Below are 70,702 nucleotides of genomic sequence, written 5' to 3' on the forward strand. Positions count from 1 at the left end.
TCTGTTCCTGGAGTTCAGACAATCTTTCTTTAGATAGACCAAATCCACCTTCTAGCCCTTGTGAAGAGAGTTCATGGACTGTGATCCAAGTCTACACTGGCAGATGAACACTGCGGATGCATCTTGGGCTGCCTCACTCTGTACATGGCTTTGCTGTGAATCAGGACTGCAAGCAGCAGTAGATTTTTCTTCTGAGACATCTGGCTCTTGTCTATCTGTGTATGATAGCCATAAAGACAGATTTCTTGCATGCTCTTGAATATAATGTCAATATTGTGACTACGCTTTTTTCCTTCTAGTTGAAATGAATGTGATAAGTGTTCCTTATTATTGTTTTTTATTTTTTTCCTTCCCTCTCCTCCAAATTGTTCTGCTGACTTAAAGGGCAACTTAAAACGCACTTACTTTAAAATGCTGTAATTTGAATGACACTCGATTTTGTGTTTTAGGGTGTGAGTCGTCATATTGGAAAGGAATATGTTTTCATGGCCACCTTGTTCAAGAGGCCTGTAAAACAGGTTTGACTCAAAGTGACCATTTGAACTTCACAAAGTAGTTTAATCACACTGAAAAACTTGTTTCTTTTAATTAAAAATGCATACATAATCTGCTTCCCTGATCCCTGATATTACAGCTTGTTCTTCCTTGTCTCTCTTTTAGGGGATGTTTTGTTTGTTCTTGAACACTGGGTATGCTGGGTCACTGAACTGTTACTCCAGGAAGCAGAGCAGAGAGGACAAGCTGAGAAGGCATCATTATGATGGCAAGCAGGAATGCAACCCTTTCCCAAGAGTCTCTCATCTAGGGAAGCATGCAGTTACTCTTCTGCAAGAAAGCAACATTTGGGGGTCTTTAAACCACTGACTGTAACCTGGTCCAGCTTTCTCAGTGCCTGCTGAAAAAGGCTTCTCTTCTCCCATACCTTTAAAGTGGACTACAAGACTCTCCTCCTCAGCAGGATTTAAGATCTTCCTGGACGCTTCACCAGCCCCTACACACACAAGATGATTGACCTAAGCTTCCTAACAGAGGAGGAACAAGAAGCAATAATGAAGGTGCTGCAACGGGACGCAGAGCTTAAAAGAGCTGAAGAAGAGAGAGTCAGGTAGGGATCTAGCACCCTGGGTTGTCCTGAGAAGACCTACACTGTTCATATACTGAGTTACTTGGAGCATGGGAAGAGATAAAAACAGTTATTGCTGTGGGCCCCATAATTCCACCGTATATGTGGGTTGGAGATTTTTACTCTGCACTAGATTTAGCACAGTTTCTGGATGAAATGCTGCTGCCACGCAAATGATTCATCCCTGGCCAAAAGACTAACTGTTGATTTGGAGCCTGACATTTCCCTGAGGGACCAGGCACCCCTGCTGTGAATCTAGCTTGCTTTCCTTGGGAAAGGATTCAATTTGCAAGTATCTAAAACCTCTGCTAACAGAACTAAAGCAGAATAAGTGGGGGGGATTTGATTCAAAGGAGCACTAATGCCCCAAACAACAAAAAAAGTCGGTATGGATGTAGTCAGCGATATGTCTGAATGATGAAGTTATTCCTCAAATATGCAGAGCATTGGAGCTGCAGTCCGCAGGAGGTACCAGCACTGTGCTCCATTGCCAAGAGCAGTCCTTGCGATCTGTGGCTAAAGCAGAAAATTGCTCCCTGTTTTCTTTGTGGTGTCACAGATGGAGTAACGTGGTGTTAATTCTGGAGTGTGTTGTGTGCTGGGAGGTTTTCCTAGAGCTACTATCAGGGTAACTGCCATGAATAGAAGTGCATGCGAAGCAGCATTGCCCAGACGACTTTAAGAAAGCCATTACACAGGTATAAATAGCAATCGAATAATGGTTTCAGCTAATATAGATAGCTCCTGCTCAAGAATGAGGATTTTAGTAAGACTTTTTTTTTTTTTTCAGTGTGAAGGAAAGTATCCGTTACAGGTTACACACAATGACAAGTAGCCAAATAATGAAAAACGGAGCCTTAGATGCCGAAAGGTCAAAGCTCTGTAACACAAATAGATGTTTACAAGTCTCTGCTAAGGCAGGCTTTTCTCTCCTTGATTCAGTAATCTTCTCTAGGGTTCTTTTTCATCGTGATGTTCCTCATGAAGACATGTATTTCCTATTTAAATGTTTTGAAATTATTCTAACCATGATGCATCTGTGATACTTCTCTTCTGCTGAGGAGTATCTTTGGATGAATGCCCTCTGTGCAGGCACACCCTACCCTGCAAATGAAGCAGCAGCCTGCCACTTGCCCCAAGAGCAGTGCTCATTTTGCTTGTGCAGCCTTGAGGTCATTTGGTCAGCATGTGGTCAGCATGTTGTTGAGTTATTTTGCTTGCTCTTTCCAGTGTAAGAGCAGTAGAGGGCAAGCCAGTGGCTTCTCCTGGTTAAAAACCTTCTCCTCTCAAGGAATTTGCTTCACTGAAGGCTGAAGGTAAAATCATTACAGCCAATGTTCCAAATTCCACACCACCCCCCGCCCACCCCCCCCCATTTTAATGCAACCTGAGGAGGTGTTTTCACCATGTAGGTTTGTTTTTTGGTTTTTTTTTCAAAAAGCAGAAAGCTGACTTTGCTGTAACAGAATGGGCATTTTGTTTTCTTTACTGTAGGTAGAAAAACACTGGCTTTAGTCTCGGAATGGTACATCAGTGCCATGTCTGAAAGTGCTCAGGGAAAGTAATTGTAGATGTGAGTTCGAAAACAGTATCTGGGGAAAGGAACCCTTCCTGGAACAGAGAATCAAAAAAGCCACTCTCAGTTGTGGTCTGAAAGCCCTGTCGACAAGTATTTTTGTCTGTGTAACTTCACTTTTGTTATTTGTAATTCTAGTTCAAGAGGGTGTGGTGGAAAATGCAAGGGACTGCAGGTTGTAGCAGCCTGTAATCAGCATGTTTGTTTCTACAATAAAATGTCTCTTCTGGTTTCTGAATATTATAACTTCTGAGAGGCCGAAAGCTTACATCTGAAACGGATTTTTCTGCATCGATGTGGCACATGGAGCTTGCATTTCATACATTCTATACTAAAAGACTACCTGAATTGTATCTCCAGCCAAGGAGATAAAATATTTTAGTCAGAATTCTAGTGTCTTGCATACCTGGAAGATTCCAAGAGCTGGAATCGAATGTAATCATACAAACATCACACCCTGACAAAGTTTGTTTGTATGTGTATATAATGGAAGTCTTAATGTTGTCTCTTTCCCTCTAGAAGAAATTCTGAGGTTTGAAGAGTGTTCTAATAATCTGTGTCATGTTCCTGGAGTGTGGACGAACTGCTAACATGACAAAATCCTCTTTGAGCAACTTCCTAGGGGAATTTTACAAATCATCTGATGGAGTCCCTTCACTAACAGCTAATCTTGCTTATCTGTAGTAAAACTGTGCTGCTTAGACTGGCCCACGCAGCCTCCTTCGGCAGGCTGCTTTAATTCTTGGTTTGCTGAGTGCTGTAACAGGTGTGTGCCCCCTCCTGCAGCTCCTCTTGTGTTGGTCTGAATTGGGGTCATAGTTTTAGGAACGGCGATGCTTTGGCTGCTTCCTCTTCCACCTCTGCTGATGTCTGTCCCAAAGGAAAGGGGGTATTGATGTTTTCTTCTCATAGGCAAAAGGGCGATGAAGAAAGCTCAGATGACAAGAGGATGTGATGGAAGACATTGCATCCTTTTTTATTCCTAGTGCAAGAAGATGCCTCTCTGCTTCGTTACCCCAGCAGCTGCTGCTAACCCCTGAATGGCAGTGCTGTTGGGATGGGGAAAACAGTATAAAATGGAAGAGCTGAGTGACAGCTTGTCAAGATGCTTGTCGAGAAGCTGTTTTTCAGCATACTGCTGACTTCTTTATTTTGTTGTTGTTGTTGTCCTCATTCCTGTCCAGGAATCTCTGATATACCCTGCTCTGGCTGGTTTTCGGGTATTGTGCACATACGTGAATTTCCTGGCAGTAGCTTCAGCATAGCCCCAACTCTTCCTACAGTTGTGTAGTTCAGAATTAACACAGGTTTTTTGCTGTTTCTGGAGACAGTAATGTGGAACAGAAATATATCTGTCTGTAAAGTTCTGGGTTGTGGTTGGGTGACTACTCTGTGGTGGAGTGACTGGCCCCTGGCACCAGCGTGTCTGAGGGAGAAAGCTGTTGTGGTCGCCTTTGTGACAGGGTTCCCTACTGTGGCCCTCGGCCCTTCCCAGCTGAACCTCCTGGCAATGCTGTTGCGGGCTGTGCTTGGGATTGTTTGCTCGCTGTGTAAACTGCAGGAGGCTAATGATAGGGGAAATTCTGATGTGGAGTCCTTTGTGTGGTGGGTGGTGACCGCTGTGTGCCAAACCCCTTTAAAATATACACTGGTGTGGTATTGCAAAAAGAGGAGAAAGCTTCAGGGGTCTGATTCTGCTGGTGCTACGTACCCTTAACCTTTCCCATAATGTTCTGTGGGAGCACGTGGCTGTTGAAACCCCAGTGTAGATGGTTTTTTGATTCTGGTCAGCTTTGACAGGTATCCTCTTCAGTCACTTTTCAAAGCAGTTTTCTTTGTGTCGTAGACACAAGGAAGGAGGATTTTGTGTTGCTTTTTGTTTCTTAGGATGGGATATATTTAAGGTATTGGGGTGAGCTGAATATTGGCATTGGGGGAACCAGACTTACCACTGTAGTGTGAAAATGACATTCAATGGCCATCACCAGAATACTTTCTTAAAATCTTCATAAAATACTGTTCTGTTAGATGTAATAATTTTGCAAGTGCACTTAACAGAAGCAAGGTTCTTGGTAGAGATGGTTTTGAACATGGACACCAGTTCAAGTTTAAAGGACAGATTGAAGAATTTAGACACGCTGTCTTAGATGTAGTGTCAAAGCTAACCTTCTTGTTTCTGAAAAGAATCACCCATTTTTCCTATTCTGCCTCCAGAGTATTTCTTTCAAATGTTCTAGAAACTTTAAAAATGTGTCCTCAGTATCCACTCAAACGATTGTGGCAGCTTGGTGGTGCCTGCGTAGTTAGGTAACTAGGCACCAATTAATAACCTCAGAATTTTGGAGTATCGCTTTCTCATTGCCATACAGTACCTAGGGACTCTTTCTAAAGATAAATCTCTGCAAAAATGTTTATTTTGCCAGTTGTCCACCCCTTTTTCTTCTAGATTCCTTAATATATATTGTTTGCACTAGTTCATGATAAATATTTGGGCATCTGTGAATGAATGGAAAAATAACACAGGCTTACAGCAAGGCAGGAGCACAGCAGTTTGTATGTGCTCTACGTTCTGTCCAGACCAGTAAACAGAATGGCACTCTGTGTGCCCAAGGGAGGTCTCTTATCTGGCCATCATCCCCTCTGATCCACACGGAGTTTTTTTGAGAGCTTGCTTGGGCTCTCAATCAGAGATGCCACAAATAAAAGTAACTTTCTCTAAATTTAGACCCAAGGATATATTAAGATTCTGTTAGAGCATCCCCTCTAGCTACATGATTCTGGGGTTCTTCTCACGGTGCTGATGTTATCCTTAAGCCTCAGTGGATTCAAATCAGTCTAGTAATAAGCAGGTGTGACTAATAAGAAAACAAAGCCTACAGTTCTTGTGGGGCTGATTTTGAAAACACATTAAAAAACCCTAAACTCGCTTTGCGGCATATTTAATTCTTGTATTTTTAGGTCATACATATGTGTCAACAAGGAGCTTGCGTACAATGTGAGCAAAGCTTTTAATCTCAAATTAACTCTACCCTTAGTGATAAAAAAAAGAAAAATCTGTAGGTTGATGTATTGTAAGAAATTAAGAATTAGGTGGCTTGAACTCTTTCGCTGAAAATTCAAGCTGAGATCTTAGTATCTCCTCTTGTCGAACAGAGTCTGCTCTCACATATTATAGGAGAAATAGAAATTGTTATTAATTGAAGCTCATGTTATTTTTATAACTAGCTCTGAAGTCGTATACCTGTGTCTAATGGTCATAGCAGGGACTTTGATTAACTTGTAACGGGCTCCCTTGTTAGTGAGTCTGATGTGGTGTTGGTCAAGGACGTGAGAGTGTATGCTTGGAGATTGCCTTCAGCCAAATCGGGGATGTGCTGTAAGCTCTTTCCTCGTGCCCGTAATTGACTGATTTCTTTCTAGCTGGACAGATCTTCTGAAGAAGGAGCTCCATCACACTGAGAACAACCTGCAGTGCTCCCCCAAAGGAGCTCGATGATAAGGCTTGCCTAATGCCCATCCTTCCCTTCCCTTCCTTTGCTTGGCTTTGTGTAGTGGCTGCATGGGATGAAAGCAGCTCAGAGGCATTTCCATTGGCAAAGACAGAGGGAATCCAGCATGTCAGTTCAGTAATGATGTTTTTTCAAACAAATGAAACTTGGCCTCTGTTTTTTTTTACCTTTTTTAGCTTTAGCAGTTAAATTTTTTTTTTTTAAATGCTTGTTTTAATGTGTTAATGGGACAGGATTTCTGAGACATTTGGCAATAATCAAAATTTTAAGTGGCACTCACAGTTGCCGTTTTCTCGGGTAAGTACCTAAAGACATCCAGATAAGAATGTTCCTCTTTGAGCTGTAAGGTGTACCTATCCAGGCAGAAAAGGATAAGTTCGTGTCTTCTGGATTAATTCCCCCTTATGGACATTGCTTAGCAGCAAATGTGGCTTTCCAAATACAGTGAGTGACTGTTCAGGAAAGAGCAATTTTATTCTCTAGCAAAATGTGCATGCCGTTATTTATCCTTTTTAACAACGCTAACTGAAGTAAGAATGACTGTGGGTTAGGTGGGGAGATTGGTTGTTGCTCTCCAGAAATTCATTTAAAAAACCCCCAAACAACCAAAAACCCCCAAACAGCCTTGTACAGAGCGAACTCTTTTTGCATGAATTTCCATTTGTCAGTGGACAGACAAAAAATAAGGGGGTATATATCCTCCAGATATATTTCTGCACCCTTTATCCTTTATGGTTTCTGCCAGGTTCATCAGACCAAAGTAACAGTGAACTGCCTGGTTCTCAGCCCGCCTTGTGAAGAGTCAGTAAGAAAAGCAGGCCTGATCTCATCGTAAACTGGTGAGATAGCTGGGGTTAAAGAAGAGACCCTGCTTACTGGTCTTGGTAACAGACATGGAATTGGACTATACTGGGAACTGGGCTGGTGCCTTTTCTTCCCAGTATTGATTGCTAACTTGTCTACTAGTAACAGATGAATTATTTGACTGGATGATGCTTGTTTGGAACAGCTAGTGAAGCAGAGTGGATGCATCTTATTTTGTATGGTATAAGTGTGCTTAAGGGAAAAAAGTGGATACTAATAAGGCTTTTTAATGTCTAAATAGAGTACTCCCTCAGTAAATATAGTTTTCCCTATAGTACAAAAACTGTTTCTGTAAGACCTGTCACATGTTTGTACCTGTGACTGTGTTATATTATTGAGTACCAGACTGAAGCCTTTGTTTTCAGAGCAGAGTAGTCTTGATTTGTAGTTTGCCCGAAATCCTAAAATGCAACCTGTTCTTTGCACAGTATCGGTTTCTTAGAGATGCCCTTGCTGGTAGTGTGAAGAAAACTATGATGCAGGCTCTTCTGCTCACTTACAGTTAGTTGCTTGTATGTGTCCTGTGGGTTGTCATTTGATCAGGGCTGTTTTCATGCTTTATGTGCCTACTTTCAAAGACCATAGAGTACTGGGAACACTGCATTTGAGCAGAACCTGTGAGCAAAGGCACATACTTTCAGGTGACCTCTCCTCCCCAGATTGAGCTTGTCCTGCAGTGCTGCCCAGGCTGACGCTAATACCAAAGGTGTATTGTCACAGGACAGCTGTTCCTTCGTTGTGAAGGTGGTTGGTTGGCTGTGGCTTTTTTTTTTTTCCATGGCAAGTTTACTTGGGTTGTGTAAGAAGAGGGAGGGGAGACCATTGGGGAGCCTCTGTGCAAATCCTCTAAAACAAGCAGACAAACTAAACAGTGGAAGGCTGTTACAGAAATGAAACAAGTGGAAGCTGATAGAAACTGTGAAGGCTGACAGACCTTGAAAGATTCTTGCCTCCTGTACTCTGTAACCTCAACAGTCTTGCTACAGATTTCCTGAATGGAATAAAGTTAAGCTTCCATATAGTAAGAAATGTCTAAACGTATTTATATGTTCTATGTGCCTACCAAGGGAGTATCTAATAACATGCTTTATAAGATACTACTTGTAAAATGAAGCTTACTTCAAACTTGGCAGTGCAACTGCTGCTAGAAGAATAAGCCTGAGTGCTAACTGCAGGTGACATAGCAGAAAAGCAAATAAAAATGAAGGACTCCTTCTTCAGTGTAGAGTGTATACATGCTTTAAATGAAATATGGGGACAATGTGCCAGTCTGACACCCCATGTGTGGCCGTCTTCTAGGAGAGGAATGATGTGTAGCAGGCTTAATCTGGTCAGTGTGTTTCACAGACACTTGCCCAGCACAGAAGTTAGAATCATAATTTTGGTTCCAGATTCTGGTAGAGACCATATTTCAGTGGGCAACAGAGCTGCCTGCTTTCACTTCTTCCTCTCCAAAATCAGTTGACTTGTCTCACACCTACAAGCATGTAACTCATTCATTCTAATGCTCCAGGCCTGGATGTGTCTGTCTTCCCCTCTGACTTCAGCATACATGTCAGTTTGTCTTGTTAGTCACCAAGACTTGTGCTGGCTACGGCCCAGTTAGTTCTCCAAGGATCCAAAAGCTGAGATTAGTTCATTCGGGTATTGTTAGTAGACCTAACGGACCCAGACTTCTGAATAGGCGTAAAATGGAAGAACATGCAAGACTACAAACAGAACTGGACTGCTTTTTTCTCATATCTCCACCTACTTCTACCTACCCAAAACCTCACTATCGAAAGGGACCCCGAAGACAAGAATTAAAGAGGTGTTGCTGATGAGGTATCATGATGACAAGGATGCGGGAAGGTTGCATAACCCCATTGGTTTGCTTTATTCTTCCTAGTATAACCCTCAGCCAGTTTAAAATTATATTGCTTTATTTAAACCAGTCAACTAGTAACTGGTTTTGTAAAAGTCATGTGTATTCAGCTACCATGTAAAAGGAATAATCCATATTCCCAACTCGGGAGTGCTGATTACAAAAGCTTTGGGTGTAGTTCTCTAACAAATGCCTGAACAGACTTTTTTTTCCTACACCTTATCTAGATATGTGCAGATTAAAGAGGCATGCTCAAGCAAAGTGGAATGTTTAAACAATTACTCCTTTTGCCTTGTAAACCTTTTATGGCTGTTTCCTACTCTTAAAGAAGAAAAAAAAAAGTCTAATCAGCAAGTCTGACACTTATAATGCCTGGTCTAATAGCCTTTCGCTCCTGTTCTTGCATGAGTGATACTACAAAAAGTTTGTCTTGTCTGTGTTTGGAAGGTGACCCAGAACCTAAATAATTTGTCATCTTTTTGTTGGTTGGGGTTTGTTGTTATGCTTGCAGCAGATAGAATTGAGGATAAATTCCTTAGAAGTCTCTCTCCTTCCACCTTCTTCACTCATTTGGTATTGGGAGGTTTTGGAAGTGAATTTGTAGGTAAGGTGGTGGTATCGGGCTTTAAAAAAGCCTTTATTTTGCCGTGGGTCACTGGGGTGCTTTTTCCATACGTTCAGAATAGGGGATGTGAGACCTAATGAATCTGTCTCTTTGGGTCAAACATAGACCCCGATTTAAATGCTGCTTAGTTTTGTCACAAGAAGTCCCAGAATGTGCTGGCACCACACAGAGTCTCAGTTTAAGCTGTCGATTGAGGAATAAGGCAATAAAAGAAGTTAAGACGTCAATTGTCACATCTGGCAAGTTCTGTGGTGGTTTTTAATATGGACTGTGAGTAAGGGGGCATGCAGGGGAAGGAATTAAGAGACACTGAGGAGGTGTAGCTGAACAGTTTGAGTCAGGTATGTCCTGCTTGATACTGTTGTTCAAAAAAAGAAACAGTTTATTATCACTTTACCCTGACATGCAATGAGCTATTACACTAGCCTACAAAGCATAAGATAAACGAGTCTGGATTTGCTGATAGGAAGGTTGACAGGGACTGATTACATCAGAGCAGATTTCCTGCCTGACAGTGGTACCATGTGATGTAGCCCACTATCAGATGCTGTGGAGGTGGGGAGAAACAACCCAATTAATGCATGGATTTTTCTGTTTGCCTGCAGAGTGCTGGAAAGTTGCTTTGTACACCCATCCAGTGTAATTCTGCATGTATTTAATGCCCCAGTGGGGTGAAAAATCTGTCATTTTGCCATCAAAAATGTTTCACCTAGGCATAGTGGAAAAATCATATTAAGTAATGAACTCAAGCTTTTTTTAAAAGAGGATTTTAAAATTAATTCTTTTTAACTATGTGCCTTCATTTTCTTGAGTTTACTGTTCCTATAGAAGAAACAGGCACTAGCTTTATTATAACTTTAGGCTGTTTCACTCTGGAAACTGCAACGTAGGCTAACTGGCATTTTAACAGACCACAGAGGGCCTCCAGAATACATGCTTACATCGTATGTAAAGCTGTTATTGCATTTTCTCTTAATTGCAAACTTGGCAACGGAGCCTGCAATCTGAATCTAAATCTAAATGCCTACTAGTTCTTTGGTCACCAAGAGGAAAATAATGTAAAGACAACTTGGTTAGCCTTTCTATTGACTAGGGAGCTGGGGGAGAATCAACTGTTGGTTCTAATCCTGGCGTGGTGTGCTGGGAGGCACATGTAGCAGTGGAAAACCATGACTGCAGTCTGATTGCTCCATGATCCCTTTCAAGGTAAACCACGGTCTAAATCTAATGCCTAGCAGCAAAACAGGCCCACCCAGTGCAAGCAGTATGGTATTACTGCTAAGGCTGGCTCACAGAAGAGCTTGAGAATTCAAGCAGCATCGTAAAAATTCCCCTTTGTAACCTCAGCAGCTCTTTTTGCAACAAGTCTATGATGTGTTGGTGAACACAGGCTTCTTAAGCTTTTTCCCCTCTCAAGACCTAGCACTAACTGTCTTTCTGATAACAGAAACCTACTTTTTTATTTGTGGCTGGGGAATGACTGGGAATATCTTTGATATTAATGTTTCTCTTAGTTCCTCAAGAGGTGGGACTGAGAGGTGACATACTTCTCTTGGAGATGTGAGTAAGCCAAGCTAACAAAGCTCAAGTGCAACCGAGGTGAGAAGAGAAGGCAAAAGTAGTTTGTAAGTCGGCTGCTGTGAGCTTCTGTCGCTTCTTACCATACAAGTCCTATCAGCCAGACAGGTCATTTGTAAAGGAGGTACTATGTAAATTGAGAGCACGTTTACAGTCCAGAAGGCCCGTTGAGCTGGTGGAGTTAAGGTACACTGACTTCCATAGGCAGCAAGCAGGGGCGGGAGCAAGGTGCCTGACATTCATGCCATGCCAAATCCATACCTCTGTCCTGCTTCTGTTAATTGGTCGCAGATCAGACTCCAACAAGCAGGTAACGGGCTGACAGAGCTGAGAGGCCTGGGATCCTGTCCACTTCTACAGTGGTTCCTTGGTCTGGACTGACTTGTAAAGGTCTCCTACCCCACCCTAGTTTCAGTGGTTGAATACAAAGGGAAAAGGAGTCAGCAGTGTCTGGGGTACAAGGGCTGAATCAAACAGCGTGAGGGCATTGAATCCTTGTCCTGTGACTCAGTACCTTCCCGCTGAGAACCTCCCTTGGCATGTGTTGTCGCACTGCCCCGAAGCACTAGCTGGGGTCAGAGCTCTGCTGCCCTGTGGGCTGTACAAATAGCTGAAAAGCCAATCCCTAGCCCTAAGGAGCATCTGTTGTGAGGAGACAAATAGCACAGGGGAAAGAAGGTGAAAGGGAGAAGCAGTCATCTGTGTAAAAAAAAAAAAAAAAAAAAAAAAAAAAAAAGTTCTTATATTCCATTTTTCTAGTATTCCTGCTGGCTGTGTTCATAAACTGGCTGAGCAATGAGGAGTTGGCTCGTACCAGAATAATATGTTTGCTTGAGGACAGAGGGAAGCTACTGCTGTGTTCCTGCTCCAACTTGGAAGACCTGCAGCATGAGAAGTGCATATTTTGGCTCCTAGAGAAGCAGGGAGTTACAAGCAAGAAGGAGGGCCAAATTTTAAATGGCCCAGTAATGCTATGGACTGTTGAATCTTGGCATTAAAAATGCCCATAGTGACCTCAACTCCTGGCAGCCTCAACTGTGTGTAGCTCATTCAGAAGTTATTTACACACCTAGGAGGGACTGACTGTTGACAGTATTTGCAAAAAGAAGTTTTAGGTATTCAGATTCTAATATAGCTTGTGCATTCGAATAAGCCTTTTCATTTCTGGCCATACAAGGATGAAGGAGAGATTAAGTGATAGGTGAGAATGACCTGTCTTAGTGGGGGGGTTGGGGCTGGCTCAGTGTCTATCCTTCGCTCTGAATGATGTCTGTACTTGACAGTCAAGTCTACAACCTATAATAAAAGGACTGTCATCAGGGCTACTTGATTGCACTAGAAGTTCCTTCTAAACGCACGAGCAATATAAAACTGGCATGAACCTCCTTGGGATTGGACCAGATGACCTTTAAAGATCCTTTCCAACACAAACCATTCTATAATGGGCCATCAGGCCTGTGGAAGATAGCACCATCCCACAGCAACATGGACTGTATTTAGACTTAAAGTCTCCGAGTGACTTGATTTGGTTTGATTTCCCCCTTGGGCTTTGTTAGTAGGTTTTTGCTGAAGGAGAGGACATAAATGCAGAAGACAGATGAAGCCTGACTTGACCTTTTTTTTTATTAAGTACTCTTTAAATCTGTGCAGTAACTTTCCTGGTCTGCAGGTTAGTCTCCAGGCCACATATAAACATATGCCTAATGAGGAAAGAAAACAACCTCTCAAACTGCACACAGCAACTCCCGATTCTGTTAAAGTATGCTTCATAAAAGCAGGGTGACTCTGAAGCCTGAAATCAAATTATTAAAAATTTTCTTCACAGTATTTAAAATGGCTGCAGTTCATGCAATGGATACATGTAGATTAATAAACTGCACAAGCTTATTTTGTTGCTTCTTCCATGTGATGTTGTCTTCCTTTGTACCTCAATGTATTCATATAAGGATTTTTGTGTAACCTGTGGAAAAAATGGCACCATCTTTCCAGTGCGCTTTTGGAATGTGTGTGTAAAAGGAATGCCATATGAACAGCCTGAAAAGGCACCTTCTGAGCCCTAAAACAGCCATGGACTTAATTTTGGCACAGACTTCTTATGCTGCCCTGCTGGCTTATTTCAATTTTAACCTTGGAAACTGGCCTTTGGAGGCAAGAAGTCAAGATCTGCAGTTACTGGAGGCTTCTCCAGAGCTGTCTCTGCTTGAGAATTTATCATAACAAAGCATTTTTTTTAAGAGTTGCTTCAGCTGATGTTCTGAGGGTTGCAGGGCTGAGGTTCTTCCCTCTGCAGCTCATTGTCATCCTTCATAATTAAATGAGAATAACATTAAATAACACAGTAACAGAAGATGGAACTGGCATGCTGAGACAGTGTTAAAAAAACCCAAACAAAACACAACCCTCCCTCCCCAAAACCAAAAAATTCTGACTCTCATTCTGTTCACACAGGTGAGTAGATTGTGTATTTCATTTATTCTTTTTTCTTTTTCCCCAGGCATTTGCCAGAAAAAGTTAAAGATGATGTTCAACTAAAGAATATGAGCGGGCAGTGGTTTTATGAAGCAAAGTCAAAGAGGCACAGAGATAAGATACACGGAGCAGATATTATTAGAGCTTCCATGCGACGGAAGCCTGCCACTCTTGGTAAGCATTTGATTTACATCTTGTTTTGGAAAGGCTGACTCTTACTTAGCGAACCTCAGATGCTGTTGCCTGTGAAATGTGAGAAGAATATTGGTATCTCTAAAAGAAGAAAATGATGCAAAAAAGAGATTTCCCATGTGGTTTACAGTGTAAGCTTTCCTCTCCCCGGTGCTAGATATTAAAGTGAGAATTGTGTTCGATGAGTGCTAAAACGAGGGACTGACTTGTGTTTATATGTAGGACTGAGAGCCCTCTGCACTCCTGGACTGCATTCTCATTTCCATTTTTAAGGCCCTGTAAACTACCCTGGAACATGCAAAGAATCAGAGACTGAAGAAGTTGCTCTTTAGTATAGACTTCCAAGATTTTGGATGCTCAGTTTGAGACTCTGAGGTGTAATTTTTTTATTTATTTATTTTTTTATTTATTTTTAAGGAGAGAAAAGGTACTTTAAGTTGATTTGCAATGGTAGGGGGCCATAAGCTAGAGCTAGTGGTTACAACTGCTGAAATATATGTGCTGGGAGCTCTGGTGGCTAGAGCTGGCATCCTATGTCCGTGTTACTTTTAAATGCACCCGCCACCCCCCACATCATGGTGGGTGCCCTCAAATGATCTGTTAGAAATGTTTGTTAAAGCCAGCTGTGTTCATGTGCCAGGTAACAGTTGCAGACATTAATTTAGTAGTAAAGATAGGTAGTAATATGTTGTGTGTAAGCTAAGTAATGTTGACAAGCTTGGTGCTCACTTGATAATAAATACTATATTCTGAAACTTATTTAAAAATAAATCAGAATGTGGGAAGATAATGCGTTGTGTTTAACATCAGAAGTAAAGACAGTGGGTTTTTTTGAGAGAAACAAAACAAAAGAGTAGAACAGAAGAGCTGCTTTACTGGACCAGACCAAAAGCTCGTCTCCCCACCACCCTACCTCTGAGAGTGCCTGGCAGCTCCAGGATTGGGACCAGACTGCAGCCAATTGCACCTGAGACTTTTTTGAAATAGAGGAGATATTTCTGGATTATTTTTTTCTCCATTAATTTGTGCAAGAAGTTTTTTAAAGCCATGCCTCTAACTTTTACCATGTCCTGTCTGAGGGCTTTTTAAAATGTTTTTCCACGTAAGAAGTGACCGTTTCCTTTTCTGGTTTTGAACTGATCACCATTAACGTTATCCCTGGGCGAGGAAGTTAACAGTTGATTATATTCACAAAAATATATAGCATGCAGGATTTTATAGACTTCTATTATAAATCTCTCAGCATCTGACTTTCTAATCTGAAAAATCCTGGTCTATTTTGTCATTCTTTTTACAGAAAGTGATTTTTTTTTTTTTAAAAAGAAATTGACCTCCATCCCTTCTTAGTCTCCTCTAAGTCAAAAGGATTTTGTAGAACTAGAAGGGCAAGGCTCTTACTATTCTCACCAGATTGTACTGAAATTTGCAATCTTTATTCTTTTAAGTTGAATTAAGGGATTTTACTGTGTGCTAGTGAAGCAAGTTGGGTACTTCTCTCAATACTGTGAGTGGGCTACAGCTTGCTACTTTCCATAGGTTTTGTAACTACATTTAGTCTTTGGTCTAATCCTGCAGTGTTACACTTTCTCAATTCCTATATTCCCGGAGATAAGTTTGGATAATAGCAGTTTAGTCAGTTTGAGGTTACTGTGTGATGGTTTGGGGATTTTAAGTTAACAAAAAAAAGGCCTGAAATGGAAAACAATGCAAAAATTCTTAAGCGGCTAGTGTGGTACGTTTGTGATTTTTGGCTGGGTTTGGACTTGAAGGTTATAAAAATCAGCTGTAAAATTCTAGCTAAATTTTACAGTAACTTAGAGCTTAAAGGAAAGCCCTTAAAGCCATATTATCTTAAAGGAAGGTTAATTACTCCTAATCTTACTACTTGAACAAAGGGGCGTGCTGGTACATTCAGAACTATGTGCAATTGCTTGGTTTCAATGACTCATTAGATGTCAAGATATTTTTGCTTGCAGTTACGGATAGCAAAAGTGAGAGTAAAAATCTTGCTTATTTTTGCACACAAAGACATTTTTAATTTCTAAACTGTTGAAGTACAAAAAGCAGTAGAGGAAATAATGTAAACTAATGTTTGGACTCTGAAGAGGTTTATCAGAATAGGATTCTGTCCCACCCCAAAAAGAAATGCAAAAGTACTTGCATTTGCTGAATGAGTGGGGCATTTTGTTTGGTGGGTTTTTTAATACTTACCTTCTTAATGTCTTGTGATATTGTGGTAATTCTATCCATAAAGGACAAGGCACCTGCTTAAATGAGAAAGTTATGACCAACTTCTAATTTACTGCTGTAGGAAGAGAATAATTGCCTTGTTTAACTGAATTTCAACATATTTTTCAGTTTCCTGTGATTTAATTTTTTTGTTTCCTCAGGACAGTGAGGTTGAATTTTCAATGTTTATCTAGCTGCAAAAAGGACAAGATCAGTCTTTACCAGGGTTGTTGTAGAAAACTTCTCCATTTAGGATCATTTTAAGGTGTAAAGCAGACATACCTGGAGTAGTGGAGTGAAGTATTCAGAGCAGTATGTGATGTTTCTAGTAGCATTAAAAAAAAAAATCATTCTTCAGAAGACACTAGACCCACTTCTGTACATAAGTGGAGTATGGTGGACTTTGAAATAGCTGTAGGACTGGATGCAAATACTTGTATTTACTTAAGAAATCCTGTATGAACATATGGGAGACAACAATGGTTTTGTTTCATGTTTTAGCTGAAGTGAGTCAGAACAAATCAAACAAAGCAAAGAACAGCTGGGTAAGCAACATTAATAAAGAAGTCTTTGTGCCACCAGAGCTACATGGCATTGTGGAGCATCAAGAAGAAGAACAACTGAAATCTAGTTCAAGGTAAGCTGTCTGTTTAATCACACTTTGTATGTATATATATGATGAAACATGTGAGCTGTAAATTCCATCCAAAATATCGCTTCTTACTGCAAAGGTCATCAAATGTTTCCTCAGTCTTGCCCAAGGAATCCGTGCATCTGAAAGACTGACAAATCGTAGTCATGCATTGTTAACTTTGGCTTACCTCTCCAAGGAAGAAGTTGTCAGTGGTGTACAGAATGGTCCCACACATGTCCTCGTGTCACAACTCAGTCTGGCTCCCAGAAGTGAGACCAGAATTTTCTGGTTAGAATGTTTGGCCGTGATCAATCCTCTGCAGTTAGTAACAGGGCGACAATAACCTCTGCATCTTTTCATTCAGGTACTTAACGAGGCCAGACTATTGATTCAGCCTGAATCTTAAGCTTGGATCATACAAAGAATCAGAGACTGAGAAATTGCTCTTTAGAATTTTCCAGGTTTTTGGGTGCACATTTTAAGACCTCTGAGACTTTTTAAGGAAACCAAATGTATTTCAGGGGAAAGAAGCAGAATCTTTGGATACTTGAGGAAAATAAGTCAGATTCTACCAAGAAAAATAAATGTCTTTCTGGAAGGGAGAGTCTTCCATTCAGAGTAAGGCAAGCCAGTCAGCTTGGATATGCCTGAATGGCTACAGTAGTTGCAGGAAAGCTGAATGATAAGTTGTTTCTGAACTACGGAGGATTTTGTATGAAGTCACTGTATCTCAAGTCTGTAAACATCCCGAACAACTCCCTTTTGCTTTGAAATACCGAGCTGATTTCTGAGAGAGACAGACATGTCTTCTCCTTAAAATACTTACATGTAATTCATTGGCTGTGTGAAAAGCTTTCAAAACCCTGCTTTTGAAAAGGAAAGTGCTGATCTCTTAGCTGGGGTGGCAGCAGGTGGAAATGAAATGTCTTTAAATGTCCAGATTGCCTCAACACCATTGAGGCACCAAGACCCAGGGTTTAACACAGGTAGCTATTGTTTGTCCTTTCAGTGAAGAGTGAGGTAGGAGCCAGAGTTACTTCTTAGGGTGCCTGTTTTACTTCTGGTTGTGCCGTTGATCAGCTCTGTAACCTTTGATTCTCTTATCTGTCTTCTAAGTCCTTCTCTGTACGTCATCTTTTTTTCTTTGCAGCAAGGCTTGTCTCCTACTATGCATTTGTACAGTATCTAGTAGCAGTTGAATCTTTCACTTTCGTGGTCTGCAAACTGGGCACGCACGTTCATGATGAACGGCACCAAAGGTTGGTGTAAGTCTTAACAGCTCTGGCTTGCGTTGCTGGTCTATCTTACCCTTTATGTGTCATTATCAGTGAACTCAAAGGAGTATTTGTGTCAACCACATCTGAAATTGTGCTGAAAAAGGTCAAATAAACTGCTTTGTTGTAGACTTCCCAAAAAATGAAGTTGTACAGTAAGGGTGATAGAGGTTGCTTATCACAAGAAAGATCTTCGCTCCACCCTGCACCCCCCACCCCCCACTCCCCCCCAAGTTGGCTGATAACGCTGACAGTTAGTTGTTACTGAATGTAGGTTTTTTACAGGTGGCTTTTACCATCACGAATTTTGATGGAGTTATTTCTTTACAGAGGGCCCAAGACATGCTGCTGTTTAATATATGTTTTGGAATATTTTGCATAGCATCTTACACATCAGGAAAAGATGATGATACTTTAAAAGAAGTTGAAGCCCTATAATGTTGTTCGTAACATTACAACTTCATAAATTGTCTGTGACTGATAGAGTGATACATTTCATAAACTGCCAGAGCAGCCTCTTCAAAAATATATAACATAATGAGGTTTAAGAACACTTAGGCAATTGTTTGGAATATGACTGGCTTGATAGTGGGCTTTTGGGGTGATTTGATGACTTATTCCAGGTTACAGCTATGCAAAACTTGATAATTATTATCCAGGGCCCTTTCCTGCCCTTTGCTTCAAATTGTGCCAGAAAGTAAGCAGCCTGTATGCCTTGTGCATGTGTGCTCATACTCTCACCAGTAGCTCAAGATCTTCCCTCTAAAGCAAGCTCATACAGCCCAGAATTTATGAGACAATTGGAAGTGGAGCTTGGGAAGTGACTTATGCAGGCTGGATGCTTACTTGCATTTACTTTGCATAAATACTTGATTAGGTGTCTCAGACGATTTGCTTCTGAAATGTCGAAAGCTGAAGCAAGTAAACACGGCAGGACTGTGCAATTCATTGCTTATGGTTTCAGTATGGATTTGTTTCACTATGGCTGAGATCAGTCTACACATCATTGCATGTGGGAAATTGCAGGAGGTGTCATGTTTTTAAAATACTCTTCCTTTCTCTTCTCTTGATACTGGACTTTGAAAGAAACTGGTCTGACATGGCTGTGGGCCTGTCTCTAATGGCAGCAGCTGATCAGGAGTCAAAGGGAAACACAATGCTGGGAAAGCAATGTCACCACCAGTTGCGGTGGGAAGGGAAAGCCTAGACACCACAAACATTTAATTTGGCTGTTAGAACAGCAGAGCCACAAGGAATTAATTGACTCTTCCTCTTGCAATGCAGTAGTTTTAGCATGGCTAGAGCTAAGAGGATGAAAGAGTATCGGGAGCTTGGGACTGCGTAAAGTGAGTTCACAGCTTCTAGTGTCCAAATGCTATATGTGGTTCGAGCACTTGGACTTTTAAAACATTTTAAAGTGATACTTTAAGGGTAGGTTTGTGGGAGTTGTGGGGTTTAGGGTTTGGGATTTTTTTCCCCCTCCTTCTTCCTTTAAGAATAGGCTTGAGGCCAGCACTGGCTTGCAGGCTTTGCATAAACTGAACAACTGCTAACCTGAGGATTGAGACCAGGAGATCTATGATGACAAATTACCCAGACGTTTTTTGTTCTGGATCCTGTTCTTAAATAAAACCCCCTGATTTTTACTGAATGTGAAGAAAGTTAATTTCTGATAGGTCTGTTTGTAAACTGCTGAGGGTCAAATCCAGCCCTGGGGCCAGTTCAACTGCTGTTGAGTCAGGGTGCTGCTGTATTAGGTGGACCAGAAATCAGCCCACAACTATATTCTTAAAATTAGCATATTGATCTTTATCCCTACACCCCAAATACCTAAATTCAGTAGTGAAGCTATGGATGATTTTTTTTTTCCTTGGGCGTTATATCACTGTGGTATTTCTCTTGCATACCAGAGCCTTTACAGGCCAGGTGTGTGAAGTATCTTTGAAGGCGTAACCTTGCACAGAATGACTTTTCATAGGGTGACTCAGACTGTCAATATTACCTCTGTTCAGTGATACCATCTGTCTATATGCTGAATCTCAAGAAAGGGCGATTTTAAAGGGGTTTTATCTTTCAAATTAAGTTTTGTAGGTTGTTTTCTTCCCTAGGCTAGAAAATATTCTCAGCCTACATTGAACAGATACAAGTGTGGGTCCTAGAGCTCTGCAAGGTGAAAATTTGCACAAAAGCTCTAATTTGTAAAACCCTCCTAACTTTTCTATTTTCTAGAATAAAACGGGTGCTGGGATACCTAGATAAAGATATTTTTCTGGAGTACCATTAAATCACACTAGTTTTACTCACACCAGATTCTCTGCCCTTCAGGATGAGACCAGGAAAGCTTATTTTTTGGAATGGGAGGCCCTTTCTGAGTAGACTGTATTGACAATGCCTTCAAATCTATAACCCCTTTCTCCAGCTTTGCTCCTGCCTTTGCCCTGTTGGCTCTTGGTTCCTATCCAGTCTGTGTGGAACTTTGTTTTGCTGAATTTCAGTGCAGAAGTGTTTTTAATCTGGGTTTATTTATCAGTTTGGCTTCATACACTCTCTTAAATTGGCCTTGTGAATGCAGCATATGTGGGAACTGTTTGTTCAGTTTTCCAGTCTGTATGAGTTGAGGATAAACTCATTTTCAGACCCTTTATTGTGAAACTTAGTTATAGGATCCTGGATGTGTTTTTTTTTCCTCTACTTTGTTTTCTTTAGAGCAGGGTTTCCAGTGTGTAATGCCAAATTAAAAACTCTTTAATTATTCTAAGGTAAGTCAGAAGTAGTATTGCATTAAAATATTGAGGGATTATGCAAGTGTTCAATGAGACTTAAAGTTACCTCCCCAGCTGTAAAAACTGCAGACCAAAGAATGTCTTACGGGCTTCTTGCAGCCCAGGGTACATTACAGTACTTTCCTTGTTTAAAATGAGGGAAGGGTTGAAGTATTCATGACCTAAACCTTAAAAAAAACCAACCAACCAAACCCAAACAAAAATCATATTTGTCCTGTTGGTTAGTAGGTGGTGTAGATGAGACACAAAGTGCAGGAGCACAGAGGTGCTCTTAAAAACAAAAACACAAACTCAAGTGCTTTATAAAAACAAGAACACAAAGTTCAACAGAACAAAGTTTCTTTAAATATATGTATTTCCATACTTAAAAAAAAAAAGAGTATTAGAACTAAGGTTAAAAACTATAATGTGAAATATTTTTGAAAAGAAAGTAAAGGTTGCAATATTGACCTCTTTGAGAACTAGATTTTTTTAATTATTATTTAGGATCAGAGAAGAATGAACAGAACAATAATAACCTGTTATGCCTGGTGTGTGCACGTAAGAGGCTGTGGCTGTTCGTGTTGAAATATAAGAACAGTTTATTTTTTCACCCATGAGATAGTTTCCATTACGAGATCCTTAACTTTGAATCACTATGCAGTGCTCAACCAGAAGAGCAAAGAAGAGATAAAGAAGTTTGTAGCTCGGATTACAACTGTTTTTTTTTCCCTAGTCTTATATTCAGGCCGCTCATTACTGTGTCATCTTATTTTCTCCATAGTGATGTTTTTCCCTTTGTAAGATGGAAGTGATGTCACTTCTCGGGCACACTTAGCAGGCCAGAGGCCAGTAGCCTTTCAAGGGTGGCTTCCAGACTTTTCTCCTAAACTTCAAGGTTAAATGTACAGCACCTGGAGAAGATAGGAAAGTGTTTCTTTCCTCAGCAGGACAGGCTGTTGCCAGTTACATGACTGGGGAGATCTTTGTCCATGGGAGGAGGCAGCTTCTGTTTGAAACTGAACTTCTTGAGAGCTGGGAGTTGTTTTCTTGTCCTGAGATACCACATCTGCCCTCAAAAGTGTTGTCTCATGGCTCTGCTACTTGCCAATCAATATCTGAAGGTCTTTTCACCCATACCAAAGATCACTGACCAAAGAAATATTCAGTATTGGAATCTCCTTGTACATGTATATTGAAAAAAACATAGGAGTTGCTTTCCTTTCTAGCCTGAGACCGTGTTTCCTACCTGGAGAATATTAATTTTTCCTTCCTTGTACTGTTTTCCCCATCCCCCAAATCATAAACATGTAAGTTGGTTAATGCCAGCATTTTCTTTATAAAATTAAGATACTGAAAGTGGTTGTTATATGAAGACCATATTTAAAACCATATCTAACTTCCACCTTCAAAAAACAAATGTTTTTCCATATCTGAGATGTTTAGATAAACTCAAATTATAAATATCTGATTGTTTTGGGAAAAAAAAACCTTGTTTTATTTTGCAAATGGATGAAGTATTTCTTGATATAATGTAGAAGCTGTCTCTTCTAGCTGTTTTAATTTCTCCTTACCTGGGCTGTACTTAGTCAAGACCCCACAAGTAATAACTTACTTCACTTATGCTATCAAACCATAGATCTTTTTTTTTTTTTAGATCTTAATTGAAAGAACAGCTTATAGCTGTACCTCTGAGGGAATGTGCTGTCGTCTGAGGCATGTCACATCTTTGCTATAGTGGTGATGGGGTTCCTCTGATTTTTCTGACTTTGGACACTTTGCAAAACTGTTGTTTACCAGATTTTGGCACTTTTCTCCGCTTTGATCTCAGTCCTAGAAGTATAAATGTAGGACAAAAATGGAGACAGCAACACTGATTGGAAAGTGGCTATATTTACATAAAGCTTGCTCAAAAGTCTCAAAAGATATTAAAAATGTGGTTTCTGTCATGCCAAGTAGAAGTTGTATTGAATTCTTTAACAAGCAAATAAATTATTGCAAGGAAACAAAGCAGTAAGAATATCCCTTTGCTATGGAAAGGAGATTTGCTTCTAAATCTGATGGAAACAGGCTAAATTTAAAACTTTAGCACCAAGAGGTTATATTCAAGTATGTATAAATGAATCTTTATTTTGCCTTTTTCAAAAAGGCTTCAAGTGATGTCATGTTTACTGAAGTTGTTACATGCTTTCTCTTTGCAGTTCTAAGCCAGTAACCTCTCTGTTAGACAAACCAGAGGAAAGACCTGTGAAGGCAACAGTCTCGCCAGTAAAGGTATGACTGGTATTGAATACAGCAGGAGCTATCTTTTACATTTTGTGTGTTCTTTGCTTCAGTGGTAAAGATAATTAAAGATTTGAGGAAGAAAGATAATAAAGTGGAAAAAATGAGTTATTTTTTGTTTTGGAGGGAGATAACTGAACCCTCTAAAAGTTCAGCATTAAAGCACTGTTACAGCTACAATCAGTGTCTGTCTGTGCTTGGCATTATTTCCAGGCTCTTCAGCCACTAAAAAGAATTGTCCTGCTGTGTTCTTCTATCTCTAAAGTCACAGAAATAAAGATAAAATTATTTAACTTGCAACGACTTGGGATTTTGGATCAGTCTAGATGGTCACACTCAGAGTCATGGTCAACAGCTCCATGTTCAAGTGGAGACCAGTGATGAGTGGTGTTCCTCAGGATCAGTATTGTGACCGGTGGTGCTATTTAGCATCTTTGTCAGCGACATGGACAGTGACATTGAGTGCACCCTTATCAGCTTTGCTGATGACATCAAGCGGAGTCATGCAGTCATCACGCTGGAGGGAAGGGAGGCCATCCAGAAGGACCTGGATGGGCTGGAGAGGTGGGCCCGTGCGAACCTTGTGAGATTCAACAAGGCCAAGCGCAAGGTCCTGCACGTGGGTCGGGGCAACTCCAAGCACAAATACAGGCTGGGTGATGACTGGATTGAGAGCAGCCCTGAGGAGAAGGGCTTGGGGGTGCTGGTGGATGAAAAACTGAACATGAGCCAGCAATGGGCACTCACAGCCCAGAAAGCCAATGTCATCCTGGGCTGCATCAAAAGCAGCGTGGCCAGCAGGTCAAGGGAGGTGATTGCCCCTCTCTATTCTCTGGTGAGACCCCACCTGAAGTACTGTGGTGAGCTCTGTGGCCCCCAGCATAAGAAAGACACAGACCTGCTTGAGCAGGTCCAGAGGAGGCCACAGAGATGATCAGGGGGCTGGAGCACCTCCCCTGTGAGGCCAGGCTGAGAGAATTGGGGTTGTTCATCCCGGAGACGAGAAGGCTCTGGGGAGACCTTAGAGTGGCCTTCCAGTGCTGAAAGGGGGCTGCAGGAAAGGTGGGGAGGGACTCTTGATCAGGAAGGGTAGTGATAGGATGAGGGGTTAACAGTTTCAAACTGAAAGATGGGAGATTGAGATTAGACATTAGGAAGAAGTTCTTTACTGTGAGGGTGGTGAGACACTGGCACAGGTTGCCCAGGGAAGCTGTGGCTGCCCCCTCCCTGGCAGTGCTCAAGGCCAGGTTGGATGGGGCTTGGAGCAACCTGGTCTAGTGGAAGGTGTCCCTGCCCATGGCAGGGGGTTGGAACTAAATGATCTTCAAAGTCCCTTCCAACTCAAACCATTCTGTGATTCTATGATTTTTCAAGTCTCTTAGTGGTGGCTTATCTCTGCTGTTGGTGACTTCAAAAAGAACAAGATGGAGCTATCACTTGCACTTCTGATAGTTCCCTGGTTCATATTGTTTAGGTTTTTTGTCACGTATCCAATTTAAGAGCCATGCTTTCAGATTCTTTGCTGACAAGTTAGTGAGGCAGAGGAAGTCACTGCACTGTCATTTATTTTGTTAAGACTGTACTGTTAGAACAATTTGACTGTAATTATAATGTTCATTCCTTTTTAGCAAAGGAGAAATCCATTCAATTCCACTGCATCAGGTGATAACTTGAACAGTGGGGAATCAGAAAACAGACCAGCCACCCTACCTCAGCTATCAAGGAAGGGTAAATATACTTATTTAGCATATGACTGTGAATTTCTTGGTGGTTTATAGGGAAATTATTTTTACTGTCATTGCTTCTTTTTGCAAGATATCAAAACCTGTTTTATCTTAACTACTGAGTTGTCAAGCAGTTCACATCAAATCCCATGTAAAACGTGTGAATACACTTAGGAAATGGCTGCTTATGTGAGTAAATGGGGTTTGCTTCCTTTCTTTTACTCACAGTTCTAATCGGTAGTAAGAACTCAGAGTGGGCTGTTTATCCTGAATTGCTATTAAGAGAACAGAGAAATTTCCTTGAATTTGGTATAGTTGTCTTTATGACCTTCCAGTCATTGCTGCTATTGGCTCAACAGAAGAAGCCTGACTCTCTTTGATCTTTATTATTCTCCTTTGTTTTCTCAGTCCTGCGTGTTTTTGAACCCTCCCTTTCCTGCAGTATTGTCTGCAAGCAAGTAGATGAGTGATGATATGTCACAATGCAGGCATTTCAGGTTGTAACTTACAGGCTCGTATGTGGAAATTGCTCTCCTGTCTCTGTTACGAAGCTTGTTAACAGGAAAAAGGAAGACTTGCACATTAGGAATAAAAAAAATTGAATCTCTCTACTGGGAGTTCACTTCTTCATTTTACCTTGTTCCATATGAATGTGGAAATAGCCTGGTTTTATTTCTGTAGGTTGCTGTTTGTGTTCTGAGCCTGAAGAGGTTTATGTATATTCAAAAGCCGCCCTTCCCTGCAAACTTTGTCCCTTGCAGGAGTAATGCTGATCAAAAAATTTGGTGTGCTCTCTAGCTTTGGAATTGTCAAACAGTTAATATTTCTAGAATAAGAAATAACTGCAGGGTTTTTATTGCTGAAACTTCCTATTACATAGAAATGAAATCAACACCTATGTTGAATTTCCACCTGTGTCTTACTGCAGATGTTTTTAATAAACCAATATAATCAGTGCAGTCTAGATCTGCACTGTGTCATACCCTTCTGTTTATGCAGATGAATGTCCTGTAAACTCATGATTTCTTCTCTATATGTGTCTTACAGAAATATTATCTCTCTCAGAAGAGAGCCAACCTAAGCCAAACTTACAAAAGGATGAAACAGAGAAACAGAAGAAGCCTTCTGTAGGACCTGCTGATGAATCGCAGAAAGGAGTAATTAAACAACCTATCCCAAAAGCTAGAAAATTAATTCACAAAGCAACAGATTCTGTGTCACAAAGAGAAGAGTTTGTTCCAAAACCAGATAAACGGACTGAGAGGTTTAATGGCATTGGTACACCGCCCAGGGGCATTCTCAAGCGCAGTTCAAGTTCAAGTTCCACAGACTCAGAAGTTCGTGTTAGTCAGATGTTAGATGTTCAGAAAAAGAATGGTCTTCCTACTGCTACTATTTTTGAAGGAGAGGCTGAGAAGAACTCTCTTACAGAAGAAGCGGAAGACTCTGCACAAATTTCTCTGGAAAAACTAAAACAAGTGAGGTTTTCGCCTAGCACGGGTAAAGGAGAACCTCTGCAAAGCCCACAGCTACACCATGGTAGAGAAACAGGAGAGTTTGATTTGTTAGAATCTGATGAAATAAAGAGCAGTGGAGGTGATGCTGTTAGATCAGATTCATTTGGGAATAAGCAAATTTCTGCTGTAAATCCTTTGGGAACTTATTCAGCAGCTTTACAAGTAAAACCAACAATAGAGGGCTTACAAGAAGATACATCAGCACCCATCCCTTGTGACACTAATGGGTCAGTCTCTCTGGTTAATAAAACCTTGCAGACAAAGACAGCTACTCCTAAGAAACTTGAAACTCCACAGAAGACCTCCAGCAATATCCTGCCAAATAGCAATAATGAACTGAGTGTTGATGAGACACGTGAAAATAAAACCAACCAGATCTTGAGCCATGAATCAAAGTCAGACAAAAACTGTACTGGTAAGAAACTAATCGGAGTGAAGAACAGAATGCAGTAGCATGTAGCATGTATTCATTAATGTTTGAATTCCTTGTATTTAAGAATTAACAACTAGGAAATGGAAATAGTAGGAATGTGCTATATAGTGCAGAATTAAACTCTAAATCATGTTTTTGTATTTTAATGCTCTAATGTAGTCAGTGTTTTTTAGATGATGCTTCTATTGGTATTCTTAAGAATTAACAATCAGATCAGAGCCTGGATAGGCACCTTTATTGTGTATGATGAAGATGAAGTGATGGCATTTGGATAAAATTCCTGTCATAAGGCCTGGTAGATCTGTCTGCACTGGAACTGAAGAATTTTTGGTGTACTGCTGTTGGCTGTCCCTGGTAGTAATCCAGTTGTGACTTGGGGATTTGCTTGTGGGACTAAACACAAATATGCTGGGTTGTGCCCCTCGCAGCCTGGACCCCCTTCAGCGTAGACATTTCCTTTAGAAAGGGGATAACAAATCTTACCTGTTTGCACTCTCAAAAGTGATATGATCAATCTTCCAGTAAGATATCTCAGTGCAGGAATTTACTTTTCACTCTGTTGCCTGCAGTATGATTCTTTCCAAAAACACAAGGACAGAGAACTCTTCTTCTCTGCTAAGAATTAAAAAAAAAAAAAAAAAAATCTGAGAGATTTTTCAAGCCAGACCAAACATTTGTAGAGTCATGTGTCTGATGCCTAACTGGTAAGTTTGTTTATGTTGTAGATGAACATCAGCTTTCTGCTAAGACAGAAGCACATGAGGTGTCAAGCACCAGTTCTACAAGTCTTCAACAAGGTAAGCCTGATCTTGTTGAGGAGCCAGATGCTAAAACTACTTTCAAGCCTGACAAACATGCTGATGAACTCATGAAAGATGCTGATGAATCTGTATCAAAAGTTATAGATTGGTTTAAAAGAAGTTCTGGTACTGAAGATAGGAAACATGCATCAGCCAGATCCCAAGGCAGGGAACCCAAAGAGGAAATGGACTTCTCATCCAGAACCTCAGTTCTTCCCACGGAACACAGTGGGCCTAGCACGGATGGAGAAGCCAAAATTACAAAAGAGTTACCGTTTGGAAAGATTAAACAATGGAATAGTATTTCGCCAATGTCATCTATTTCAGAAGGTACACAGCTGATACAAGAGAGGATGAAACCCAAGAAAGGAGAAGAGAATGAGGAGCAAAATGACAAATCACTAACTGAATTTGACTGTACAAGAGTTGAAGAAAGAGATTGTGGTCAAGAAATAAAGCCACAAAATAAAAAATCAAATTTCCTGGAACATCAAGAACACAAGCTACCAGCTCAGAAATGTGAATCGGAGAAGGCAATACGAGAAAAAAGAAGAATAAAGGAGATCAGAGCATTCTGGGAAAGAGGTAGCACTATCCCCAGTCACGGAGAGAAGGAACTTAGTATCAGTACTAATGCATCAGGTGGTGGCACATTGAAAGGTCCCAGAGAAAGTGACAAAATAAAACCTACTGCAGTATGCCTACCTAATGGATTGGATGATCAAAGCAAGAATCTGGTAAGAAGTGCTGAACTAAGCTGTGCGAGCCAGGCTTCAAGAAATGAACATCAAAACTCTTTTGAGTTTGGACTAGGCCATGCGGTTGAAAAAATAGAAAGAACACTTCCATCTGATGGTGAAGTTCATGAATATACAGTATTGCCAAAAGCCAGTAACTTGCAGCCAAGAGTTGGTGCCACTTCAGCTTCCCCAGGAAGCAAAGACAAGGAAGCACTTAAAGGAGAAGCTGCTGCTTGTTCCCCACAGAAGCACAGCTTCCAGGTTTTGTCTTTAAAAGCAAAAATGAAAGAAAAGTCCAAGAATCAAATTTCAGATCCTTCACAGTTCCAGAGTTTGAGAAACTTCTGGGATACTGGAGTTAAATTACAGAATAGCACTGATAGGGGAGATGTTTCTTTGCTAAATAATATTAGTTCAATAACCTATGAAAGAAAATCAAAGGAAGATAAAAATGGCAGAGATAATGTGAGTAAGCAGGAGTTAATTCAACAACAAACCCAAACATCTGAGAGAGAAAAACCACAGAAATTAGATTCTGTGACATGTGAGCTGCCTCTAGAATCGCCTACCCTGAAAGGTCTGAATGTGACACACACAAAAAACACAGACTCTGTCTGGCGGGACAGGAAACCGGTTATCTCAAAACCCCAGGAAAAGATGGGTCTTCCAGAGCAAGAAGTTGAAGAATGTATAAAAAAAGGTGTTGTTTCATCAGAAGAACATCATGTTTCCTTGCAGTTGCTCCAATCACCTGGTGATAAAGATGCTTTAAAGGAAGCAGTAGATGATGGGCTATGTTCACCTATAGAAAAAGTGGGGAAAAAGACTACTCCACTAGATGTCAGTCTCCCTAAAGAGGAAGTTGCAGAGACTGTGGATAAGGTGGTTTTACCTAAAGCTGAGCCTGACATATTCAAATTAGGCCTAAAGAAGTTAGAAAAGGAAGCCTCTGAGATGTCATGTAGCTTGAACCAAGAAGAAAATGTTTTGAAAGAGACAACTTTTCACTCAAATCGGTGCAGGGTTGTTGAAAGAACAGTAGCACAAAGCCATGACACTTCTGCTGATCAAAAAGAAGAAATGAGCAAAAGCACAGGAAAAATGAATGTGCCATCAACAGATGAGCATGAGAGCAAAAAAGGCCTCAGGAAACTGTTTAGGGAATTTGAACCTCTCTGTCTGCGACATCAGACAGCAGACAAGGGTAATACTCTTGAGGGTTCTCAGAGTCCTCAAGCTGATTTGCAGAACCTGCTCAGAGAAACCTTTGCATCTCAACCTTCTGAATATACAAGGGTGGGAATGAAAACTTTCAATGACATGAATAGTGTATCACGAACTAATTGTAGTGTAGAATCAACATGCCAGGAAGATACTGGTCAGCCTGAAGAGGTCAATGAGACCACAGAAAAGTCTGTTGCCCCATCCAGGGTCAGTGGCTTGAGTTCTGCTTTAGAGAAGCTGATGAAGGAGGCCTCTGAAGCACCACCTCCCAAACCAAAACGTGCCAACAGCACAGTACAGAGGACCGCTGAGGTGGAAGTTAAAAGCAAGACCTATGAGCATGATGGAGAGTTGCTGCAGGAAATCAGTGAGACCATAGAAAAGTCTGTTGTCCCATCTGAGGTTGGTGGCTTGAGTTCTGCTTTAGAGAAGCTGATGGAGGCCTCTGAAGCACCACCTCCCAAACCAAAACGTGCCAACGGCACAGTACAGAGGACCGCTGAGGTGGAAGTTAAAAGCAAGACCTATGAGCATGATGGAGAGTTGCTGCAGGAAATCAGTGAGACCATAGAAAAGTCTGTTGTCCCATCTGAGGTTGGTGGCTTGAGTTGTGCTTTAGAGAAGCTGATGAAGGAGGCCTCTGAAATGTCACCTCCCAAACCAAAATGTGCTGACAAGGCAGTACGTTGGCCTGCTGAGGTGGAAGTTAAAAGCATGACCTATGAATGTGATGGAGAGTTGCCACAGGAAATCAGTGAGACCATAGAAAGATCTGTACTGTCCAAGGCTGAATATGAAGTATTTGATGTTAATTTGCAGAAATTACTGAAAGAGGTCTCTGAAATACCATCTTCTGTGCTGGAAAATATGGATAAGAAAGTGCAAGGTAAAATACAGACTAGTCAAAGTGTGCATGCTCCCCATCAACAAGAGAGAGATCCTCCTCAAGAAATACAAGAAACGATAGAAAGAAGTTCTGTTTCAAATATTACAAAATTCAGTGAATTCAGTAACTCTTTAGAACAGGTTGTTCAAGAAGCATCTGAAGCTTCACCTCCAATACCCAAAGAGTTATATGAACAAGAAAAGTTTGGGGGTCATATGTTTCCATCACAAAAAGAGACACTATTTGTGACAATGTCACGGCCATACAGTGCTTTAAGTAGCTATCATACACCGATGAAGATAGCTATCAAAGGGGGAACTCCAGAACAAAATATCAAAGCTTCAGTAAACTATCTTGCAGTAAGTGAAACTGAAGCTTCTGATCTTACTAAAAGAAATGGAGCTATTAATGAAATGGAAAAGAGAAACATGGCTCCTGTTGATCTTCCTCCCTTGGAAGGAGAGACCGATATGATTGCAAGCAAGCCATTCAAGCTAAATGAAAAAGGAAGGAGAGATGAAAGCATATCCTTGGATGTCCCTGAAAATAATTCAGAATTTAAAGCACTGTTGAGATTCAGAAGAGCAAGCACGCCACTTAAAGATGAAAACGACTCACCCCAGCCAGAAGGAGCTCAGCTATGCCTAATGTCACAGCATGAGGGTAATGATGAAAAGGAAGGGGATGGCTCAAATTTGGGATCGAAGTTTTCAGATGAAAACTCAGAGTCTCACTCTGGAACCAGCAGTTCAGCTCGTGAGCTGTTTGATTACTAAAATGCATGGTGCTGGGTTGTTAAACATGGCTACAATTTTTTTGGCAGCCAACTTGAAATATGTTAACCCAAAGTCTGTGTGATACTTATTTCTTAATTGAGTGCTTTGGATATTTGTTCAGGAAGAACTAATTAAGTCCTTTAATTGGATGGTGTTTGACAAAGACTTACTGCATTTGGGTAAGCCTCTTCGGTAAGGGGAGCTTAGCAGCATGAATCAATTGCCTCAGTCTTCATGATTTAGCCTTTTCTTCCTCTGCTGTGACATCACCTTCAAATTATTAACATTGTAACATTGAAAATCTGGTATTTCTTTTAAATATACTGGATTAAAAGAGGCAAAAAAAAAAAATAATCAGCGGCTGACTGAGTTTGTTCTTTAGTTTGACCAGTCAGTCTTCAAAAGTAAATACTTACCAGTGGAATGGCTGGACATAAAGACGATACCAATACTCTGTGCTACTTCATTTAGCATTGCTGCCTGTTGCACTGGAAAGTGGCCATATAAACAAAGGGGTCTGTTTACCGGGGTTCTTACTGATTGTTTGAATGGCAGCTCTAGTCAATGCATACAGCGTGATAGTCATCGAAGAGCTTAAGGCAGAGGAGGTAATTTAACCTTTCTAATCTGATCCTGAGAGACTGGGAGGATTTTCTTCACCTGTAGAATCTGAGAAATCTGTGAAGTTTCCAGGGCCTGCCAACTACTCTTGAGCCTATTTTGAAAGTGAGATTCCAATGGAAGTCAGGAAAAACTCAAAACAAATAAGCAAAAATGAAACAGAACTTGTTTTTTACCCGTAATTACAGACAGCAACGCTGTAAGGCCTGGTTGGTTGGCTGATGGGGAGGAAAGCGAGCTAGGGAGGAGAGACAGCCTTAGAGGTTTCTGAAGGAGCTAGATCTGTCTTGATTCTGCCCTTGCAAACAATTGCATAATTTCAGGGATCTAAATATCTTCACAGCTGAGTGTTTTTTGTGGTTGTTACTCAAGTATTGAAACAAAATTACTTTCACTGGGCGGAAAATATAATAGACAGATTTACACAGATGGAAAAGTTAAAGCTGTTAACTTTGTGCCAATTCATAAGATGGTTATGAAATGGCTAAAGTCTGAGTTTATCCTATATTATTCTTAGATAATTAAGTGCCATGATTGCCCCAACCCCCTTATTAGTCAGTATGAACAGAGATACCTACACAGGGCAAACCAACCAACCTGCCTCTCTCTGCTGATGGCCGAGAGAATTGAGGCAGACAAATGGACACTTAAAACTAGGCATTTATTTTGTTTGCTTTGGATTTATTTTGTGTTGTCACTGAATGTTTCCTGTCTTTGCTAACAGTCAAAATAAATTCTCATGAGAAATCCATGGCTGGTTTTTTTAGTGACTTGCTTAAAATGGCCCGTCTGTGTGTGCAGTGTTCATGTGTTTTGTCTCGTAACAGGTTCAGAAGAAGAATTAAGCCCTGTTTTGATGGCTTTGAAAAGGAGTGCAGATAGGAAAATGCCTTCCAAAAGTCTAGAGGACATTCCATCAGCCATCTCAAGTGAGCACAAAGCTTGTGTGTGTCTCCCGTGACCCCAGTTTGGCTTAAACGTGTTCATGCTAGTCTTCCATACAGCTTTGCCAAGTAGTGTTTTTGTCCTTGTTTCTCCATAAGCCCTATGGAGCTTGTACTGTAGAACTGAATTCTTCTCTTGTATGGTTTAGTTTTCAGTTCTTTGTGTTAAGTTTGAAACAGCACTGGTCTATGAAGCAGACATCTTCCAAAAATGCACTGTGTTAATCGGTGATGAACTGTTTCTTGGCTAGTTTTTCAATAGTGAAAGTATTGGCAGCTACCCAAATCAGTAATGAGCAGCTACTGCCACTGCCTCCTGGCTGCTTGGTGGGTCAAATCAGTAGACCATGGAAGCATGAAAAAATCATCGTAGTTTAGTAGTGTTTCACCTGTGTATTATTATAGCAGTTATTATACCAAATTCACTTTAAGGGAATACAGTGAGACAAGACTGTACTTAAAATTCATTCCTCACTTCCCTCTGTAGCCTCCTAGGATTGTTTTTAATGATTACTCCTGTCTCCCTTCACCCCGCCCCTGACTGTTTTCATGCTCATCTCGTGTCTAACGGGGAGGACATAAACTGAACTTAGATCCGTAAATGGAAGTGTGGAGGTGTAGATTTTGAAAGATGTTGGCTATGGTTGGCAAACTACTCTTCTAATACTACTTACGCTATTGCTTGCTTCTGACTAGTTTCTAGGTTTCAGGTATGCACTAACAGTTGCAACAGCACGCTGATAGAACCTGTGTCAACAAGAGGCTGCTGCTTGGATGTAGGCTTGAAGTAGTGTGTGAAGTAGAAAGCATCTCTTGAATTTAACCATTCCCATGCTCTGCTGGTTTGTTTGGGGTTTTGTCCTCATTACTCTTAATTCTGCGATTACCACTGCCCTCCGTTTTACCACACTGAACAGCGAAATTTCTAACTGTGTGTTACTTTTTTCCTGCACAGATAAAGGAAAAATAAATAATCCAAAGGAAGAATTAGCTCTTAGTGCTGAAGATGGTAAATATCTTTTGTGTCTGCATGGTAGTTTGTTGTTTTTTTCAATGGCCTCTATTTGCTAGTGAAGGATTTTTTTTAAAAACCAAGAATTGTATTGCACTTTTAGATTTGATTAACTTCAGCGTGACTGAAATGCTTCTGTAGAATTTTGCTGTGTTGTTTTATTCTTGAGGAATGTACTTCTGTTATGTCCTGCTGTATCAGTGGAAACTCTGTGCCACCTACCAGTGCCTTATTTTGGCCTTTGGTCTTTCAGCCTATGAAACAGTCACTAAAATCATTGAGAGCTTTGAACATTGGCTCAGTTGAAAGATTTGGCCTAAGTAAACACTGAATTTGTCTGTTCATCTGTTGCATTATATGACGCAAGATGACTTTTGCTAGTGCAAAATACCCTTCAGAGTACATCAGTTGAGAAGGAACCTCTCTTGCAATCCCTCTCTCAATCCAGCAAAGTAGAATTACAACAAGCAACAGATGAACTGCTAAACTGGCTACTGTTGACATCATCAGTCCATTGGTGCATTACAGATGCCTTACTGTTAAATTTTTCTATATCCTTTAGAAATTCCAAATTAAGCAAAATAAAAGTGAACCTGCTCCAAGAACATGTCAAGATGAACACAATAGAAAACCATCCACTAACATTGAATACAGTGGAATATAACACGCAGTTCTTTATTTACTGCATCGGAGCACTACAGTTTTAAAAAATAGTTGTGCGCAGTCGTGCTTAGTGACACGTTTTAGATGATTTAAAGCATTTTGCATGTTAGCAGCCTATAGTATAAACAGGATGATCATAGCATAATAGGATGCATGCAATGTACGGTAAATTAACAGGACCGAAGTACTGTACTGCACTTTGGTCTCAAATGGAGACCCCTGCCAAAAGCGTGTTTGGACTCTGCAGACACTTATCTGAAAAGGGTGGGGGTTTTTTGAGTTAAATTTATTGAGAGTGAAGTTTTGAAAAAATGGCCCACAGCCAAATCGATAGCTGTACAGACAGAACAAAGCAAGTTCTCTTGAAAATACTGTTCATCTTGTTGCTTTGCTTAGCTTGTACACTCGGGTTACCTTTGTTCTGATCCAGCTCCTCAAAGGAGGACAGTGATGCAAAACAAACACGTGGGGTCTGGGGAAGTCAAAAACTTCCCACCTATAAAATATATTGATGCTCTTTATAACATTGCAAAACTGTTTCTGCTACTGAATGACTGTTGTCAATACTGCACTGAGCAGGTCCGAAACCTGATCAGCATCAAGAGAGGAATGAAAATGCAGCAGGAAGTGAGTAATAGGATTCTTCCAGCAGACAACGGGGAGAATTCTCCACTGATATTTAAACTAATACATTAAAAATGCTTTTTTAATTTAACAACTAACAAGTTAAACATCTGGACTAGATACTTGCTCAGTGGGACAACTGCATCTAACTGCATACTCACAATAACCGATATGTTGAGCACTATTTGAGCTTCCACAGCAAGAGCTTTGCAAAAGCTTAACTCACACCTTGCAAACAATCCCGTGTGTGCAGTGTTTCATTTTATGCAATAGATATGTGCCCCTGTAGCTGGCTGTTTGTTGCCAGATAATTATCTGTCGTACTGTGTTGGTGCATTTCACAGTGTGTCTCCAGTCCAAAGATACAGAGCTTCAGTGCAGTATTAAATATAAGAAGTGGAGTTAGAGCCTGGAAAATGCTGAGAATTGTGGGGTTACTGCAAACTGGATTTTTGCAAGGCTAGCTTGTGCAATTAAGCTTTGTACAGTGAAAGAGCATAGAAGAGAAAATTTGGTAAAGATATACAAAAGCCGAAGAGATGGGCTGCAAAAAAGTGCATCATTAATGAGAGATCTATCTTATAATTAACTAGGAATACTTGAAACTTCCTTGTTCAGGTCTAAAAATTGCTTGATTTACACAACCGTTTCTATTGCAATTAATTAGACTGAGTAGATAAAAGAGTTTGGCTTGTACACTAACTTCTTACCAAGAACTGTAAGATGACTCTGATGTCAGTGATGGTATAGTTAGTGCATGAGCATGCTTGTCCTTGTTCTAAGAAGAAAATCTAGAAGGTAAAGTGAAAATGTTTTCTTCATCATATTTGATCAGAGTTTGCTTGCAGCATCCAGGCTTGTACATCATGTCAAGCAATGTAAACATTTCTGCTCCTGCCAGAAAGTTCTTTGGTCAGTGTTATAGGAGGTGTCAAAGTAGATTATCCTTCCTAATGACAGCTTCTCCAAGTCCTGGGGCAGGGGGGTGGGGGGGAAATCTTGTCTCCGAGTTCTAAACTGGTCGTGCATGTCTTTCATCTGAAGTTGTTTCTAACCATGTCCTGTTACGGGCTCGCTGTTTTGATGTACAAATGTATTTTTGAAGCCTTTTGAATTGCTGCTCTTCAGTTTCCACAGTGCCTTCACAGCCAGATAAGCTGGTTTCCAATCCTGAAAAACTCAAAGGACTGAGCAAGTCAGTACCATCATTCCTACAGGAAGAGGTAAGTTCCATCTGTGAAATCTTGTAACTGAAACTTTTGATTTCTCTTGCGTTTTGCATTTGTCAAGTAGTGCTTTTCAGGGTCTGCCAAGGCAGTTTACTATTGGATCATGGCATGCAGTTGAGCTTGTGGTGCAATAGTCAGGAGATGATCCCAAACAACCTGTGGCTAATTAACCTTTCAGAAGCTCCTAGAGGTTTATTCTTGCTGTACAGCTCAACATACAGAGCATGCTTTATCTAGGAGATTGAAGCATAGTGAATGCTTGCTGTTATTGCCCAAAGGCAATGTCTAGCCTTAAACTAACCTCAGAACATACCTCTTCAGAGCCTAAGATCTAAAATGAGTGTATAGGACCATAAGAAAGTCACCATCTAATAACCCTGCTCAGAGGGTTATTAGCTTGGTGTTCTGCTTAGGGGACGTAGGTTCAGGTGCCAGGCTATTAAGTCCTTGGAAGTGAAACTTCAAAACTTCTAACATACTGTGCTTGTAATAGTAATAGCCTGTAAGTCTATTATCTTTACTATTGTTGTTGTTATCCTCGTCATCATGGTGTGGGCCTTGGAATAAGCTCTGAGGCCGTATTTGAGTCTCCTAAAATGACAATGAAGTTTGAAAGTGATAAGTGATTTGAACTGCCTGGTCTAGGACTTCCCAAACAGTCAGTAAAGAGAGGAGAGGAGACCGTGTTTAGACCAAGCATGAACCTCCTACCATAAATGCCTAAAAGAGGCAGCTCCATTGGGCACAGGGGACAGGAAGCTCTGGAGAATAGGAAATACCTCGCCATTGCTGAACTTGGATAACACCGCAGATTTTTTTTTCCTTTTTTTTTTTTTCTCTCTTGAGTGCCATAGTATGAATGTGAATGTGTATGGCAAATGTGCCAGCAAAACTCCCCCTGCCCCGATCTGTTAGCAAATGGTTGTACAAATGCCTGAGTCCTGTCGACGAGGGGTGTGTATTAGTGGGCACAGAAATTTGGGGCATAGATATCACAAAAATCCCTCTGTGCTATAAAATGAGGAACTGCAGCTTACCCCAGCCGCTATCACTCTAACTGCAGCATGAGCATCAATATTTTGGATTATTTTTCTAAAAACATGTGTCTAAAAGGACTGAAGGGTCAGAATCAGGAATATGTCTTGCCCTACTCCCTCCTAAAGTCTGAAATAACCAAAATGTGGTGATACAGGTTTGATTAATCTTGCATTAAGTGCACATGAATTACACCTCTTCAGTTAAAGATTCTCTAAAATTACACCATCCTAATGCCCCTTCAGCACAGGAAACTTAGTTCTAAGGCTGTTGTGATATGCCCATGGTGCAATGTTAAGATTAACATTTTGAAGCATTAGAATTGGGATACCACACAAGCCTAAAATGAGTATCTGGGCATCTAAAACCAACCAGTTACGGCCTCTGTAAGAAGCCAAATAAAAAGCTTACTCATGTGGGTTTTGAATGAAACAGTCCAACAAATACTTGAAAGCCAAAGGACTATATGTAATCAGTCTGGTCATGGTAGGAGGGGTTTGGGGATGGTTCCTACTGATATTCTAAGAAATTGTCAGCGCTCAAATATGTTTATTCTGCTCCCTCAATTTATTTTTAAAGTTGTGCTTAGTCCCAATACAGTCTTGAGTTATCAGGCTCACAGGCTCTATTACAAGACATGCATGTCCACGCGTGCACACACACATACACACACATGTGTATATATATATTAAAAAATAGTGCATATATATGTAAAAATAGGGTGTATGTATATCACGTGCTGGTTCTGCCTTGGAGTTTATCATCACTGAAGTACCATCTGGCCAATACGAAGCATGAACCTAATGAATGGATAACATAAATCTGGTACAAACCACAGGTTAGAAATAAGCATTATAGACACCATCTAGTCATGATTGTATTAACACTCATGACTATGTGCTAGTTCAGTTCTGGAATTATTTTAAAAATAATGAATTCTGATAATAACATACTTTCTAAACACAAAGAATTCTCTTAGAGTACTGGTGTCTCTTCCTTCTGCTTAAAAGAGATAACAGCCTAAAAAATTAAGGGTTCTGTACTTGAGAATAGTAATAATATCCTTATTTAACATTTGGAATGAACTTGGAAAACAAAAAACCACACACGTAATGTCATGCAGTCACCCCAGTGCTTAATAATTCCTTGTCTCTGAACTTCCAGACATTCCACAAACCTCCACGAGAAGGGCTTTGACTGTTCCCAGCCAGAGAGCAGGCTTTGCAGAGCAAATTAAGGACAGGGTTGAAAGTAAGCAGAACTGGGTTCAGTCCTGGATCTATTCTGCTGCTCTGTGGACAGCAGCTAAAATGGTCTTTAGGGAAGCCATATATCCTTCCTCTGTAAGAGGGTTTAGGGCTTTCCTGCCTTTTAAAGAGTCTGTGTAACAGGACTGATTATCCACACTGCTTGACTGTTGCTTCACGCCCTGGATTTATTTTGGACAGTCTGAAATAACGCTCTCCAAAACAATTTTTCTCCCAAGGACCATTATCCTAGGTGGGATGGACATTAGTCGGGCCTTCCCTTTGGCCTCTGAACTGGGGAACAATCCTGGCCTGCTTCTACTTAGCAGTGTAGACATAGCCAGAGAAGCTACAATCAGTGGATCTTTATAAAGAGTTATTCAAAATGCTTATGTGCTAGATATTTTTCTCTATAAATATTCATTTTCTTAATGTGTGTAGAAATTGTTGTTTACTAATCGTGCATCTGTTAGTAGAAGATCTATGACAGCAGTTCAAAACTGTATGAGGAGGGGGGGAAGCCTTGTAAATTGTTCATGGGTGGAGTACAACAGGGAGATGATGCTTTCTGTAACAGCTTGCATAGGAAGATGCCAAGACACTTGTGGGAAGTAAAGCATCGATTCTGTCGTACAGTGACAGCGCTGAGGCAGACCGGGGTTGTAAGCACGTAACCTGACAGCCACCGAGTAAACCAAAGCTGCAGTTCCCTGGTGGAAAAGCAGGGCCCTGCTTGCCCTCTTGTGAGAGAGGCTTTTTGCAAAAGCCGTCCGCTGCATCCAGCGCTGTTGTACTGTGCGTGCTGCCTGCCGGCTGGCTGCCTTCAGGGCAGAGGGTGCGGGATGGGTGGTATCTGCTGTATAACAGAAAGGGACTGGTAAGAGACCTGAGCATTATCGCTTGCTTAAGTTTTTGCGTGAGATAGAGTTTAATCGACCCAATAATGTTAACTTTGTACTTTTGCATTGCTATTTGAGATTTAAAACTGAAGAACAAACCTGGTTCCATTACTGCTTTAAAATTTTTTTCAGTGTAGGCTTTCCATCAGAAAAATTCCCTTTCAACTCTTTAAGTGCATGACCCAATTCAAAAAATATTAATTACCCATGTTGCACTACAAGGGAATTTAAACTCAGGTTTTCACTGAGTCTCAATCTGCATTAAAATTCTGTTTGTTTTTTGTTGTGTTTTTTTTTTTTTCTAATGTGCCTTGTAACTATAAAGAACCTACACAGACTTTCTTTCTGTGATGTTTTTGTAGAGTGATGACAGAGAGACAGACACAGCATCAGAAAGCAGTTATTCCCTTCGCAGAATCAAGAAGAGTCCCAGCTCTCTAACCAATCTTAGCGGCTCTTCTGGCATGGCCTCCTTATCCTCTGTATGTAAACCAAAGCCTTGTTTTAGTGACACTTTGCTTTTGCTAATCTCTTCAGTGTTGTCTCAGCTCCCTTTTTACTCATCTTTCATCTCTTGGCATCTCTGTCTCCTTCTTCCCTTCCCTCTCTGTTATGTGAACTCTTGCATGCAATGCCTAAACCAAATAAAATTGGTTTGATGTTTTTTGTTTCCTAGTAATATACTAGAGCCTGTTCAGGACTGCACTGTGCAGCATACTTTATGAAAGGGATGGCTCTTACCCTAAGAGCTTACATTGTTGCTGAAAACGAGGGTCAATTTATATAGAACAAACATTGAGAAGAGGAAAAAGGGAGAGAAATAAGTGAAAGCAAGAGACAGTATTGGTATGTGAGGTGTGTAATTAAGTCAGTGAACTAGCTAACCAAAAGTCATTAATTTATGGGGGCTTTATGGGCGAAAGTAGAATTTTGGGGAAGGATATTGAGATTAAAAAAATATTGTATATCCTTCTCTTTCTACATATGTAGTGTTTCATTTTCAGTGTTTTATCTAGATACATAATTCAGCCACATAGACTTTATCACTCATCTTTTGGTCAGTATTTTCAGAAGGCCTGCTGTCCTAAACTCTTAGGATCTGCTTTCTGCAAAGAAGATCAGCTGAAGAGATACAGAAGTAGTATTTCAAGGATCTGATCACAGGCAGTCTCCAGATCTACAGCATCCTATCATTTTATTTTTTATATTTCAATGCAATAAACACATTCAAAATTTTTTTTTTGGTAGAAAACTTGGCCTAACACCTTTGACTTCCAAATAACTTTCTTTTGTTAATCTGCTTGCCGAGAAGCTTGTGTAATAGTGTCCATTACATGTCATTATTACCTCTAAAGGGACACAGTTGATTTCTTTACTGTCTGAATTCTGAGCACAACTTCTACCCTAGTCTTGAAGTATCTGGTGCAATGCAATGCCTGGAAAATTTTTCTCCTCTTGTATGATACAGGTCAGTGGAAGTCTGATGAGCATCTATAGTGCAGACTTTGGCAATGTTGATGTGAAAGGGAACATCCAGTTTGCTATTGATTATGTAGAACAGCTGAAAGAGCTCCACGTTTTTATTTGCCAGTGTAAAGACTTGGCAGTGGCAGATGTTAAGCGACAGCGTTCAGACCCGTAAGTACCGAGAATATATTTATTTCCTAATGGAAGCTTTTATTTTACTATGAAAATGGAAACTGATGGTGGTTTTCCAATCTCTCTAACCTCTTGGAATAAACAACCCAATAAGTAAATGGAGAGGCTATAACATGCTTTACATGGATTTCCACTCTGAACTGAATATAGAATTGCACTATAAATTGGTACATACATTAACACGGGAGGCTCAAATGTTTAAGAACACAAAACTCTCTTTTAAAATTCAACTTTCCAGATGGGAAAACCTACTTTGATAAGTTTTCAACAGGATTACAGCCTATAAATAAGGTATCTAGGCATAATATATTTAAATATTCTGTATTTGTATGTGTTGAGGAGACACAGATTTCCCCCTGGTAGAAGGAGGCTAATGTCCCACTGTGGAAACTATTGTTTTACTTCGCTATCACTGTTCCATTTCTTAAATGTAACAAAGCTGAACAACATAATGGCTAGTTAAGTGGATTTCTTTTACTTTATAAACAAATACTTGTGTGTTTTGGAAGGGGAAGTTGTAAAGACTGGGGTTTTTGCTCCTCTAACAAGCCTGTTTAAATTTTAGGTATGTAAAGACCTACTTGCTTCCAGAGAAATACAAGCTGGGCAAACGGAAGACCTCTGTCAAAAAGAAAACTTGTAATCCAGTCTATAACGAAATACTGAGGGTATTTATCAAACTATTACTGGATATGAAATACTGCGTGTGTGAAGTATGAGGAACCTTGACTTTAGATGGGTCTAGATGTTCTCAAAAGAGATGTTAGGATGAGATGGATTGCTCTGTAGAAGTACCTGGGTCCTTCCATGAATAGGTTAACTCTACAGCGTACTCTGGATGCAGCATTGAGAACACCCACTGTTGTATACTTCTTGCAAACAAACAGAAGCTAAGTATGCGCTTGAGATGCTTGAAATAGAAAGTAAAACATGAAAAGAGTTTTGTTCTGAAATGAAGTGAGCAGTTACGGATGTATAAACCCAGACATGTGTTTGTCTAACCTTGTCACTTTCAGAGACAGCGTTGATAACAATCCAGCTTGTTTTAATTCTTTTTTTTTTCTCATTTCCTCCTCCTGGCAGTATAAAATTGAGAAGGGTCTCTTAAAGAACCAAAGCCTTAACGTCTCTGTCTGGCACAACGATACCTTTGGGAGGAATAGCTTCCTTGGTGAAGTGGAGCTGGATTTAGGAACTTGGGACTGGAACGATAAATCCAACAAGCAGATCAACTGGTTTCCGCTCAAGCCAAGGGTAGGTTACTAAGGGTGGGTGAGCTGTTTTGTACTTTCCCCTGTGTAAGTGCAAACCCAAGTCATTATTTATTTAGGCCTGGTCTTGTGTGTTCTGTGGTTTTTGTGTTGGCTGTAATCATAAATACCTCTTTACTGGTAAATGGAACATCAAGTTCTGAGGTTTCCATTAGCCTAGTAAGTACCTAGCTATTGTAGTAGGAAAAACTTTCTCATAGTCTAAAGAGCAGGAATTTCAAGGTATTTTTCACTTAGATCATGTTGCTGCAACAGATACCTGAAGGCACTTGTTCCTTGAATATGAAGGAAACCTTCTGAGAACACGGAGCAAGTGCAGCAAGATTTTAATAACAGATGTAATGATGACTTCCATGTCTGTATGCCTCTTGTTTGTTAATGGGTTTCAGCCAAAACCTAAACTTTTAGATAAGGCACTGCCAGAGGTTCTGGTCTCTTTTGTTTTTCTCCTTTTCTTTTTTCTTTTTTCTTTTTTTCCCCTTGAATTTACTTCATTAGTTCATTCCAAAATTAGCTCAATCCAAGTTTCGTAGTCTGTAGAACCAAACAGGAATGCCATGGCAGTCTTCAGCACTAGTTTAATTCGACCAATTTAAAAACTTCTCTGGGGGGATAAACAGAACCAAATGTTAACAGGTGCCATGTTCCTTCTACACATGGTCCATGACTGTCTGCAGTGACATGTTCTTGTGCCTTTTTTGCAAGATAACTCTTGTTGAGGCTGATTTTTAGATAGTATTAAATAAGACAAAACACTCCTATAGAAATGAGTTTATAAAAGTGCGCTTTCTGTTGCACAGAGAGTACGTTTCCTGATTGAAAGAGCATGTGTTCTGGTTTTAAATAAGTGCACAACAGTGTAAAAGCTGTGCCCTCAAAGCCTTTTGGCCTCTCCTGGGTCGTGTTTTCTGCTTCAGTGGAAGAGCTATGTATCTGTCAAGTGTTTAAACATGCCCTAACATCTCTCATGGGCTGTAAACTTAGGGGAGGACTAGTGGATAAGGAAAAAGAAAAAATAAAATTGCTTCATGTAGAAGTCAAGCTTGTTGTGGAAAACTTTGCACGGTAAACTCTGTGCATGGACTGCAAGGTTTGAGATTTGTGGGTTTTGTTGTATTTTTTGGTTGTGTTTTTTTTTTTTTTCCTTCAGTTTCAGACTTCAACAATGGCTCTTAAACTAGAAAACAGAGGGGAGATGAAACTAGCCCTCCAGTATGTCCCACACCCTGTTGGAGGTATGCATTGCTGCTTTGTTTGGGATTATCAGGCTTTTTGGGTCTTTGTTCTCCCCTTTTTTTTTTTTTTTTTTTTTTAGGGAAAAAAAAAGCTGTTTAATGTTTTTCAGCCAATTCAGACATCTTGTTTTGACATAAAAGTAGAATTATTTTTTTTCTAGGATTAAGTCACCCCAATCATGAATTCAGTTTAGGATCCAAAGATCACTTCAGGACCTTTTTTTTGTTTTAATGTTACTACAGAAGAAATTACCTTATTGTTGTAATCTTAGATTTGTAATGTAAAATGTACGTGTTAAAAAAAAAAAAAATTGTTTTCTCACTAATTCTTTTAGAGATTATAAATCATGAGGCAGGTGCTGTGATTTGCTAAATAAACAGTGACAACACACTAAATTCAAGCAATATTAGAAATAGAAATAAGTGTTTAGAATGCAGCAATTTATAGCTGTTTGGTTTAATCCTGTCTGGCAACTGATAACTGGCTGATATGACAGTGAAGCCAGGCCAGGTCTTTAATCCAGCCAGTCAATCGGTAAGAACCAAATATATTTAGAGCACAAAGGAGCTTATTTGAAAGTACAAGCGGCAATAAATGCTAACATCACATAGACTGAAGACAAGCTGATCTCTTTATCTGCCAGGCTTGGAAAGAGAAGACTAGTAGCACATAGTTCTTTAGCTGTAAGAAAAGTCATTGTAGGAGTCCAGACATGGTGTGATCTTGCAGTACTCTGCTGGGATGAAGATTGCAGCTTCGAGAGTACAGAGAGGAATGTTGAATAAAGATGTGAGATACTGAGGGTCTAGGCTGAATATCGTCTCTGCAAATGGGCAGGAATTGCTGCGTCATAGCAGTTACCTTCAAAAGGGATCTACAAGGCTTAATCAGGTGGAGTTTTATTTTGACAGGAAAGAAGACCCTGTATACTGGTGAGGTCCACATCTGGGTGAAGGAATGCCATGACCTTCCTCTTCTGAGAGGCAACAGGCTCAACTCTTTCATTAAGTGGTAAGAACTGTGGCTGAAGCCATCAAACACGGTGGCCTAATAATGCCGCTCTTGTGCTTTCCAGTCGTATCTTCATTTTTCTACATTCAAATTAAAAAACCCACGTAATCACTTTCTGATCCTCCTGTATTGTAATGCAATTTGTCCTGCAGGGCTTACAACTTCAAGATGCTAAGCCCTTGATACCACCAAGCAAAACACACCAGGAGAACTTCCTGCGTACTCGCTGCTCTTCCATTTTGTCTGCTCCGTTACCTGGCGGAAGGGCTAGTCAAAGTTGTGCCTGCTCTTATTCGCATTTAAACCACACGTGTTTGTGCAAGAGTAGGGTTTAGCTTAGCAAATCGTGGGAGGAGACAGCAGCGAGGAGCACAGTTGTACTCCTTCCTCCTTCCTTTCCACATACAGACTGAAAATGTAAAGAGACAAGAATAACAAGATGGCTGGGAAATCTCTGGCAGCAACAAAAAGGTTTCAGCGTCATTAGTGATAATACAGCAAATAACTCGCTTGTGCCTCTTCCCCACCTGACTTCCCCTTCCCTTCCACCTTCTGAAGCACAAGGCTGGAGACATGCTGCCAGTATTTCTTGGAAGGGACTGAGAACAGGACCTTTGACTTCATCTCTGTGATGCTAAAGCATCTCATCTTCAGTCACAGTGTTACTCAGCAGGTTTTGCCTATTCAGTGTGCTTAATGCGGGCTATGCTGTGCGAGTGCAAACTGACAATGCTTTTTTTTCTTTCTGAAGTACCATTCTGCCAGATACTAGCAGAAAAAGTCGCCAGAAAACAAGAACAGTGTCAAAAACTACAAACCCAGTATTCAACCACACCATGGTCTACGATGGCTTTAGACCAGAGGATTTGAAAGAAGCCTGCATAGAACTCACGGTCTGGGATCACAACAAACTCACCAACCACTTTCTGGGAGGTCTCAGGATAGGCCTTGGAACAGGTATGGGACAATTAACACACTAATCCTTAATTTACAAAATGCAGTCTTTCCTTTCTTCCCCCTTCCTTTCCATTTCTTTCTTTGCAAAGGTCACTGAACAGCCTTTCAGTTATGCATTTAGGAAAGAGCTTCATTCAGTAACTTACCTGTTCTTCAGCACAGATCCTGAAATGTAAATAATAGTAGTGTTACGAGGGTTAGGATGACTGTCAGGTAAGGAGAAGTACGAGAAATAAGCCTTTGTCTGGCCATACATTGTATCTGGTACTGTTTGGAGTACAAGAATATGCTATTCCTGCACCCAAAATCTTGATAATGTCTTACAAAATTACCTAGTTTTTGCATGTGTGTGTGGTGTAAAGACAGTATTGGGTAGAGATAAAAGGAAGGATCAAGGATACGTGATAAGATTTGAAGACATTGGATAGGAAAACTTAAAGGCAAACAAGTTTTTAGGATAAGGACAACAGAAGAAGTGCAAGTAGAAGAACTGTATGTTTTCCCTATCATTGTATTCGTCCCTTTCATTGTTCCCTGTGGTCTGAGGGGAGGATGTGTTTGGAGTCTTTTCAAATACAAGAAAAAAATTACTTTTCCCAGATGAACTTCTTGCGTGGCTCACTAGAATAACCTAAAATACAACTCAGGGTAGTAAATCTCAGTTTGAATTTTAGAGTACCCAAGGTTGTATTTCAGTACAAAATCAGTGTCCTGCTTTATTCTTAAACCCTCCCAGATGTGAACTGCACATACATCTTTCTCCTTGGGATTGTGACAAAAAGACTGAGGGTAACAAGGAGAAAATTCCTGGAGAAAGAGGATGATGTTTCCTTGTGAAACTGTCGTTAATTGTATTTTGCAGAATTGATCAAGTGTAAAAGTAGAACTGGATCTTTAAAGCACTAGGTCAGCTGCCTGAGGAGGTGAAACCGTTTTAGGAGGCTGGCAAATCTGATTGTCTGCTCTCAACTCTGCAGCATATTAAGGAATGTTTCTCTTCAAAACTGACAATTTTCTAGGCAAGAGCTATGGAACTACAGTAGACTGGATGGATTCCACTTCAGATGAAACTGCCCTTTGGGAGAAGATGATGAACTCGCCGAACACATGGGTAGAAGATACGCTACCTCTCAGGATGCTAATGGTTGCAAAACTGACAAAATGAGGTGGCTTTTTAATTGCCAGGGTCAAAAAGAAACCTTGGGAATGAAATTAAAGGGGAGTGTGTGTGGGTGAAACTTGGAAGAGGAACACAGTAGCTCTTTTGACAGTCTCTGCTCTGTTGCTGTTCTGGTTTTGTGCTGTCAAATGTCACTTTGTATTTCAAATTAAACTTCAGCCCGCGGATTATGATGTAAATTTAAGGCATTCTTTTATTTCTTATTCGTTTTAAGTGACTTTAAGAAAGAAGGCACTTACAGAATGCAGTGGTAGAGGTAGCTGTGATACCTGGCTGCTTGCGTTGCCAAACTGAAGTGTTGCCGATCCCTTAAATAATCCGAATTACCAGCAAAAAAATAAGAGCAAGTCAACTCTTTCTGTACACTCCTAGGATGGTTCATGAAGTGTTATTGATAAGACAGCAACAGGTTGCATTTTGTTCGTGCTCATTAGTATGTGTTTGTGTCCTCATTACGCCATGTCACATCTCTCCAGCGGGGAATACGAGCACGAAGAATTAAGCTCCTTTATTTGTAGTTGTACATTCCTAGGGTATGAAAGTCGCTTCTATAATGAAAAAGCGTTACATGAAGTGGTACTGTCGATGTTCTGTTCTGCAAGGTGCAGAGGACTGTTGGTTCCAATGTACTATAAAAAATCAGGGTTATGAAAGGTTTGCTTATATGTGTGTTAATCGCCTTGCTGGTGTACAGCCCTCACTCCTAACTGCTGCGGGAACAGGGGTGAAACTTTTTTTTATTCAAATGCTACTCTAAAGGATCTAAACCTGCCAATTTCAGTAAGAACAAGTATGTTGGGTATTTATTCTGTAAAGTGAACTTGTCTGTACCTGTGTCTCTTAGCTTGGGTATTTTGCAAAAAGTCATTCATTTGTGCTTCAGCGCCATCGTTAGGGGAACGCTGGGACAATGGTGGTCTTGGTTTATAGCTTTGAGCCTAGGAAATAGGACTGGAATCTGTAACTTGTAGGAATGCATGCTACTAAAAATAGATATGCATAAAATACAAAATGTATTACTTTTTTTTTTTAATGAAAGCAGCCTATTAAAGCTAAGTAGGAATCGAATGCTTATTAAAACCCTATGGTTTATGTTAGCAATTCAGCATGCAACGTGACAAAATGCAGACAGGAAAAATAAATGAGCAGTTGTGCAGGTCAAAAAGCTGGTGAAATCTTGCACCTCAGAGCAGAGAGGAGAGGGGGGCTCTTCACAGCTCCAGCCCAACTGCTGAATTTAATCATTGACATTTAAATGCTGCTTGGTATCTACGAAGTGGGGAGAGGAAAGGTGCGATTCAACCTGCTGGGGAACCCGCCTTCTCTCTCCTCCACCAGGCAGCCTGTGGAGCTCCCAAGCGCCGCGGTCAGGCTTGACCTCTTCCTGCTTCAGGCGCTGCGGATGAGACTGGTGGCTGCTGCAGGCTCCACTTGGCCAGCGACATGCAAAGTGTTATTCGTGTGTGACGAGGGAGCAGCGTGCGTGCGACACGTCGGAACAACGTGCTGGTACTGAACTGGTGCAGCAGCTGCTTTGCTTCTGTATTCCTAAACGGCCGCTCCCGAAAGGGCAGTGGTTCTGGAGAAGCAGAGGGGCACCTACTTCGTGTGTATTCGCTGCCTGTGCGGATTCATCTTCGCCTGAAAAAGTAGAGTGCTGTGAGCGTGACCTCCGATTTCACAGGGTTATCCTGTGGAGCTGAACTGCATCACTGTGTCAAGCAGCTTTGGGACATCAGCTGTAGGGATGGGATCTTGAGGCTCCGGATTCGCAGGCGAGCGTCATGGCACCCGCTGTGTTCTACACCATCTACACCTTCCATAGCTAAACTTGACTGCCGTGGAAACAAAGCGTTTGGTTGGCGAGTGTCAATCTCCTCGTCTTCTGGTCAAGCAGAGCATCTGTCTCGCTATTTGTGCACCATCCTAGAGGCAGACACAGCATTTTGTCATGATCTCGAAAGACACTGCTTACCGCTACACTACAGCCTAAACATGAAGGTAAGATTTACTGGTGTGCTGTGCTTGTAAATAATCAGTGTGATGAACTAGTGACACAGCAGTATTAGGCACTCACCTAGATCAACCACGAAACTGAGCCAAGTAATAAAACCAGGCCCTTTAGTACAAAAATTCAGCGCTTCTCCCCAGTTTTAATATCTTTTTTTCAGCATGTACAGAAAATGGAGACTATTATAGGCAAACCTGTGGAGATAGTTGTCACCACACACAAAAGTGAGTCTTCCTCGTGCCTCCACATCTCCAGGAGGGCAGCAGAGGCAGGCTCAGCAGCGTCTTTGAAAGGCACGGTAGCGCTTAACGACGCTAGGTATTTTGTTGTTGTCATTGGGAGTCTGCCATGGGGCCTGTGCCCAGCTATAGAGCTCCAAGTTAAGGATTTTCGGCAGAGCTTTAGCAGCTGCGCCCAGCATTTTTCTACTGTTTTACTGCTGCTGTGCACAAGAGAAGCCAAAGCTGTCCTGGTGAGATGAGCTTCAGCAGATGGGAAGGTCACAAACCAAGCTGCTTCGTCAGTGGAAAAAACACTTTGATTACCTTATGCATGCTGTAGAATTTCAGTACAGAGTGGAAATGTTGCATTTTCACCTCCTGCTGAAAAATATTGAGTGGGTGTATTCCAAGGTGCTTGAAGGTAATGGCTGCATCTGATTGTGCAAACCAGTGGGAATTCTGTATTGAAAATACCTACAGTAATGCAGAATTTACTTTTTAAAAAGAAACTGGGTTTTTTTGACATTCCTCTGAATGCGGTTGACAAATACAGCTTTCCACTGAATTCACAGTCATTCCTAACTACAGGAGTATGTTCCAGATCGGTAATAAGCTGACAGAGAAATGTGAGTTCATAAAGTTGATTAGGACAAGAAATTTTAAGAAACTAGTTTCTTTGCTCCACAGTCAAAAGCAGAAGTTTTAGTCAGCCATAATCAAAGCTTTGAAGGTGTACAGACTGAAGGGCAGTTTGATAAGTTAATAGCTCTTCTTTGATTCTTAATTCCAGCTCACCTTTGTCAAAGCAGCCATGCTCCTAGAATGTCTTTACCTGTATGCATCCTTGTCCAGAGAAACAAAGGGGAGAAAGACACTTTTTTCTGTTTGTCTGTCTTTCCTTCCTTCCTTCCTTCCTTCCTCCCTTCACTTTACAAGCTCATCTTTGCTTTAGCCTGGAATGGGTTTTTTTTGGTATGCATTTATGTGTGTGTTCTGCATTACACCATCTTTACTTGCTATAAACCAGGCTTCAAAGCTCCAGCTCTCCTTTCATGCTCTGTGTTCAGAAACCTCCCATTTCTGCAAGGAAGCCTGCAACCCTGAGTTGGTGCAGCAACCCCCATCACTGATTTTCACCCATTTTAAAAATCTGGTACTGTGCCCTCCTTGTCTCGTTCACTTCATATCCTGTACCCACATCACTCGCTCCTCTTCGTGTATGCTTCTCCAGTGGAGTCAGCAAAACCTGCATTGACTTTTTCCTTCCAGCTGCATTTGGTCTCCTTTTCCCCCAGATTTTTCCTTAACTGCTACATAAAGGTGCAAGTTGGTGAGGGCAAAGGCTGTGTCGTCTTACCATAGACCTTCAGTGTGTTCCTCAGAGCTCAACATCGGTTCATCCCTATGAGGAAGAAATCAAGCAAAGGAGGTGGAAGGGCCTGCTTGGCTGAGCAATGAGCTTCTGGAGACACTCAAAGAGAAGAAGGAAATTTACAGCAGGTGGAAAAAGAGACTGGCCACTTGGGAGGAATATGGGAATGTTGTCAAGAGTATGTGGGGATGCAATGAGGAAGGCTAAAGCCCGTTTGGAATTTAGTCTGACTAGGGATGTCAAAGACGATGAGAAGGGATTCTTCAAATATATCAGTGGCAAAAAGAAGACCAGGGAAAATGTGGGCCCCCTGCGGGAGCCCTGGTGACTGAGGATATGGAGAAGGCAGAGTTACTGAATGCCTTCTTTGCCTCAGTCTTTACTGCTAAGGCTGGCCCTCAGGAATCCCAGACCTTGGAAGCAGGAGAGGAAGTCTGGAGAGAGGAAGACTGCTCCTTGGTAGAGGAGGATTGGGTTGGGGATCTCTCAGCCGGACTGGATGCTCACAAATCCATGGGCCCCAATGATGCTGAGGGAGCTGGCAGATGTTATTGCTAAGCCACCCTCCATCATCCTTGGCAGGTCATGGAGGACAGGAGCGGTGCCTGAGGACTGGAGGAAAGCCAATGTCACTCCAGTTTTCAAAAAGGGCAAGAAGGAGCATCCAGGGAACTACAGACCAGTCAGCCTCACCTCCATCCCCGGAAAGGTGACGGAACAGCTCATTCTGGCTGTTATCTCTAAACAGGTGGAGGAAAAGAGGATTATCAGGAGTACTCAGCACGGATTCACCAAGGGCAAATCATGCCTGACCAACCTGATAGCCTTCTCTGATGGCATGACTGGATGGGTGGATGAGGGGAAGGCAGTGGGTGTTGTTCTACCTCGATTTGAGCAAAGCTTTTGACACTGTCTCCCACCACATCCTCATGGGTAAGCTTAGGAAGTGTGGGATAGATGAGTGGACAGTGAGGTGGGTTGAGAGCTGGCTGAAGGACAGAGCTCAGAGTTGTGATCAGTGGTGCTGAGTCTAGTTGGAGGCCTGTGACTAGTGGTGTTCCCCAGGGATCAGTACTGGGTCCGGTCCTATTCAACATACTGATCAGTGACCTGGATGAAGGGACAGAGTGCACCCTCAGCAAGTTTGGTGATGATGCTAAACTGGGAGGAGTGGTTGACACACCAGAAGGCTGTGCTGCCATTCAGCGAGACCTGGACAGGCTGGAGAGCTGGGCGGGGAGGAACCTGATGAGGTTCAATAAGGGCAAGTGTAGGGTCCTGCACCTGGGGAGGAATAACCCCACGCACCAGTACAGGCTGGGGGTCGACCTGCTGGAGAGGAGCTCTGTGGAGAAGGACCTGGGAGTTGTGGTAGACAGCAAGGGGACCACGAGCCAGCAATGGGCCCTTGTGGCCAAGAAGGCCAATGGCATCCTGGGGTGCATGAAGAAGAGTGTGGCCAGCAGGTCGAGGAAGGTTCTTCTCCCCCTCTACTCTGCCCTGGTGAGGCCACATCTGGAATGCTGTGTCCAGTTCTGGGCCCCCCAGTTCAAGAGGGACAGGGAACTACTGGGGAGAGTCCAGCAGAGGGATACAAAGATGATGAGGGGACTGGAGCATCTCTCCTACGAGGAAAGGCTGAGAGACCTGGGGCTTTTTAGCCTGGAGGAGAGAAGACTGAGAGGGGACCTTTTCAACACGAATACATATCTAAAGGGTGGGTATCAAGAGGGTGGGGCCAGGCTCTTTTCAGTGGTGCCCAGTGACAGGACAAGGTGCCCAGCGATGGGCACAAACTGGAGCACAGGACGTTCCACCTCAACATAAGGAAAAACTTCTTTACCCTGAGTATGACAGAGCACTGGAACAGGCTGCCCAGGGAGGCTGTGGAGTCTCCTTCTCTGGAGATATTCAGAGCCCACCTGGGTGCAGTCCTGTGCGACCTGCTCTAGCAGGGGGTTGGACTAGAGGATCTCCAGAGGTCCCTTCCAACCCCTGCCATTCTGTGATTCTGTGTTCTGAGGTCAGAGCCTGCCATTCTGATCTCCCCTGGCTCATGCAGGGCATAAGCCAAGCGAGAGGAGTTCTTCACAGTTGTGAAAATCCTCTTCCCTTTACCAAATCTGTGTCCTTTTGAGAGTGTCAGCAGCACTGGTTTGCTAAGAAACACTCCCAGCTCTTTCAGCCACTCTCATGGCGCTGGCCCAGTTCCACCCAGCCCAGATGAAGGTATGAGCTGTGGGGTGACTGGATTCAACTTCTTACCTCCACGGAGACAGAAACACCACAGCAGGAGTGGCAACAAACAGTCCGGGGGAAGAAAACACCTGATAAGAAAACATTTTTCTCCTCTTAAACCCCGTGCTTCATTGTGTTTCCACTAGATGGCCTAAACCTTTTAGTCCTTCCCCTTCTCCTCCATTATTTCCAAATATGAACGGACATTTCTGAATTAAAAACTCATAGATCAGGTTTAGGGTGACTTGTCATATGTCTGGGTAGCACGCCGTATTATTATCATCATGTAATGATTTTGGTGCCAATGTAATATAAATATTTCCCTTATTTTACGTAAGGAACCAGCCTTTTAAAATTACATGCTTCAAATAATCCAGCAAACTGGAGTCAAAACTCACATGATGAACCATTTCTCCAGGCACCAAGTCTTTGTATCACAGGGCATTCAGTAATCATTAGCATTGTATAGATCTGTTATTTCATTCATAAACCACTAAGCACGGCATAAGGCTATTTAGTTAATTTTTAATGAGCAAAATAGTATTAAAATCTTATAAATCAATTAGATGCTTGATGTAACCCTCCATGTTGTACTTGCACTTATAATACCAGATCTGTAGGAGAAAATAAAGGCAGAGGAAAAGAATTGCTTAAGGAATTATTTACAGCTTTATCACTTACAAGGTTTTTAACTAAATATCGTAGTACTTCTTGTAGCTACAACAGTGCTTTGAGAAGGAATAATTAGGAAAGCTTATAATCGTCAAATGAAGAGGCTTGCAAAAATACTGAGCCTGCATTCTTTGGGTTTGCATCATCGAGCCTGGCATCCTTCTTATCAATCCGCCTGAAGCTGAATCAGGGCGAAGCAGGCGAAGGAGGGCTGCAGGGCCGTGCATTGCAGGCTGACACTGGTTTCTGGAGGTCCTGTCCCATCCCCTCGTCCATGTCCCATTCCCCCCCCCCCCCCCCCAGTTTCTCTGAACTTCTAGAGAATCTCCACCAGTTTAGCGCAGTGGTGTTGGCTGGACAACCATTGGGCACTGTTTAATTATGCTGATGACCACCCCTGCCTTTGGCCTCCCTAATTTGGCAAAGCCTGTAGAATTATATGTACGTGAAAGAAGTCAACAGGCGTTGGGAATTTTAACCCAAAATATGGGGTCATGGAAGAGGCCAGTGGGATATTTCTCTAAAAACAACTTGATCAAGCTGGTAAAGGATGGTCTGCCTGTCTGAGAGCGGTGGTGGCAAGAGGTTTGTTAATCCAGGAAGCTTGGAAATTGACTTTGGGTCAAAATACTATGGTGTATGTGCCTCATGCAGTGCCTGCTAGAGCAACAGGGACGGAATGGGTTATCACCCAGCAGGATGATGCAAAATAACTAACACTTTAAATCCCACCACATTGTTACCCATTTGGGGGGAAGAAAAGCTAACACATGATTGATTGTCTGCAGACAGTTGGACGGGTGTACTCCAGTCAGCCGGATCTACAAGATACTCCTGTGGAAAAATCTGAATTGGAACTGTTTGTGGATGGCAGTAGTTTTGTGTCGGAGTGGCATCGGAAAGCTGGTCGTGCAATTGTCACCATGAATTCTGAGACAGTCCAGCAAATCCGTCTGCTCAAAAGGCAGAGTTTGTAGCCCTAATCCGAGCCCTGGAAATTGCTGAGGGAAAGACCGTAAACATTTGGACGGATTCAAAATAAGCATTTGGAGTGATACATGCATATGGGGCAATTTGGAGAGAGAGGGGACTTTTGGCATCACAAGGTACCCCCATAAAATATGGAGAGTTATTCTGAAATTATTACAAGTAATAAACTTACCTAAACAGGTGGCAATCATGCACTGTACAGCCCATGGATTTGGGAATGCACCTGAAGTAGCTGGAAATCTGAAGGCGGATCAAGCTGCGAAAAGAGCAGCGGAGACAGCCAAACTACTAGCTTTGGTGCCAGATAAGTATGAGGAAATAGGAATCGCCTCCTCTTATGGGCAAGAAGATAACAAGTTAGCCAGACTATTGGACTAGAACAGAAAGTGGATGGTGGGTGATGCCAGACAAACGACTCATTGTGACGGCAACAATAATGAAAGAAATTACGCAGAGAACTTGTCAGCAAATGCATGTGGGGGCAGAAGACCTACCAGATTAGCTAAAACCTAATATTCTTGGGGTTAGAACGTTAGGTATAGCTAAAAGTATTACTAGAAACTGTGAATTATGTTTAAAGAACAATTCTAAGATACAACCGAGGCCACCGCCTGGAGATGTGAGGAGAGGAAATACCCCAGGAGACTATTGGCAAATAGACTTTTCAGAATTACCAAGCAAAATGGGTACAGGTATCTGCTGGTGCTTGTGGACACAACCTTAGGCTGGCCTGAGGCCTTCCTGTGTTGTACCAACCAGGCAAGAGAAGTAGTGAAAGTCCTATTGAAGGAAATTATTCCGAGATTTGGGGTACCTTCAGGAATGTCAACAGATAGAGGGCCTCATTTTATAGCAAAAGTGGTACAAGAATTAGTGAAGGTGGCAGGTATAAAGTGGGACCTACACACCCCTCAGAGGCCACAATCCAGTGGAAAAGTAGAGAGGATGAACCAAACTTTTAAAAGACACATTAGTAAAATTTGTCAGGAAACAAACATGAAATGGTTAGAAGTCTCACCCTTAGCGTTATTAAGGATAAGTGTAACGCCAAGGTCAAAAGAAAAGGGCAGTCCTTCTGAGATCGTATATGGGAAACCTTATCTGGTAAATAGTATTGAACCTGTGACTGTGACCATAGTTGGAAGCCAAAATGTTACAGAGTATTTAATCTTTAGGAAAGGTGTTATATTCTCTTGACGGGTATTTGCAGTTGAGAGCTCCTCTAGGGCTCAACTAGCCGGTTGATCCTTTCCAACCCAGGGATTACATCTATCTACGAACCTTGTCATGGTCCAGTCGGTGGACTTGTGCTGGTTCGTTTGCTGTGATCTCAAAGTGCAAAATTAAGACGACCACACCAAAGGGGTTTGCTTCAATCAAAAAGTGAAACTTTACTGTTCGCCCATAAAGCAGCATGTGATAGGGAAAGAGGGCAAAAGGAAAGGGAAAAGTAAAGTGAAAAGAGGAAAGAGATCGATAGCTACTACCGCAGGTCCAAGGTGTCCCTATGGTCCCAGGTCCAGGCAGCGTCCCGCCGGTCCTAATGATTGTAGTGATCCTTGGTGGGGAAAGCTTCCAAAGTTTGGGTGCTGAGGAGCCATCTTCTATGCCCAGTAACACACCTTGCTCCTCCTCTGTATCTCCGCCTCTTCTTGGCTCCGTCGATGCTGATCGATCCTTCTTGATAACGGTTCTCTGGCTCATCCCTGGCACCGGAGATCGGCACAGCACTCTTCAGCCCAAACAGAGCCGTCTTGCCTCCGCAGGGCTCCCTCCTTCGGCCGTTATCTCCCCCACAAGGTTTCTAGAAGGGAGAAGCAGATACCAGCACTTTTATCTTTTTGCTGTTTCCTGCCAGATGCAGCTCTCATCCTTGCTCTGTCCAGGGCTTAATGACCTTACAAGCCTGGCATTCCATTCCCAGGATCAGCAACTGCGTCTCACACAGGCCACTGCAGACTCATGTCAAGATGTTAGCCTAACTTTTGGGGTACTTTACTGTCCATGTCCCTGATGACAAGGTTGAGACAATGCTGTTTTCGGACCGACTCTTACCAACCTGGGAGGAAGAACCTTTAAGAGAAAAGATGAAAGGGCCTTTTCAGGTGTGGTGGGTTGACCCTGGCCAAAATGCCAGGTGCCCGCCAAAGCTGCTCTATCACTCCCCCTCCTTAACTGGACAGGAGAGAGGAGAGAAAAAAAAAAAAATAACAACAGGCTTGTGGGGTTGAGATAAGGACAGGGAGATCACTCAGCATTTACCGTCATGGGCAAAACAGACTCAACTGAAAGGAAATGTGATTTATTACCAATTAACTCAGAGAGGAGTAATGAGAAATAAAACCAAATCTTAAAGCACCTTCCCCCCACCCCTCCCTCCTTTCCCGGGCGTAACTTTGATCCCGATTTTTCTCCCTCCTCCCCCCCAGCGGCACAGGGGGGGAAAACAGGGAATGGGGGTTGGGGTCAGTCCATCACACTGTTGTTTTCTGCCGCTTCTTCCTCCTCAGGGGGAGGATTCCTCACACATTTCCCCTGCTCCAATGTGGGGTCCCCCTCATGGGAGAAAGTCCTCTGTGACTTCTCCAGCGTGAGTCTTCCCACGGGTTCAGTCCTTCATGAACTGCTCCAGCGTGGGTCTCCTTCATGGTGTGCCGTCCTTCAGGAACCGACTGCTCCAGTGTTAGCTCCCTCACGGGGTCACCAGCAGCAAACCTGCTCCAGCGTGGGCTTCTCTCTCTCCACGGGCCACAGGTCCTGCCCAGAGCCTGCTCCAGTGCAGGCTTCCCACGGGGTCACAGCTTCCTTCAGGTATCCACCTACTCCGGCGTGGGGACCCTCCACGGGGTGTAGGCAGTCATCTGCTCCACCGCCCATGGGCTGCAGGGGTACAGCCTGCCTCACCGTGGTCTTCACCACAGGCTGCAGGGGAATCGCTGCTCTGGCACCTGGAGCATCTCCTCCCCCTCCTTCTTCACTGACCTTGGTGTCTGCAGAGATGTTTCTCTCACATATTCTCACTCCTCTCACTCACTGCAATTCCTGCTGCGCAACCACTTTTTTCACTCTCTTAAATACGTTATCACGGAGGCGAAAAACGCTGTCGCTGATGGGCCCGGCCTTGGCCAGCGGCGGGTCCCTCTTAAAGCCAGCTGGCATTGGCTATATCTGACACAGCAGAAACTTCTAGCAGCTTCGTACAGAAGCCACCCCTGTAACCCCCCCGCTACCAAAACCTTGCCACGCAGACCCGTTACATCAGGTTTGACTGACCACATACACTGCCGTAAAGTTTGAAGGAGTCAATCCTTGGATTCATTACACAAGAATCAGGAGAGCTGCACCTGAAGACTAGTAATTCTTTTGTACTTTTTAGCTTTGTATACCCTACATGGGTAACTTTGGGTAAAACCAAAATAACAGTCCCCAGGACTTGCCGTGGAGGATGCACAGAATGCTTCCTATCTGGAGATAACAGCTTCGAGGACTTGAGCTAAAACTGAGCAGCCAAGGATGGCTGGCAAAGCGTTTCTGCAAGAAGAATTCCAGCTGCGCCCTGAAGTGAAATTTGTCTCGGGATGAGTAGGGGTCACATACCCAAATGACCACTGATGACCACCCGAGACTCCTGCGCATGTGGAGTATAGTTTCACCACGCTAGCAATATGCAAACAGGGTAGAAAGGTAGAGTTGAGTATGACAGGTAACGATGTGTGTGGCATGTAACCAAGATATGTAAATTCAAATGCATAAATATGCTAAGTTTTCTGTTTAGCTTCGCACTTGATTTGGAAACTTTCCCCGAGTGTCCAATTCTGTGTAATACTGAATAAAGCACTATCTGCTTCCTGAACGTGGTTTTATTTCTGCGTTTTGGGCGTTTGGCTAAAACAACAACAGTCCCTTCCAACCCCTGCCATTCCGTGATTCTGTGATACTGCTCCACTACCTGCTGTACGATGAACCACAGCCTTTCTTTTGATCCTGGCTCTCACAAACATCATTCCACAACAGTTTTATGGAACACATTCTCCTGCTTTTCAACCATCTTTTCACCCCTGACGTGCGCACCCTGCATGCATGTTTAATTAATCTAAATGCAGGCATCTTCAGTGTAAACGCCAGCTGACAGAGAGCTGGGCGGGGAGAAATTTAATGAACTACAAGGGCAAGTGTAGTGTCTTGCATCTGAGAAAGAACCACCTCATGGACCAGTACAGGTTGGGGACTGAGCTGTTAGAGAGCAGCGTAGGGGAAAGGGACCTGGGGGTCCTGGTGGGCAGCAGGATGCCCATGAGCCAGCCATGGGCCCTCGTGGCCAAGAAGGCCAATGGCATCCTGGGGTGGATTAGAAGGGGTGTGGTCAGGAGGTCGAGAGAGGTTCTCCTCCCCCTCTCCTCTGCCCTGGTGAGACCCCATCTGGAAAGGTGTGTCCAGTTCTGGGCCCCTCAGTTCAAGAAGGACAGGGAACTGCTGGAAAGAGTCCAGTGCAGAGCCACAAAGGTGATGAAGGGGGTGGAACATCTCCCTTCTGATGAAAGGCTGAGGGAGCTGGGTCTCTTGAGCTTGGAGGAGACTGAGGGGTGACCTCATCAACGTTTATAAATACGTAAAGGGTGAGTGTCAGGAGGATGGAGCCAGGCTCTTCTCGGTGATGGCCAATGACAGGACGAGGGGCAACGGGTGCAAGCTGGAGCACAGGAGGTTCCACATTAACATAAGGAAAAACTTTTTCACTGTGAGGGTGGCAGAGCACTGGAACAGGCTGCCCAGAGTGGTGGTGGAGTCTCCTTCTCTGGAGACATTCAAAATCGACCTGAACGTGTTCCTGCGTGACCTACTCTAGGTGGTCTTGCTCTGGCAGGGGGGGTGGACTAGATGATCTTTTGAGGTCGCTTCCAACCCCTAATGTTCTGTGATTCTGTGACCCAGGCTACAAACTAGGCCCGTGGTCTGAGAGGAAGGAACATGGCAGGCCTTGAGTCCACTGCTCTGATTTCATAGAATGGTTTGGGTTGGAAGGGACCTCAAACAACATCTAGATCCAACCCCCCTGCCGTGGGCAGGGACACTTTCCACTAGACCAGGTTGACCAAAGCCCCATCTAACCTGGCCTTGAACACTGCCAGGGAGGGGGCAGCCACAGCTTCTCTGGACAACCTGTGCCAGTGTCTCACCATCTTCAGGGTGAAGAACTTCTTCCTTCTATCTAGTCTAAACCTGCCCTGTCCGAGCTTCCAACCATTACCCCTTGTCCTATCACCACACTCCCTGATCAAGAGTCCCTCCCCACCTCTCCTGTATCCCCCCTTCAGCACCGGAAGGCCGCTATAAGGTCTCCCTGGAGCCTTCTCTTCTCCAGGCTGAACAACCCCAACTCTCTCAGCCTGGCCTCACAGGGGAGATGCTCCAGCACCCTGATCATATTCGTGACCCTCCTCTGGACCAGGCAGGTCCATGTCTTTCCTGTGCTGAGGACCCCAGAGCCGGACACAGCACTGCAGGTGGGGTCTCACCAGAGCAGAGGGGCAGAATCACCTCCCTCGACCTCCCGGCCACGCTTCTTGTGATGCAGCCCAGGATATGGTCGGCTTTCCGGGCTGCGAGCACCCATCGCTAGCTCATGTCCAGCTGTGCACCCACCAGCAACCCCAAGCCCTTCTCCGCAGGGCTGCTCCCGACCCCCTCATCCCCCCGCCCGTCCCCGTGCTTGGGGCCGCCATTGTTTCAATCGCTGGGAACGCAGCGAGGGGTGCGCGTTTCCTCCCGGTGACTGCGCCTAAACCCAGGCACCTGCACGGCCTCAGCCCGCGCTGGGGACCCCGCCGCTGTGCGACCGAGCTGCCCCACACGCCTCCAGCCCAGACCCTGCCGCGTCCGGCGGGAAAGGCCCCGAAAACGCCGCCGCCCCCGGGGGACACCCGCCTCCCCTCGGCCCCGCCGGTGCCTGACGGACACCCCCCCCCCCCCCCGCCCCCAGCCGCCGCTTTCCCGCGCGCGGGCGCAGTGGCGTCCCCCCGCTGAGGGTGCCGCTTCCCGACAGGCACCGCGGCGGGAGCGCCGGGCCGCCGCCGCCGCCGCGCTCCTCAGGCTCGGTCCCGTCCCGCCGCCCCCTCGCCCGCCGCCGCCGCCGCCGCCATGCGCCACAGCCTCACCCAGCTGCTGGCGGCCTCCTCCGGCGGGGCGAGCCCCTCGGGCGCCGTCTGGCCGCTAGCCGGCGCGGGGCAGGCCCCGAGAGGGCGGGATGGCGGCGGGGAAGGGGATCCGGGCCCCGCGCGGCCCAAACAACAGCAGCCGCCGCGGCGGGAGGCGGGCGGCCTGGAGCCGCGGCGGCCGGAGAAGGAAGCGGAGGCGCCCGGTGGCCCGCTGGAGGTGTGGGAGCAAGAGGACTGGTTCCCGGGGCTGGAGTTGGGAGACCTGCTGGAGGCGGCCCGGCCGGACTGGGACCTGGACGCGGAGCTGAGCGGCTGCTTCTGTGGGGAACCGGAGCCGCTGCCCCCGCCGGGCCAGGGCCAGAGGCCGGCGGCGCCCGGGCGGAGGAACGGCGGGGCGGGGAGCCGGCTGAAGGCGGCGGCGGCGGCGCGGCTGAACCGGCTGAAGAAGAAGCAGTACGTGCTGGGGCTGGAGAGCCGCCTCCAGGGCCTGGCTGCCGAGAACCGGCAGCTGCGGGACCGCAACCGCGGCCTGAGCCGCCGCCTGCGAGAGCTGGAGCGGGAGAGCAGCTACCTGCGGGCCGTGCTGGCTAACCAGAGCGCTCTAGGGCAGCTCCTGAGCCGCTTGGCCGGGATCCGCGCCGGCGGGCTGCAGCTCAGCACCAGCCTCTTCAGGGACACGGGCAGCCCCCGCCGCCATCACCACCACCTCCAGCCTGCCGGCGAGAGCAGCGACCACGACTACGCCCTGCCCAGCTCCCGGCCTGCCAGCCTGGAGGAGGCGGCGGTGGTGACGGAGACGGAGGAGGAGTGGGCGGCCCCCGGCGGGATCTGCCTCCACGTGGACCGGGATCAGGTGTCGGTGGAGTTCTGCTCCATCTGCGCTCGGCGGGCAGCGGCCTCCTTCAAAATGTAGGGTCAAGTACCTGCTGCAAGTACTCGTGGGGTTCTCGCCCCTAGGGGCCTCGCGTCGTGGCGGAGGAAGCAGGCGATGGTGCGGAGGAAAAGAATAAATACAGTGGTGATGGGGTGGTATTGGGGGAGATGCAGAGGAGGGGAGCCTGGCACTTAGGTGGCCAGGGTAACAAAAAAAAAAAATAATAAAAAAAATCTTGAACAGCACGTTGGGAGCCAGATGGCGGCCTTGGTTAGAGGTCATGTAAATCTGGCGTGTGGACGGTAGAGGTCTGAGCCTGTTTGGCGTGAGAGTCGTGCAAAGCTGTGTACAGCAGTGCGATAGTTATCGTGCAAACTGACACGCGCATACACACGCAGAGGTGCCGCCAGAGCCCGTTTGCAGCACTTGGGTGAAAAGATCATGCCGACCTGACGCGTGAAGGTGTGCTCGGTTCCGCTTCGCAGTTGCCAGTAAAGATAACGCTGACTGCCCGGTCTTGAGTCAGATAATGTCTAGCCTGCTTATCCTGAGGAGCTGAAAATGCTTGCTTAGAAAACCAAACCAAAAACTTCATTAAGACATCGTCACTGGACAGACTTAAGAAAATAGTAATGATCGGCAAAAGAAAGCATGCATATAAAATTGTACTGCATCTCAGTTATACATTACTATTAAAACCTCTCTGACAGTTTCTCTTTTAGGTGCTTGCCCTGCCAGGCTCCGTTGTGTAGGGGTTAAAGAACAGTCGTTTTCCACCTCGCAACCTGGTAAGGATCAATATATTCCCATAATGCGGTATCAGACAGCTTGCTTTGCTTATGCCAGTCTTGTAATGACTGGTTCAGGAAATGATTGCTCTGGTCCTTGGCCTACTCTGCCAAAATGTTTCTAGCTCTGGATGATAACTCGTAGTGAAAATTAGAATCACGTCATTCCGATTAGCATCTTTTCCTTTTTGAAATGAATGCACATCGTAGCCAATACCTGAGCTACCTTTTGAATTAAAAAACGCTTACGCCATTCGAAATGGGAATTTTCTATTAAACTAAGTATCAGATGAGCTGGAAAGGGAAAATATGCTAATAAGGGGGGTGTGACATTTACAGCCTTTTATCATAGGGGACTGTCCTGAAAGTTTGAGTAAATTGCTTTTTAAATGGAAAAAAAAAAAAAAAAGGATTTGTAACCTGTTGGGTTAAAATACTGTCTAGTGTTAGGGGTGCACGGTATGTTTGCAAAGCCCTTCTCTAGCTTGCGCTAACTCATGATGCGGAGTTTTCCCTGATTAAACAGAACCTGACCACTGGTTCTGTCTATGGAATCCTAATGTAGAGGAGTCCCTTTTTTGCATGGACCTCTAACAAGAATTGCAGTTCGAAGAACGCAAGTGCATCGAAGTAACTCGTTACTTTAGCTTCCCATAAGTAAATCTCTGTGCCCATGCACACTGAAATCCCTACGTTACTTCAGAGTAGCTTTAAATTTTAAAGATATTGCATGTGTATGCATGTGCTTACTTTTACTGTAGAGTTCTTAATTTAGCCTCTGACAGTATCCAGAAATCTATAGCTTGATGTAATTCAGCACAGTTTGGAGATAAGCAAATCTGCATCTTGAGGCTAATGACTTGAAAAATGCTCCATAATTAACTGAGATAGGAGGAAAAATAGTTCGACAAACAATAGCGTGTGTTTTCTTGTACTAGTCAGTGTTTCTCCCTATCACAGAAGACAAGTGGGTTTTTTCAGTTGTGTTACAATGTTTAGGTTGTTTATATGTATGTCAGTTGGGGGAAGAAGGATTGTGAAAATGATTATATGTAAAGTGAGGTTTCACAAAGAATAGACTTTCCCAAAACAGTTTCATTTATTAACTTTCTTAAAAAAAAATTTCTATTTAGTGTTTCTGACATCTTGTTTCTTCAAGCCTTAAATTTTGTGTTTAAGGCTTAAGTAGACGGTGAAAGCGTTTTCTCCCAGTCATTTGCTTTATTGGTGCTAGACCCTATCAAGTGTTCATCAGTGTAAAAGGAGTTTGATTTTTCTTTGTGAAACATCACTGTGTGATAAAGTATATGTGTATTTAGCATCCTTGTTTTTCTTTATGCTAAAGTGGATTCAGCTGTGTTGGGGCAGAAGAGACGGGACCAGCTGCTGGCCACATTTCCTGCTTTATTTTAAAAGGTAGTATAAGAAATGAGAATAAAGAGGTAACAGGGCTTTTGCTGTCTTTGGTTAAAAAAAAAATAATAATTGAATGCTGGGATCATTTACTGTCATCCGAGATGGTTTTTAAAGGACAATATCCCATCGAACAGGTTTTAGAATTCCATCTGTTCAGGGTATATTGCCAGCACAAAAGAGACTTAGTGAGATATGTGTTACCTTACACCGCTGTGGTGGCATCGACAGGACTGTTCAGAGTTTCAGTCTGAAATGGTGTAACCCGGCTGTAAGTGATGGGTTACACCAGTGCCCCAGGAATCGGAGCTGCCATCAAGACCCGTCCTGACTGATGCACAAAATGGAAATCACTGAGTTAGGCTCAGCCTAGGCTCATTCTGCCTAGCTCAGGCGTCACGAGCGTGCTTTATTTTGAAGTTTAACGTGCTTGATGAAAAGAGAAACACTAACGTAGCAAGTGTGGGATGTTACAATGGCATTTTTACAGTTACTTCCGTGTCGAAGTGGTTTGTAAGTTAACTTAAATATGCATCCTTTCTTTTGCACCACTGCTAAAGGGTAGGGGTCAGGGACGTAGTTCTGGTCTCTGTTGTGAACCCGCACATCGTTCTAGTCATGAAACGACCTGTGAGCTGTGTCTGAGAGTAGCTGATTTTCTGACATGCGAAATGATGTATACCGGTACAAGAACAAGGTCAAGTCCCTAGAAAGTAAGTGGCTGCAGGCATTTCTAGTGCCTACTGAATCATATTTAAACCAAATAGAGGGGAGGAAGTTATTTGAAACTCTTAACCGACTGTACTATCTGTATGGTGTATTATTAATGTAGCTTTTTGAAGTGGAAGCCTTGAAATGACATAACTTAATACTTGAAAATATATTGTAAATGTTTCTTTGTAATTATGTGCCATCCAGATGAGACTACAGTATCATAATAAAACCAGACTTGTTGATCTTTCAGTTTATGGGCTCAAATGTTTTTTCACCTTTTTCTTCTCATTAATGCCTTGCTTTACTTGAGTGATTCATTACACCAAATGGGAGAGCAGAAAGGGGGAAATGCTGTTGCTGCTCTCTGCGCTGGTCATCAGCTGGAAAACGAGATGGATCAGGGTGTGCAGGAGAGATGTTCTTGCTCGTCTGCCTTTCAGGTTAATTTTGGGGCGAGGACAAAACAAAGGGGTTATTCCTTGAACCGAAGATAGAGTTGTACTTCCGAGAACCACCACTCCTTGTTTTTTACAGTTGCTTTTCTTTCTTAATGTCTTATTAATGTGGATGCGTTTGATCAGTAAACCATGGAGGAGTCGAATACTTCCATAAACTCTTCCGTGGTCTATCGGCACCTTCCTCCTTTCTGTCCCATTTTTAGGTTCTGAAGTCTGGTGACTGGTTAACAATACGCTGTTAAACCCTAATCTTTCATCAGATTGTTACTTCCACGCTAAACACGCGTGAGTGTGACAAACGGTTTGAGGGTGTTGAAAAGACGGAACGTTTTTAAGGCTCCAGAGTGAGGCATGCACTGTACCCTCTGATTTCTGTTCATCTTACAAGCTTTACTTGTAGAGAGCGGTTTAAAATAGCCTGCTGGCTTTCTGGCACCTAGGCAGTCCGGTGCAAGTAATCCGCAGCTTCATAAAAAGGGACATTTCACAGAAAAACATTGTTTAAAAATTTAAAAGCACACTGGCACACTCTGCCTTTTTGGCCTCCAGTTGTAGAAAATACCCCGTTCGGCACCGAAATGTGCGTTTCTCAGCCCGTACGTACCCCAGAACCAAGCGCCACCCGTGTTAAGCCGCGTGGCTCGGCTACCTTCGCCTTCCAGTGTTTCTCCGCCCCGCAGCGCGTGAAGACTATTTAGCAGGTAAATCAGTAACAATTTCGGGGTCAGTTCTCCGTTAGCACTTTACAGTTTGAGTGCGGCGCTGTGGCTCGGAGGAGCGGTCTGAATTAACTTCTCCCTCTTTCCTCTGCAATGCTTAGCAGCATCTGGGAGGAAAAAACCAAACGGGTGTTCCTGCAACCTCTAGCTGCCTGGCGAGACGGTATTGAAATAGGCGCAGGGAACCATGTTCCACCACTTGGCATCTCTTGGTACTTCCAGATTATCAGATTTCTCATGCCACTTGTCAAAACTCTAATCAGTTTTCCCTGTGAAACACTGAGATCTTTTGCAAAACACAAAGGCCTTTTGTAAGTGTACTGATTTTAAAAAGCTCGTGTTCTCTAGAGCTTGTAGTTAGAGGTTTTCTGCTAGAGCCAACTGCTGCGCGTAGGGTTGTATTTGCTGTTAGACTGTCAGTGTCTGAAGGATGCGTTAGGTACGGGAGTTGTGTTTAAAGAGCACCCTGCGTAAAACTGCACATTCACAGTAGCTGATTCTACAGGTTTTCACCCAATTTAAGCGGGACATGCAGATTTGGAGAACTAATTCTGCCCTTGCTCCTTAGCAGGAGGACGCAGGGAGCTGGAGTAGGCGGGTGCAGGGGAGATGCAGGCAGCATTTGCGGGGGGCTGCGGAACAGTCTGCAGTGTTGCGACGCGGCATCAGAAATGGCACAGGCAGAGGACAAAATCCGTGCTTGTGTAGTGTTCCTGTTGCTTCCTACCCCCAGCCAGGCTCTCGGCGTTCCTTCGGCAGCAGTTCAGACTCCACGTGGCCAAAAGTCCGTCACAACAGGTTACGTGTTCGACCCGCGTGCGCTGCCGAGGCGGCAATGAAAGCTGTTGCCGCGACCCGGAGGCTGCGGCCGGCTGGTTCTGTCACACCCGTAGAAGAAAGGAAGCGACTGAAACCGGCCCCAACGCAGGTCTTCGAAGGGAGAGGCCGTGTTGGTAAGGAGCTTGTCACAGCTAGTAGGAGGCCACAAACTCATAAAAGCTTGTCCTTTGCCTTCTCGGAGAGTTGTACGAGGTACGTTGTACCCCCCCCTGTACGAAACGGAGTCTGGAAGGAGCGTTCCCGGCGTCCCGTGAGGGCGCTCCCTCGGGCGCGTGCGTGCTGGAATCACCGACAGCATCTTGGCGCCCTGCTGAATCTTGGGGCAGTTTCAGTTTATTCTTTAACTTACTTTGGAGAACTTTTTTCCCCCGGTTGTTTAAGGAGAAGTACACAGCGTACAACTGAAAAGTTTGCTTTTTGATAAACGCACCCCGGTTCTTGCCTGAGGAGTGCACCGCTGCCCTGCGGCGTGACCCCTGCTGAACACTTGAAATACCTGTTTGCGTTTGTGTGTTCACCTGTTACGCTGCAAACAAGTATCCGTCTTTGCAACTAACTAAAAAACATTGAGAAGTGTGATTTTTTTTTTTTTCTCTTGTTACATACAGTCTTCACCTTTCACCCTAAGAAATGAATATCTAAAAAAATGGGGTGTGTCCAAGTCAGGTATTGGAGCATGCATCGTGATTACTCTGAGAATAATTACCACTCGAATCGATACCAATCTGAAAATAGAACATGGAATGGAGGATGGTTTTGGGTCTGAGACATTAAAAAGCACTAGGAGCTGTTATAGTATCTTAACTGCACCTTGTTAAACGCTCGCAATAATCACCGAGCCATTCGTTTTCATTCTTAAAAGATACTGTTGCAAAGTACTGGCTTTATTTTATGGTTTTAATTACCACTTGCTTCTGTTGGTTAAAGTCTGATGACTTCTGGAGATACCATAATTCTCTGTCTTGGAAGATACTTGCTCCGTGAGCACCTCTAAAGGGGAGAGAGGTGATGAGGGTAAGGCCAAGATGGCTGTAGCTCAGGCCAGCATGGACCACCACAGCAAGACTCTGAATTAAGGAAAACCAGTTGTACATAACGACCGCCACAGAGGCAGCCTGTCCTTGCTGCTCCCCTATGCAAACCAGGCTGCTGCTCCTGGTTATAGGGAAATGGAGTGCATGATTTTCCTGCTGTAACAACAAATTTATTAGGAAAAGGCACATAAATGTGATGAAACTCAGACTTTAATACATTTTTTTTTTTTAGCAGTACCAGAGCACAGTTTTAAACAAAGTCAATTAAGGGTCTCAACATTGAATTCTTAATTCTCATTAATAAATATTTCCATGTGCATCTCAAGGGAATACTAGAATTTTCACAGAATGGCAGGGGTCGGAAGGGACCTCTGGAGATCATCTAGTCCAACCCCCGGTAGGTTCACCTACAGCAGGTCACACAGGAACGCATCCGGGCGGGCTTTGAACGTCTCCAGAGAAGGAGACTCCACAGCCTCTCTGGGCAGCCTGTTCCAGTGCTCTGCCACCCTCAGGGTAAGGAAGTTTTTCAACATGTTCAGGTAGAAATTTTACTGAAGTATAGGTGATTGTTTAGGAGTAATCGTACAGGTGACGGTTAAGAGCATACATCAGATTGAGATGATTGCTTCTGTAGAAAAAACTGCTGATTGAGTTCTCAAACTGCAGAATACACTACAGATACCTCATGCAGTAGGAAAATTAGCAATTTGTATTGCTCTAGAACATCCAGTCACCAATGTGAAGACAAGACTGACTCATCAATGAATTGCTCTGGACCACTAGTCTTCAAACTAGAGGTAGCTGAGGTAACAGCATCAGCTGTTTGAGGCCTCTCACCACAGTTCCTCGCTTCAGGAAAAGACAAATTTCAAGGCAAACGGGTTGCAAGGACAAAGCGTGTTCTGACTGGGCTTTGTTTTGCTCACTTGATAGCTATGCTGAGAAGTTTGACACGAGTTTCACCCCTGATGGCTCTGTGATAACAGAGTTCCCTACAGCGTGTAGTGCGACCTCTGTACCTGCCTAAAGGGGGTCACCTTGCGACAGAAATTCAGAAATTCTGTGCTAGCAGAACTGGGGAAAGTTCAGGGAGAAAAATACTCCGATTTTGAGGATTCTCTAGAAAAAAGTTGCCTTGACAACCCCCCTCCTTTTTTTTTTTTTTTTTTTTTAATTTTAACTCACTGTGGTTTACATTATGAAGAAAAAACCCTTTTTCAACAATACTCACTTATAGCTTCCAAAAGATGCAGCATCACTTTAGAGCCAAGCACCAAGCAGGAAATATAAATGCTTTTTTCCCCCCATTTCCAAAGAAAAACACCTGTCCCTATAAAGCTGTTACTCAGGTGTATACAATAAGCTGGACATAATGAAAACCTGAACTTGCATTTAAGTCCAGAACTGAAAAGAATGCCAGTGCAGAGTCTAACTTGGTCGGGTTTTTTCTATTAAAAAAGACAGCAAGCAACAACTTCTTTCTTTGTTTATTACGGTTACTTATCCAAGGCAATTGAAAAGTTGCTTCACTTCATGCTTGTAACTCTTCAGGATCCCTGCTGGCGTTCATCTGCTGCAGTATTTTGACATATACTCCGTGATGTTTAGTGGCAAGATATAATCCAGTTACAGCCTGCACAAGTACAGCCCAACTCATCTTTCTAAAGACAGGCTGAGCAACTGAGAGCCAGAAGCGTAATAGATTCTCTTTCCCTGGCAAGGGAGACGAAGAGTACCTAAACAACATAAACAGTGGTAGAAACTTACTTTTTTTCCCCATCCAATTTAAGCATCAAGATTTACCATTAAAGGCATGAAAAATATTTAGGTAGACATTCATTCTCTCCTTCCTCTCCTAAGTGAGATTCACCTGGTGGTGCTGAGCTCTCTGGACAAATGCCACAAACCACCCTGACCACGGACCGACTGTCCTGGGTTACAGTGTAAAATGTGCCAAAAGGAAAAAAAAAAGTATTCTATCACCATCTTCAGGAGCTGTTGAGACCAGGTGGGGCAGTGCTCCCTGCCTCCCCCCTCTGGACTATCTCCTGTCAATGGGCACAACAATGCCTTATCGCCTGACCCATCGATGGCTCCTGGGCTATCTCCTGTTCATGGCCCATCAAGGAACTGCCTCACGACTCCCCATCCCATGGTGAGATGCTCCGCCCGGGGGGAAGGAGCCAAGCAGTCCATGCCAAATAAAAACGGAGATTTCGAACACCCTAGCAGCCTTCTTCCACTGGATTCCCAGAGGAGCTTTTCCCCCCCAGTGGAGTTCCAGAGGACAAGAGCTACCTACCTACCACTGGACCTTCGGAGGAAGACCAGACTCTTTTACCTGATTGCTGCTTCCACAGAACTACACCCATCACTTCAGGAGGACTGCAGCCAGCATCTTATCGGACTGCTACTGCCACCCTAACAGGGTGTCAGGTTGTATTCCTGACTCTGTCAGTGTAAACCAGTGGGTTGTTTGTTTTTCCCTGCCTTGTGTTATATATATATATATATATATTAGTAAAGAACTGTTATTCCTATTCCCCATATCTTTGCCTGAAGGCCCGTTAATTTCAAAATTATAATAATTTGGAGGGAAGGGGGTTGCACTTTCCATTTCAAGGGAGGCTCCTGCCTTCCTCCGCAGACACCTGTCTTTCAAACCAGGACACCGACGTCTCACCAAGTCTCGCCATCCCCTCACCGTGCCCCGACCCGATCCATGGCACGACCCCTGCCAGGAGTCGGGCCGCTGGGCCCTGCCCAGGACCAGAAAGGTCTCTCGGTCATCCGGCCGAACGGCGCTGGGCGACCATCTTCCCCGCTTGGCAGGACGGCAGCCGCCGTGTCGCCCGCCCAGGCACGCCATGGGCAGCCTGTAAGGTGCCGGCTGAAGACAAGGGCTCTGCAGCGCAGCAGTTTGCAGATCTGGTTTCACTCTGGAGGCTTGGGGTCGCTCTTACGGACCTCGCCTGGTAACCAGACCACCTCAGTGTAAATCCCCTTCCGGGTACTAAGAGCCTACAAGACGACAGGTGGGCAGAGACTAAAAACCCACAGAACTTCAACTGAGAACCGGAGATTTGACCAGCAAATACATTTCGCTCCTTGCAGGTTAACAAGACGTACCTGGCTGCAAGGCTTGCGTTCACGGGGAGAGCCAGGAAAATAGGATAGAGACCACCCACAGCAGCCCCTATTAATCCTCCTCTGACCACAGCACAGGCCTCACAGTTTAGGTCACCTGCACGACAAACAAAGTGTTTCACTGTCAATATCCTCACAGCTCCACGCATCCATGTATGAGCTGCAACAACACGGAAACGGGCGCTTGAAGAACCGGCCAAGCTGTGCCGGTACGTGAGAAATTTTGAAAGGACGACTCTTCCCTTTGGAAAAAAGAAAATCACTCTTTTTCCAACCCATGAAGAACTTAATTGCTCTAAAGTTGATCATCAAATTAAATCACACAGATGGGGGAAACCAAACTGCTTTGTTGCAGTCACTTTTACATGACTTTGGGTGAAAAA

General features: G+C 43.3%; 3 protein-coding genes across 4 annotated transcripts in view; 2 read left to right on the forward strand and 1 right to left on the reverse strand.

The window, feature by feature from the left end:
• Positions 1-1,000: 1,000 nt before the first annotated feature.
• Positions 1,001-46,655, forward strand: SYTL2 (synaptotagmin like 2). Of its 2 annotated transcripts, none has more exons than XM_086481679.1 (19): positions 1,001-1,105; positions 13,634-13,782; positions 16,531-16,666; positions 22,901-22,973; positions 24,611-24,710; positions 25,754-26,638; positions 27,382-29,092; positions 32,529-32,632; positions 33,603-33,656; positions 34,902-34,949; positions 36,075-36,169; positions 39,719-39,838; positions 40,825-40,994; positions 41,581-41,683; positions 42,099-42,269; positions 43,443-43,521; positions 44,434-44,533; positions 45,285-45,490; positions 46,510-46,655. In XM_086481679.1, exons 1-19 carry the CDS (start codon positions 1,005-1,007, stop codon positions 46,653-46,655), a joined length of 4,551 nt encoding a protein of 1,516 aa, XP_086337805.1. In that variant the 5' UTR covers positions 1,001-1,004. The 2 variants fall into 2 exon arrangements, with proteins under 2 accessions (XP_086337805.1, XP_009947244.2); XM_009948942.2 differs by having other exon boundaries at positions 27,382-27,453; positions 32,531-32,632.
• Positions 46,656-60,312: 13,657 nt separating this feature from the next.
• On the forward strand, positions 60,313-63,367 carry CREBZF (CREB/ATF bZIP transcription factor). Its single transcript, XM_086481680.1, has 3 exons — positions 60,313-61,238; positions 61,914-61,991; positions 63,337-63,367. The coding sequence occupies exons 1-2, from the start codon at positions 60,313-60,315 to the stop codon at positions 61,960-61,962; spliced, it is 975 nt and encodes a 324-aa protein (XP_086337806.1). The 3' UTR covers positions 61,963-61,991; positions 63,337-63,367.
• A 5,286-nt stretch (positions 63,368-68,653) lies between these two features.
• Positions 68,654-70,702, reverse strand: part of LOC104341530 (transmembrane protein 126A) — a 7,377-nt gene continuing 5,328 nt past the window's right edge. The window contains exons 4-5 of the mRNA XM_086481681.1: positions 70,302-70,416; positions 68,654-68,908 (exon numbers count right to left, since the gene is read on the reverse strand). Of these exons, the coding sequence (XP_086337807.1) occupies positions 68,704-68,908; positions 70,302-70,416 (320 nt within the window). The 3' untranslated portion in view covers positions 68,654-68,703. The remainder of the gene's footprint in view (positions 68,909-70,301; positions 70,417-70,702) is intronic.

This window comes from Leptosomus discolor, chromosome 1, assembly GCF_034619465.1.
Source record: "Leptosomus discolor isolate bLepDis1 chromosome 1, bLepDis1.hap2, whole genome shotgun sequence".
NCBI lineage: Eukaryota > Metazoa > Chordata > Aves > Leptosomiformes > Leptosomidae > Leptosomus > Leptosomus discolor.

What these genes read in the sequence shown, in the direction of transcription:
- SYTL2 (XM_086481679.1), top strand. Translation starts at nt 1,005, where the DNA reads ATGATTGACCTAAGCTTCCTAACAGAGGAGGAACAAGAAGCAATAATG. An exon ending in ACGGAAGCCTGCCACTCTTG is followed by an intron (nt 13,783 to 16,530) that starts GTAAGCATTTGA and finishes TTCATGTTTTAG; the next exon opens with CTGAAGTGAGTCAGAACAAA. An exon ending in CAGGATAGGCCTTGGAACAG is followed by an intron (nt 45,491 to 46,509) that starts GTATGGGACAAT and finishes ACAATTTTCTAG; the next exon opens with GCAAGAGCTATGGAACTACA.
- CREBZF (XM_086481680.1), top strand. Translation starts at nt 60,313, where the DNA reads ATGCGCCACAGCCTCACCCAGCTGCTGGCGGCCTCCTCCGGCGGGGCG. An exon ending in GCAGCGGCCTCCTTCAAAAT is followed by an intron (nt 61,239 to 61,913) that starts GTAGGGTCAAGT and finishes CCTCTCTGACAG; the next exon opens with TTTCTCTTTTAGGTGCTTGC.